We start from the raw sequence: 72,089 nt of genomic DNA, 5'->3' as shown, positions 1-72,089 counted from the left end.
GGAGGCCCTTTCTGAACTCTGGCTCTGCCTGGGAACCTGCACTCCACTCAGCCTGGACACCTCCACTCCACTCAGCCTGGGCACTTCCAGTCCCACTCAGCCTGGGCACCTCCACTCCACTCAGCCTGGGCACATTCACTCCACTCAGCCTGGGCACTTCCAGTCCCACTCTGCCTGGGCACCTCCACTCCACTCAGCCTGGGCACATTCACTCCACTCAGCCTGGGCACTTCCAGTCCCACTCTGCCTGGGAACCTGCACTCCACTCAGCCTGGGCACATTCACTCCCACTCAGCCTGGGCACTTTCACTCCACTCAGCCTGGGTACATTCACTCCACTCAGCCTGGGCACTTCCAGTCCCACTCTGCCTGGGAACCTGCACTCCACTCAGCCTGGGCACATTCACTCCCACTCAGCCTGGGCATTTTCACTCCACTCAGCCTGGGCACATTCACTCCACTCAGCCTGGGCACTTCCAGTCCAACTCTGCCTGGGAACCTGCACTACACTCAGCCTGGGCACCTCCACTCCACTCAGCCTGGGCACTTCCAGTCCCACTCAGCCTGGGCACCTCCACTCCACTCAGCCTGGGCACCTCCACTCCACTCAGCCTGGGCACATTCACTCCACTCAGCCTGGGCACTTCCAGTCCCACTCTGCCTGGGAACCTCCACTCCACTCAGCCTGGGCACCTCCACTCCACTCAGCCTGGGCACATTCATTCCACTCAGCCTGGGCACTTCCAGTCCCACTCTGCCTGGGAACCTGCACTCCACTCAGCATGGGCACATTCACTCCACTGAGCCTGGGCACTTCCAGTCCCACTCTGCCTGGGAACCTGCACTCCACTCAGCCTGGGCACATTCACTCCACTCAGCCTGGGCACTTCCAGTCCCACTCTGCCTGGGAACCTGCACTCCACTCAGCCTGGGCACCTCCACTCCACTCCGCCTGGGCACATTCACTCCACTCAGTCTGGGCACTTCCAGTCCCACTCTGCCTGGGAACCTGCACTCCACTCAGCCTGGGCACCTCCACTCCACTCAGCCTGGGCACATTCACTCCACTCAGCCTGGGCACTTCCAGTCCCACTCTGCCTGGGAACCTGCACTCCACTCAGCCTGGGCACCTCCACTCCACTCAGCCTGGGCACATTCACTCCACTCGGCCTGGGCACTTCCAGTCCCACTCTGCCTGGGAACCTGCACTCCACTCAGCTTGGGCACCTCCACTCCACTGAGCCTGGGCACATTCACTCCACTCAGCCTGGGCACTTCCAGTCCCACTCTGCCTGGGAACCTGCACTCCACTCAGCCTGGGCACATTCACTCCCACTCAGCCTGGGCACTTTCACTCCACTCAGCCTGGGCACATTCACTTTACTCAGCCTGGGGGGCATCAGTTTTCCGACAGCTGAAGAGTGGTTGAGCTGGCAGGTAAGTTGGAGGTTGATCAGGCCTGTGGGACTACACGTTCATTATCACAATTCCATACAAAGTGTCTGGGCTTCGCACACCTTCTACAAATCACTAAGCTATCCTGGTTATACTGTCTATGGGGATTAAGGACAATACCCATTGTGATAGCAGCTTGATTTGCTCTTGCTGTTATTTCAGCATGTCCCTTATTTCAGCTATTTCAGACCTGCCCGATGCAGCGGGACCAACTGCTGAGCGAACCTGAACCTCATACTGCCTGCCACTCACAGAAGGAAGAGAATAGGTTCTCATCCTCCCTTCACTAAGCAGACCTTCCGGCTCCCATCGGATGGCTTCGCCCCGAACATCCAACAGAGTGTAATCGGGATGGCGACGAACAATCTGTTTCAGTTCTCTACGAAGAGCACTGTCATTGACATACTCAACAAACTGATCCCTTAATAAAACAGCAGAGTTAAGCATTCTATTAGGCGCCCTCTTTACTACCTTGTCCATAAGTGCAAACAGGGCATGGGAATATTCCTGTAACGACTCTCCTTCCAGCTGCTTCCTGGAGAAGAATTGTTCCTGTAGGGCTACATATGACTGAGCACCCATACAGCTCTTGCAAGATGGCAAAGATCCTTTCTGGATCCTCCTTTTCCCATGTAGGTCGAAATTTAACTTCATACTTTGCCTCTCCTTCAAGATGATCATATATAAAGTACGCCAGATCAGTGGTGGGTAAATGCCTATCCCGCATGCATGAACAGATCTCTTTCATCCATTCTACTATGCCTATCCCAGTACTACCCCTGAACATAGGACACTTTCGTTCTCGGGGAACATGCAACACCCGTTCAGTGACTGGGTTGTTACCATTAAGGTCTAAGGGCCTGGGACTGGTAGGAGCACCTTCTTTAACACGGGATTGGGCTGTAAGGAAGCCCTGAATTTCTGCACGTTCCTGAAGTATCTGGTCATTATCAGCCTTAAGGTGGAGTATCATTTCTCGTAACTCCTGTAATTCACTTTCCATTATTAAAACAAAGACAGATCACACAATGGGAAAATTAGGTGCTGAACTGTGGCCAATCCAACGGCTGCCAGGTACAGGTCAAGATGTCTTCCGATGTCTTCACCAGCTGCTGTTTTGCCGTATCAGTATTAGCAACTGGTGATTTTTACACTTAAAACTATGTTACACAGACCACTACTGCAATGACAAACTAACTGATTGCCAGGTCTCATACGCCAGAATGTGACCTGGCATAACACCACTTGATTACGCCACTTTGGGAATTACGCCCAAATAAATAGTTTGTAAGAACTGAGGATTGGTGATCAATCCCCACATAGGTATAAATGAACTAATGAACTAAATGAACAAGCAGAGAGGTGGATTCAATAATAAAAAGTTTATTCATTACAATCCAAAAAAACACAGTAGAAAACCCACACAAAAACCCACAGGATCCCCAAAATTATAAAATGGTAGGTCTTCCCCGCCGCTAGGGGCGCAACTGGGTCCGTGCAAGTACGGGTCCGTGGAGGGTGGAGGACTTACCGGAAGTGGAACCGAAAGGTCACTCACTCGTGAAGGTGCCAGCAGACATACAAACTTACTGTAAAGCGGTAAGATACAGGAACGAATCACAAATATTCTACTTCTACACACACGCTATGACATGCAGTGAAAAGAACGGCTCCACTTCTGACGGCGCCGTAGTGACCTCCACGCCAACCCAGATCCCAAACCACGCACTGCAACATAGACAGGAAGCCGCCCCAAGGCCCCAACTCGATCAACAGCTGGTTTGTCAGTAGTATGGATATTAAACATACAAATAAATATGGAATCCCAGGGAAAAGGCGGGTACAACACAGTTTAAATGGTTGGAGCTCCACATAGCCAGTTACCGACATATTAATAGAACTGGAGCCCCGCTATCCACGTTCCTTAGCTCTTTAATGAGATTATGCGATAAACACAAATTACTAATGTCGGCAAAACAGCAGCTAGCAACGTCCTCAATAGGCTATGCACGTCTGAATGCGCTTTAACCAAGCCTATTCGCTAGTTAGGGTGTTTGTTAGTAATTAGTAACTTGTAACCCGTTACACTTACATTTACAGTAAATTTTTGTCATTTGGCCAACGCTTTTAATCCAAAGCAATTTACAAGTGCACAAATCCACAAATTAAATCCACAAGTCAAATCCCTAAATAACAAAACACACATGTTCTAACCAAAAAGACAATAATCATTGTAAGTGCACAGTTTTTATTTTTACCCAAGGGTTAGGATTAGACAAGAGGAATATCGGAAGGGGGGGAAGAACCTGTCTGTTTCTTTAGTTCAGTGCCAGATTGTAATGTGCCACTGCCATTCTCTCTAGAATTTTTTCTGTCTAATCTGCATGTGTTTCGATCCATTTTCTGTACCTCTATCACTGCCTTTTGGATTCTTGTGTTCGTGTTTGACCCGCCATCAGGAGTGAACTGCAGCTCAGTTGCCACCCCACTGACGGCCCTAACTTCCAGTAAGGTCACTTACTCTGGACCCCTGAGGGGTCTGCCTTCCAAGAGCTCAAGAAACGCTTCTCCTCCGCTCCTGTCCTGATCACGCCTGATCCTGAGAAGCAGTTCACCCTAGAGGTGTACGCCTCCGACACTGGTGTTGGAGCGGTACTCTCCCAAAGAGCTCTGGTTAACAAGACGCACCATCGCACCTTCTTCTCTCGCCACCTCACCCCCACGGAGAGGAACTACAGCATCAGCGGCCCTCGCAGTTAAACTGGCCTTTGAAGAGTGATGCCATCTGATGGAAGGTACCCCTGTCCTGTTCATTGTTTGGACCGACCACCACAGCTTGGAGTTCCTGAAGTTGGCCAAATTTCTGAATGGTACAAGCCTCTTCTTTGATTTAAGTCTTCAATCATGCACTGTAAACCCTGACACTGAAAGTAAATAATTTGATTAAGTAAGGAAAACGTAAAGTATACTAATTTGTTCAAATGAATTAACTGTAATGTATTTAGAACTTTCTCTTTCTTTTTGATTTCACAAAACTGACATCTTTCAAGTAATTAAATTTTTTTGGTAATTTTGAGTAATTTTGTGAGCAGAGTAACGTTGAGTCTGACGTCATACAGTTCAACGTAATTCCAATTGTCACTTCAAGTCTTGCACTCGCTGCAATGAGATTTTTATTTTTTTTAAGTTGAACACCATAGGTTAGACTAACATATTCAAATAATGTTAAGTGGTTAAGTGATGCTTTTTATTCAGCACCAGGACTAGATATTTTTTTAAAGATGTGCTAGCCTGTTATACACGTTAGCTAGCTCTCTAGGCCATCACATTGGAGCCTGGATAATTAGTCCTGTATTCAATTTGTATATCTACAGTGAGGTCCAAAAGTCTGACACCACTAGTGAAAAAGCTTCTATTTTGCATTATTTTAATTTTCATAACAAATGATATCATCAGCATAACAATTTAAGTGAGAAGTTGAATCTTTGAAAAATGTACAGGAATTTGAAAGATTTCTTTCTGTAATTACATTAATGCCATTTGGCAGATGCTCTTATCCAGAGCGATGTACAGTTGATTAGACTAAGCAGGAGACAGTCCTCCCCTGGAGCAATGCACAGTTACGCCAAACGGCCCAACGGCTATGCGGATCTTATTGTGGTGACACCGGGGATCGAGCCATCAACCTTGTGAGTCCCAGTCATGTACCTTAACCACTACGCTACAGGCCACCCTGGTTAGTATTTAGTATGTCCCCCTTTTGCCTTAATGGCAGCGTGCACTCAAGTTGGCATGGACTCCACAAATTTGTGCAAAACCTGATGATCCACGTTATTCCAGAATTATTTCACAATGTTCCAAAGAGCATCTTGTGATTTTACTGAATACTTTGCTTTTGTTAGTCTTCAAGTGTCCCCATAAATGTTCAATGGGGTTGAGGTCAGGTGATTGTGGATTGTGCAGCACTCCTTACTCTTCTTTGGTCTTCAAGCTTTGAAGTAACTTTAATTTGTTTTACATTTTTCAAAAACTGTTTATTTCCAGGATTACATGACCCCCTCACCCTTGCAGTTTCAGGAGTTTTTAACCCCACCTTATAAACAAGCCTTCAGTATGTGAAGGATTTGAAACAAAATAATGGATGAGGTTAAAGTGCAGACTGTCTCCTTTAATTTCAGGGTGTTTACATCAATATTGGGCAATCCATGTAGGAATAACAATAAAATATTTATAGAAAGTCCCCGCATTGTAGGGGACCAAAAGTAATCAGACAGTTGGCTGCTTCCTTAGCTTTTAATATCTAGTCTTGATTCTCTGCTTTTAATTGCCTTTGTCAACATGAGGACCAGAGTTGTGCCAATGAAAGTCAAGCATGGCATTATGATGCTGACATGTTTTCGACGTTTTTGGGCCTTTTCCCTGACTTTCCACCTATTCGCATTATTTTTCTGCCATTTAAATCCTCCCAACATTGACAAAAACATCTTGAATTTGATTTTGCATAGAAAAGCCCCCAAATGGCAAACTGCTAGCAAATGTGAAAGTCTGGACTTTACAATGCACTTTACTGCAAGTCATTCGGTAAAATGGTTGAAAAGTTAGGGTGAAATGCTTTACTCGCAGGCCCCTTGTTCCTAGGGATAGGAACCGCTTCTAAATTGCAAAATAAATCGGGCTACCATTGATTTGTTTATTAATTTCCCTTCCCTATCTTAGCCATAAGCGATGATTTCCACTTCTGTCCAGTTATTTCCTCGATTTCCTTCAGTGGCAACGCCTTGTTTGTTCCTTTTTTAATCTGACGGTGCCTTACACAACAGATTCTAATGTACTTTTTCAGTTTAAACTGCTGACACAAAGTAACTCATGCAGATACGAACAGCTGACAGCTGAATGTTTACGTGGCTTGTTACCGTTACCACCGCAATGCACCGACTTGGTATTTCTACTCTGTAAAGACGGCTTCTATCATTTAAAAAATATAAATCACACAGCTTAGAAAACGAGTGTATGGACCAGAAATTTTATAAGAGCCAGAAAAACCATTACCTTTTTTTTATTATTGTCTTTTTTATTCAAATTTATTTATGTTTGGCTATATCCACTCATTTTTTCTGAAAGAAAAAGTACCCTATTGCTGCATAAATATGTGTATTTTTGTTTTCGGTCTGCTTTCCTCCAAACAATAAAACAATTATCAATAAGAGAATTGATAAGACAATTTAATTAATAAGCAGAATCAATAATGGCATCCGATCGATACAATCTTAACCTTAATCTTGCCCATCCCTATGTGTACCACAGTGTGTCAGATTTCTTTTAGATAATGTGATTGCAATGTTGACACATACGGTGTTGGCACATACGGTGACAGTGCTAGAGTGGTCTCTGAAGCGTTCGATGAAACCAGTGTGATAAGAACACACGATTAGAATGTCTATTTTTGAATGACACTACAATTAGAACATGGTTTCTCAGGAGGATTCACAGCAGAAGTACCATGGTGGGTCACTAAACTCTGCCCTACTCACCTGGAGAACATCAAGTTGATACAGTATAAACAGCACTTTCATGTTTTGGGAGTCTCTTCTATTGAGAAAAACATTAGGAAGTAAATTAACAAAACAGGTGTGCCTGTACACTACAACACACAACAGCAGAAAAAGGGGTGCTAGCAAATTAATCCATCAACTGTTTCCCCATGCTGGGTAAATTGTCGGAAATCAGAGACAGAACAAAACCAGGATGTTTACAGTTAAAGAACTGTAGCCACCATTAATTTCTCACCAGCCATGGGAAGCAGTGCAGAACAGACACACTATCATACTCCACAGTAAGGTCTATTGTCTGTGCAGTAAACAAATCATGTAAACGCTTTGTACACACTGTTAAAGCAATAAAACTATTCAAACCTTTGTGTGTAAATGGGGAATTTGTCAAGCTATTCCTTACAAGCCCTATTTTTCTATAATAGGCTGGCATTTTATCCTCTATGTGGAGTATAGAAATGCAGTCTTGTGTTCTGAGGTTAAGTATGTAAAAACCAGATTTGACTCCATGGGTTAACAAGGACATTAGTTTCTGACTGACTCAGGGCTATGCTAGTTGTCCATCACACTGTCCTATCAGCCAGTGCATAGATATGTGTGAAGGTGCGCCCTTGCTTACTCATCTCATTTGTTCCTTTTATCACAAGTTCAGGGCCACTGGTATGTTCATATTTAATCATATTAAGACAAATAACATCTGGCATTGCTTACATAATTTTGATGCAATGTATAAATTATCAGACTCAGTCCCAAGGTTCAGCATTATCTTGTTGAGGCATTTAAAAATTATTATTATTATTATGTGTCTTTCCAAAGATAATTTCATATTATATCTGAAAATACATTAGAAGAGAAATCCTGTCTCCTTTCCTGAGTGTTATGGATGTATGTAGCCTACAGTTGAGCACCCTTTCCCAGCATCACGTGTGTGAGCTATAGGCGCATAAAAAAGTAAATCAGAAGGAATACTTAATTTGCCTAGTGTACATAATATCCACCCTGTTTTAGTGCCTTCGCTCTAGGTATACATATGCATGAACATATTTACCTATGCATCAACAGGAAAGTGACAGAGTGACCCAATCTCTGCAAATTGCATCAAAATAGCAACTGTCTTTGACCCTTGCGACTGTTTAGTAAATCACAAGTAGCTATTGCAATTTTATTGCAGCTGTTTTTACATCTGAAAAGCAGTCGCAGTTCTTTAGTAAATCTGGTGCTTGATTATTGCATTATTATCTTTGGTGAAATGGGCTATTCAAAACCCAAGGTCCTTGTACAATAGTGGGATAAAGTAGGTTTTCTGGATTGCACAATGGAAGATATAACGGTCATTTTAATTAATAAAATGCACTGTAAAAAATTATCCTGTAAATTTACAGTAACTTACTGGCAGCCAAGTTGCCAGGTTGTTACTGTATTTTTCTCTTACAGTAGAGCTACTGTAATTAATTTACAGTACAGTAAGTGATGCTGTAAAACAAGACTACAGTATGAATGTAATTCATTTACAATAAAGTAAGAGATACTGTATTCCAGTTGCTGCTGTATATTTACAGTGTATTAAGTGATACTGTATTTTTACTAAACTGTGAGGACGTGGGTTTGGAGGATCAGGCTCGACCGTGAAGGGGAGCTTTTGTGCTTTTGTGAACATTGAGAGTGTGGTCCAGGGACTGGGTGTGATCGTGATGGGGATCTTAAAGTTACCCATGGACCGTGAGGAGATTGGGAAAGATTGAAATATTGGGAAACGGCACAGTATATTAGCCGTAGCAACATTGCTAGTCACTCTCAGTTCTGAACAGAACACAGGGAGCGGCCGCTTCCACCAGAATTTTACGCCCTTTCAATGATGGTTTTTCTCCTGAGGAATGTGGTTTATGATTATGGTTGCTTATTGGCTATCCCAGATACAAAAACACTTTGATTGATGTGAATAGGGGCAATAATTATATGGAAAACTAGAAATAACTACACTGACTGGTTATTACACTGATAACTACACATAACTTCCCTGTTTTTTCGGAAGACTGTGTTAGCTCACAATGTTCTGAACCCCTATTCACGATGATCCAAACAGCACCTGAAGCAGAACTACTACAATTCGGTTAAGCAGGCAAATCTCTCTTAAATTTTCACATGTTTAATCTTAACAATTAAAAACTGATATTGTCTGGATGAAACGATGTGTGTACTTGACACTTTTGCAAGAAAAGTTTTTGGCTTGAGCCATATTAGGTTCGTCATCTATCGTTAGCAGCTTCTCCACCATACTGTCACTGGGGAACACCATTACATTGTCACTTTAACAAGAAAAATAACAAGAAATTAACATGCATTTAGTTGTCAAACACACAACAACCATTGCTTTCATAATACACAAATTAACCTCTTTTTAACCATTCTATGGCTTTTAAGTTGTTACACTTACAGATACAAACCCAGCACTGTTAGATGCCCCTCCTCCAAGCCTCTCTATATCCTCCTAGCAATCGTGATTAATTTCTATAGTCATACTGTTGTTTAGGTTGCACCATTCTGGAGACTAGGACTCCAGCTCAGAGGCTTGAGACATGACTTGGACTCGTCCCTCCATCAAGGTGTATCAGCACCGATTTCTGACAACTGCTACAGCCCCACAGCCTATATGTCTACTGTACCTCAAACAATATGTATTTGGTAACCAAATGGGCTCATCTGAAGAAAACCACTGTAAAACTTGAATGGCTTGATATATTGCTACAAATCTTTTTACCAGAGGTAGTCTGCATATTCAGGAATAGAATACATTGCCTGTACATAACTTGCTGAAATTAAGCAGGACATTGATTTATGTGAATTCTGACAATTTAGTCAGAAGTTTTTGAGATATAATTATTTGACACAAGTGAAAATGGGCAAAATTGGCCTATTTTGCCCCCGATAGGAAGAGGTTTAAAGTCTCTTTTCTAAAGCATTGGAACTGTGTCCTATTTAGGACCACATATCTTGTATAACTCATTCAACATAGCTTGTCCACAAACTGTGTTTGTACGTAGCATACAATTCTTAAACTAGTGGGATTCATTAATAGCATTCAAGTGTATATTGTAGAGTGTACACTCACCAAGCACTTTAGGTATTGATTAGCCTTATATTATTATTATTATTATTATAAAAACCTTCTAAGGCATTTCTGCCTGCAGAACTGCTCCTCATTGGCAACTCAAAAAAATAATTCCCCTCCAACAGGGGCAAAAAAATGTAAGGCTCATCTACAAAAGAACAGCAACTTAGGTTGGCCATTCCTTATCATTTGTAGCAATGCTTTCTTGTGAACTTATTTTACTGCCATCCTTGCTCATGAAAAACTATCTTGATATATCTCTATTAATTGTACATTTTGTACCAGCTAACGTCTCGATAGGCTATTTATGAATATAACAGCTGATGTATGCCTACATTAAAACTATGACAGTACCGGTCTAGTCAACTCTTCTACCTTTTTAGCTTTAAGAGAACAAACGAGATATAAGATAACTATATAAATTTGAAATCCCTAGGCAAAGATTTCACATTTCCGCTTGGTCGAAACCTCTCAGTGTGAGGTTGAGGAATGGCGGAGAGCCGAGAGCGACTAAGGGTAATCCCTTGTAAGTGGGCACGTGAACGTGTCTGCCACTAAACCCCGGGAGGTAGAGGAAACGGAAAACAATTCGGAGACAGCTTCGACCAAATAAAGAAAATAGCCCCAAAAAACGGCTAAGGAAAATAAAGCAACCCTTCAAAACCAGGGCGAATAGCACAACCAAAATGAGTGCTAAAAGGCAAGCACTGTAACCCTGGACCGGGGATCCCAAAATAAAAGTACAACCTAGTATAAAAGGCTAGGTAAACAAAATAAAGAACCGTGAGTCGCAGCTCAGGAAAACGCACAAACCAAAATACATACCGGGGACAACGTCCCTCACCCACAGGCTCACACAAGCTAGAAAATAAAAGTGAAAAACAAAAGAACCTATCGGAAGGCGTTCACAGTGTACACACACTAACAAGCAGAACACCTTCCTTACCTTTTTTTCTTTTAAATGAATGCGAAACCCAAAACCAGCACAATACCTGACTCATATAACACTGAATCTACCGTGTGCTCACCAGCTTGGTGACAGAGCGAACAGTGTACACCAAAGTGTAGACCGATAGTCAGCACCCGCTTTAAGTACCTTTCGGAGGTAGGCTCCCTTGGCACTAACTAGGGCCAGATGAAAATAATAAAGCCCCCTGGTGGTCACGACCAATACTACCTCCCAACCCTGACACTCAGAAAGATAAGGCACATCCAATTTATCAGATTTTCAAGAAGCACTGATCAAAATCTAGCGTACGACTACTGGCTTGTTTACTTCTGGTGGGAAAGCATAAGTTTGCCTTTGTAAAACAGTATCAAATACTTGCAGGAAACACACTCTACAGCCTCTGATGAGTTACTATGGAAGGCAGAATGGGGAGGGAAAACGTACTTCAGCCATGGGCTAAGAAGGGCAAGGGGTGTTATGATTCTATTTAATGATATTGATTTTAAGGTTCATGAGGCTAAAGTTGATACAGGAGGAAGATGGCTTATACTTAATATAGAGGTAAATGAGAAAATAATTTATATTATTAATGTCTATGGACCCAATAACGATGACCCAGTCTTTTTCAGAAGTATACTTTTTAAATTTGCAAGATAAAAGACATTCAACCATCATGGTAGGGGAATATAATACGGCACAAAATAGCTCCATAGATAGAAAAGGTAATCATTCTGGCAATTATCACCCAAAAGCATACAAAGAGATATCAAATATTATGAGCACAGTAGACCTGGTCGATATTTGGAGATTAAAAAACCCAGATAAAGAGGCCTTTACATCGAGACGATTTAATCAAGGCAGTTGTATTGTCTATTTTTTCATTTTCCCTTGTTCCAAATGTTAAAAAAGTGTTAATTGGAGGGAGAATAAAGAGAATAAAGTCATTATCATTATGAATCTTATGACAACAGAATCTCCCCGTGGGCATGGCGCCTTCTGAAGGACACTGTATATATAAATAACACAAAAAAATGTATAAGTGACTTTTTCATTCGCAATTAAAAAACCCACTAATTGTTTGGGATACTTTTAAATGTGCTCTCCGGGGTCACACTATTCAATATTCATCTTTTTAAAAAAAGCAATATTAGACTAAAAAAAATTTTTATTACAGAAGTAGAAAAGTTGACAATACTGGGGGACAATACTATGATAGCCTTAGAAGAAAAACAAAAAGAAATAGAAGAACTGATTGAAAAAAGGGCCACTAACAGACACTACAAGAATATAACTCAATGGATGGAGCTTGGAGAAAAATGTACACATTTCTTTCTGAAACTTCAACGTCGAAATTCTATTATGAAGAATATACAAAAACTTATAACAATGGAGGGAATAGTCATAGATTTTCCTGACAAAGTACTTGAAGAAAAGATCAAATACTTTCCAGTCTCTCAATATAATCTGAGTGAGGACCACAGTTTTTTACAAAAGACTATGATAAACTGTCTTCCTCTCAGTGTTGTTAAGTTATGTGAAGGCTTAATTCGGGAAGATGAACTGTTAGCATAATTAATTAATTCAAACTTGGAAAATCACAAGTATATCAAGTTTTGTATGATGTAATAAAATAATCATTATTGGCATGTTTTAACTATGCTTATGAAATAGGGAAACTGTCAGGTACACAACAAGAGGGTCTCCTCTCTCTACTATTGAAAAAAGACCCAGGTGGACAATATAAGGTCTTTTAAAAAAACTGGAGACCCCTTAACTTACAATGTTGTGATGCTAAAATATTAGCCAAATGCATCACTTACAGGATTAAAAATGTTATTTCAGACATTATACATAGTGATCAAACGGGTTTCATTCAAGGTTGTTTCATTGGCGATAACATAAGACAGATAATTCAGACCATAGACTATTATGATACTGCAAAGAAACCAGGCCTAATACTTATAGCTGACTTTGAAAAGGCGTTTGATAGGATAAGATTGGATTTTATTTATAAATGTCTTACGTTTTTTTCATTTTTATGAAGGACAATCCTTCATAAGATGGGTTAAAGTTATGAATAGGAATGCAAAATTCAGAATTATTAATAAAGGCCATCTTAGTACGGTTTTTGAATTAACAAGGGGTGTAAAACAAGTGTGTCCCCTCTCACCATATCTATTCATAATTGCCATTGAAATGAGACAATACAAAAATTAATAGTCTGGATATCTGTGTCCAAGATATCCATGTATGGAGATGACAAGCTACCTTCTCTCTCCATGTCCAAACTCCCTAAAAAAACTTTTAGAAGACCTAGACCTCTTTGCCATCTTATCAGGTTTAAAACCAAATTATGATAAATGTGCCATATTACGAATTGGGTCTTTGTACCATATGTACCATATTACGAAAGCCTCTCCCAGCTTGTACTATCAAGCCCCTCCAGCTGGTCCAGAATGCTGCAGCCCGCTTGATCACCAGTCAGCCCAGGTCGGCTCATGTCACCCCACTCCTCATTGGCTTCCACTGGCTTCCGGTTGCCGCACGCATCCACTTCAAGGCCCTAGTGTTGGCATTTCAGGCTGCTAAGGGGACTGCCCCACCTTACATACAATCCTTAATCACTCCCTACTCCCCAGCTAGACCACTCCGATCTGCCAGACCACTCCGGTCTGCCAGCTCTGGTCGCCTTATGGTTCCCTCACTACGAGCACCTGGCGGTCGAGCTGCACGTTCTCGCCTGTTTTCCGTTGTGGTTCCTCAGTGGTGGAATGACTTGCCTAGCAGTGTCAGGACAGCAGAATCCCTCCCCCTATTTCGACGCAGACTAAAAACACACCTTTTCAAACTGAACCTTAGTCCTCCCTGCTGAAAAAAAAAAACTTACCATGACTGTATTTCTTGTTTAGAACAGCACTTTATGTGTCATTTACTAGTTATGGATGTGATGCTTTAACTTGTGGAAGAACCTATGCACTTGTAATTCGCTTTGGATTAAAAGCGTCTGCCAAATGACAAAAATGTAAATATAAATGTAAAAAATATGACCTTTATTTTACCATGCTCTCTGCCAATTAGATGGACAGACGGTGATATAGATCTGTTATGAATTCACATTCCAAAGAACTTGAGTGAACTCTCAATAATAAACTTTAAAAGAAAATTATCAAAAACTGATAAGATACTGTAACCATGGCAAGGAAATCGTTAAGCAAAACAGCACTCATAAACTCTAGTAACCTCACAGTTTATGTACATATTTATGTCTTAACGTAGTCCAGTTGACTCCTTTTATAAACTGTATGAACGGAAAATATATCAGTTTATCTGGAATGGGAAACCAGATAAAATCAAGTGAACATACCTGTATCATAAATATGACTATGGAAGGATACAATTATTGAATATTAAAGTATTAAATTCTTCTCTGAAATTGCCACTAATTGGGAAACTTTGCTCAAATCCTGGTTCAGTTGTAGGTTACTCATCCCATGTTTAAGGGTGGCCTTCTGGCATATTTACAGCTAAATTCTATCCATTTCAAATGGTTTAAAAAACAAATGCATTTTGATTTGTCTAAATTTCTCAGTCAATCCATACAAAGCTGTTTAGAAATACATAAAAAATAAAAATAAATGGACAGAAATGTTTAATATTAATAAAGAAACGTTTCTTTTCTATTTAAAAAATAAAGGTGCATTTAATATCCCATATAAAATTCAGTACAAATGGGAACAGCTTTTTATTGTGCCCCTCTCATTGAATCTGATACATGAATCTATATATAGGGCGGCCTGTAGCGTACTGGTTAAGGTGCATGACTGGGACCCGCGAGGTCGATGGTTCGATCCCCGGTGTAGCCACAATAAGATCCACACAGCCATTCCCTGCATTGCTCCAGGGAAGGATTGTCTCCTGCTTAGTCTAATCAACTGTACGTCACTCTGGATAAGACTGTCTGCCAAATTCCATTAATGTAATGTAATATAAAACAACTAAATAAAATTTCTTTATCTGAGCCTTCCAATTTAAACTATTGTATATAATTTTACATAGATGGGGTATTGAATATTCTCCTGTTTGTAGATTATGCCAAGATGAGACAGGATCTATTCAACATATTTTTTGGTATTGTCCCATAGTCTTTTCTGGACTCAAATTCAAAAGAAAGTGTAATATCAGGCTGAATTGGTCGTACAGACTGGTCTGCTTGGGGATGTATAAAATATGAATCTAACGGTTGTAAATGTTATTATACTTCTGAGCAAAGTATTTATTTTCTTGTCTACCTCAGATCAAGATTTACAAATGGAGCATTTTAAATCAAGTGTAAAACATTACAGCAGAGTAGCAACCTTGGTATCTCAGGGAAATGATAAATATAGTTTGTATGGTTCAAGGTGGGAGAAAATCAGGCAGGCTGAGGGTTGGTGCTCGGCCATAGTGGGGAGAAAAAAGGGAAAGGGAAGAAATAAATAAAAAGGAGTAGGAGAAAATGATGTTAATGATATAATTATTGTTATTTTGTTATTATATAGTATATATATATATATACAGTGGTGTGAAAAAGTGTTTGCCCCCTTCCTGATTTCCTGTTTGTCACACTTAAATGTTTCAGATCATCAAACAAATTTAAATATTAGTCAAAGACAACGCAAGTAAACACAAAATGCAGTTTTTAAATGAAGGTTTTCATTATTAAGGGAGAAAAAAATCCAAACCTACATGGCCCTGTGTGAAAAAGTGATTGCCCCCTAAACCTAATTACTGGTTGGGCCACCCTTAGCAGCAACAACTGCAATCAAGCGTTTGCGACAACTTGCAATGAGTCTCTTACAGCGCTGTGGAGGAATTTTGGCAGAATCTTTGCAGAATTGTTGTAATTCAGCCACATTGGACGGTTTTCGAGCATGAACCGCCTTTTTAAGGTCATGCCACAGCATCTCAATAGGATTCAGGTCAGGACTTTGACTAGGCCACTCCAAAGTCTTCATTTTGTTTTTCTTCAGCCATTCAGAGGTGGACTTGCTGGTGTGTTTTGGATCATTGTCCTGCTGCAGAACCCAAGTTCGTTTCAGCTTGAGGTCACGAACAGATGGCCGGACATTCTCCTTCAGGATTTTTTGGTAGACAGCAGAATTCATGGTTCCATTTATCACAGCAAGTCTTCCAGGTCCTGAAACAGCAAAACAGCCCCAGACCATCACACTACCACCACCATATTTTACTGTTGGTATGATGTTCTTTGTCTGAAATGCGGTGTTACTTTTATGCCAGATGTAATGGGCCACACACCTTCCAAAAAGTTCAACTTTTGTCTCGTCAGACCACAGAGTATTTTCCCAAAAGTCTTGGGGATCATCAAGATGTTTTCTGGCAAAATTGAGACGAGCCTTAATGTTCTTTTTGCCCAGTCACTTTCTTATGGTGGAGTCATGAACACTGCACTCTTGGGGTAATTTTGGTCGGCTGGCCACTCCTGGGAGGTTCACCACTGTTCCATTCGCCATTTGTGGATAATGGCTCTCACTGTGGTTCACTGGAGTCCCAAAGCTTTAGAAATGGCTTTATAACCTTTTCCAGACTGATAGATCGCAATTACTTTCTTTCTCATTTGTTCCTGAATTTCTTTAGATCTCGGCATAATGTCTAGCTTTTGAGAATCATTTGGTCTACTTCACTTTGTCAGGCAGGTCCTATTTAAGTGATTTCTTGATTGAGAACAGGTATGGCAGTAATAGAGAAAGAGAAATTGAACTCAGGTTTGATAAACCACAGTTATGTTTTAACAGGGGGGGCAATCACTTTTTCACACAGGGCCATGTAGGTTTGGATTTTTTTTCTCCCTTAATAATAAAAACCTTCATTTAAAAACTGCATTTACACTTTTTCACACCACTGTATATGTATATATATATAGTCTTTCAGTAAGAGCAGTCGTCTGGCAGTCAGAGGGTTGCCGGTTCGATCCCCCGCCCAGGCTGTGTCGTGGTGTCCCTGAGCAAGACACCTAACCCCCAAAATGCTCCTGACGAGCTGGTCAGGGCCTTGCATGGCCAATCACCGTCGGTATGTGAGTGTGTGTATGAATGGGTGAATGGAGAAGCATCAATTGTATAGCGCTTTGGATAAAGGCACTATATAAATGCCTACCATTTACCATTTTTAACTTTTGCTAAATTGTGCGACATAGTTCCGTTATGTGTGATCCAAGACAATTTCGGTGCAAATAGGCAGTTGCAACACTGGGGTAAAAAATTTAAGGCGGACCGGGAATTATAAATAAGAAGTGGCTAAGAAGAAACCAATTTAAGAAACTGGTAGATTAAAAGTAATCAAAACCGGACATAGCTATAGCTAGCCATGCTGAAACAGTAGCCACCTTAACGGCCTGAAGTAGTTGCTGCCAGCAGAAAGTGTTTTATTCTGAGGGTGAATTGGCCTCTGCTTTGCGTTGGGTGGTTCTTCACCTCTACATCGTGTGTTAAAACTGTGCAATGACCAAGAGAGTCTGCTGGTGGACTGAGGACACTCATCCCACCTCCACCTCCTCCCACTTGTCATTGTCAGAAAATGAATGGAAGGAGATGTTATCAAAATCGCACTGTGATCACTAAATGTAGCACTCAACTTCATTATTCGTGTTTAAGCTGCTTTTCGTAGCCTAAGTCACATTCATTTTTATATGAAGGACAACACAGCTGCTTAGTATTTATGTAACTACGATAATTCAATTTAAAACCAGTGTTCCTCATCATACAGTCAGTGCAGCTCTTGCAATTCCAAGTTGATATTGTATCAGCGGTAGCCAGCATATGAATTTAGACTGGTGATCATACTGATAGCCTACCAATATTTGCTAATGTAATATAGCCTACTGCCTTGATTCAATGTTCAGAGTCTTCTATCTTCTTCTGTAGAATAGGAATAAACAACAAACTGCTTAGCTAGCTGAGTATTTGAATACATTTCATCATACATTTCAGTTATTGCAATTAGCCAAGTTGATATTGTATTCAGCTGTTTCATACGAGTAAATACAGTAATGTCAGGCCAAACTGATTGAGACATTAGTCAATACAAATATTAATGAATGATCAAGCTGTGATACTTTGGTTAGTTTTTGACAAGCAAGCATCGGTACAAAAATGAATGAAAGATAAAGTTGTAACATGAGTTATTGATAACATTGTAAAATTAGTTCATATGAAAGCGATGGTAAAAATATTGATAAATTACCAAGCTAAGATGTCCTTGGTTGGTTCAAGCCAGTTTTACTGTATTTGCAAAATACAGTACAATAGAATTAATACAATTGATTACCATATTAGGATGGATTATTGTTGCTTCTGTTTGGAGGAATTGAATGGTCACATGGTTGTGTGTAACCTACGCCCTTGATTAAGGTGCTAATTTATGAAACACTTTATTTCTTGGAGTTTTTCTTTGTGTCCAACATTGAACCACTAATGTTTGTTTGAACTGTGAAGGAAGACCTGACACATCTCTCACACACAAACACAGACATGCACTTTCTTTCTTTAGCTCCCTCAGTTGTGGCATAAAGAGTGTTACCTCACCCACAAAGGAGGGGAAGGAGTTGTGGTGAATGGAATTTGGTGAGAAAAGGAAAAACACTCAGGTCTAGTGGACAGAAAAAAATGTGTTTTGTGTAGGTTGACTGTGATTGCAGATTAATGTTTCTTTGGTTAAATCAAGCAAAATAGTAGTTTTTATTTCATGGAAGCTGGTGTTTGTAATAAGTTCTGCTTGAGTGTGAGAGAGGCTTTACACTGTACCTCTAACTGAGACACAGCAGTGGACAATATTTTTTTATATGTTCATTGAGGAGGATGGTCACAATCTGGTTAGTTGTTAAAGTGTTACCTTCCTGTGTTCCCTGCAAAGTCATTTTTCTTGGCTCAGTGTCCCTGTTACAACCATAATTTCCAGTTTGTTATCAGACACACCGGTCAACTTCAGATTATTCTTGTACCATGGCCTTGGGGTGTTTATGTTCGGTAAATCAATACTCTTCTAGTCAAGTGGCCTGTGTCAAAGCTGTGATGAACAATATCAGTGAGAACATATAAATCAGTGGACAGCAAGTTTTTTTAATCAAGGGACAATAGGGCACTTATGAAACAGGATGTCGGATATTTTCCAGAAAACGTGCCCTCTATGTACCTAGATTTCTTATTTAAATATTTCAGGGGAAAAAAAAAACCCAAACTGCTTTCTAATCATAGGTCAAGTCAATGGGCCTCATTCACAAAACTTTTCTTAACCCCTTCAGGCTAGCCCCGTAGTGGCCAAGGTGCCATGAGACTCCACTCAAACATTCAGGGCTCCTGCAACCAAACTGAGAGAAAGCAACAAACTATTTGTTTCATTACTAAGTGAAACACAAAAAGTAAATAAAATCAAAGTGCTACCATTGTTGCATAGTTCTGCTAGTAACTGCTCACTGAATAGCAAAATAAACAAGAGGAATTCTTGTGCAATTATACCACATAATTCACTATCAATATCTGCAACTAAATATGGAATAAATATACAATCTTACTGTTGTCTTTACATGTACAGATGTCCCTTTCAAGATTCAATGGTAATTTATTGTCTTGAACTATCCATATCAAAATTTATGCTATTGGAAAAATCTTTTCAGTTCCTTCTGTTTGATTGCGAACACGTTTACATAGTAGCGGACAGTATACGCTTTCCAACGGTGCATGGGATGTACAATTGTAAAATTATTTAAGCCATTGTTCAATTATCTGTGTTACTCACCTCTGGGGACTCATGCAGAAATAGGACGTACGACCAGATTTGACCATAAAATTGTGCCTTAATTTATCAGTTAGGTTGTTTAAAAGCAATCAGCAATCTGTGAATACTATAGAAAAAATTCCAACAAAAATGTCAGTAATAGCCTACCTATGCACTTACGGTGGTTTGCATCAGCATCCATGATATTGCACAATAGTTAATAGATATCTCCTGAAATATAGGCATTCATATATCGAGGCATTAAAATATGTTAAAAACGACAGACTGGAAAGCAAAATGTGAATAGCTACACTGCGCAATCAAGAAAGAAACCAGTTTGAAACAGTGGCGGGCAGAAATGTCAAAGTGAGTCGACTGATTAAATTGGGTGGATCAATGGGCTATTCTTTCTGAACCTAACATAAATAAATAATATGTAGCCTACCTCTTTTTCCTATGTGATAAATTACAAGTCTAAATGTACAAGTGCATAGCCTCTAAAAAGTAATTGTACAATTAATTAGGAAATTGACATAGTTTTTGCTCAATATCATATAGAAAAAGGCTCATGAAGCATCATGCAAATGCCCCAGTCTTTGTTCCAGTATACCACGACTTGCAGTGTGAGTGAGAGAGAAATCTAAAATAAAGGTGGGTTAGGAGTTGAAAACAATAGGGTTCATGCATATAGTGATCATTGTTTTGTTCCCATGCAGATGAAGATGGCATGGATGGCTACATATCAGATGTTTTCAATAACTTTTTTGTCTCAAATTCCGTTTCATTTTGTACTTCTCTTTCACAATATGTTTGATGGATTAAGATGAAATTGGGGTTCAACACACAAATGTACTTGTAAATGGCTACAAGGGGACATCTATTGCATAATAACAAATTATGAAACCTCTTTATTATCAAAGCTGGTAATGTTGCTCTGAGGATCAGGGGTGGTGGAGTTACTGTACCTTAACTCATTTTATATGGTAATGGTGATTATGGGCATATGTGCTTTCTTTTTTCCATTTCGTACCTCTATTTCACAATGTGTTTTGTGAACGATATTATGATGAATTTGGTGTTAGTGTTACACAGTGTGTAAGACTAACAAGAACATAAAACTGTTACACATAACATGCATATTTTCATAACGAATAACAAAATGGTATTTTCAATATGCACATATGAGTCTGTTATGCTAAGGCAAAAACAATTATTGAGATTTTATTACAAAAATATTTTTGCGATGCCTACGTCTAAATAAACTACTTCCTTTGGAGGACTTCTAAGGAATCTCTTGTCTCTCGAATATTTCTGAGGAAGATATTGAAAACACCTTTGTCTCCACAATAGAGGGCATTTTTTGTGACATGACCCCATTTTCTATTGGTGAGCATGAAAATACATCCTCAAAATATTTTATTATTATTCAATATGCTTATACATAAGGAGCCAGCCTGGTTTTGAATAATTAACAGCATTAGGGGGAGGGAGGCAGGCGGGGTGATCAGTAGAGTCATGAGATAACAGGCAGAGTTAAAAAACCAGGAGAAAGTCCAAATAAGCAAAGGTACAATAACAAAATCCCAAAACACATCAAGTCCAAAAAACCATGCAGAGATCAGAAAAATCTAAAAATAATGTGAAACCAGACAGAATAACAGGGGCGAAGGCATAGGGTAGAGGAGGATAGAACCGGGGTAGGGAACTCGGAAACAGGAAGAGACCAACTAGCCACAAGCCTATTTTTCTGAATGGTTTATTTCATTTTGTTTAATGTTTGTCTCTGTGAAGCACTTTTTAACTTTTTTTTTGGATAAGTTGTCATTTATGCTATATAAATAAAAATGTATTATTATTGTATAAAAGATATAAAATATAAAAGTAAACCCACATTTAGTTTACTGAATTTTGACATTTGTCTATGTTATCATGCTATTAAAAGCACACTGAAGTGTAATGTACTGAAATGAGCAAAGAAAAATATTTCTAATCATTTATTTATTCAGAAATTCATGTTCAAGGAACAAAGTACCTTTTTGGACCAGAAAACAAAGCTATTTGATGGGAGGATGTATTGTCCTTTCATATACCCGTCTCCCCCTCTCTTGCCTGGAGCATGTTTAAGGTCGTCTCTTTAAGCGTTTGCATCTATTCATTACATGATTATATGTTTGGTTTGTTTCAAAATAGTAAACATTACATTACATTAATGGCATTTGGCAGACACTCTTATCCACAGCGACGTACAACAAAGTGCAAATTGCTTACCCATAACCAGGGATAAGTGCGCTGAAAGACCCTAGAGGAAAGTACAATTTCAACTGCTACCTGCACAACAACGATAAGGACCAGGGCCTATTTGATCTTTTTTTTTTTCTTTTTTTTTTTTTATCGTAATACCACAACACACAAATGCATGAATAGACTGCTTTCCTAGCCAAAGAAAATTAGCAAAGGTATCACCTAATACACAAGTAAATAACACAGGTAAAGACAACAATTAAGTTTCACAGGGAGGTAGGGAGGGATGGGGAGAGGTGCAGCTTGGAGAGGTGCATTTTCAGTCGGTGCTTGAAGATGGCAAGAGATTCTGCAGTTCTGATCTCCAGTTCTGACCCCCACGGGGAGTTTGTCCCACCACCTTGGAGCCAGAACAGACAGTAGTTGTGAGCGGGAGGTGGGAGTTTGGAGAGTGGGAGGCTCCATGTGGCCTGTGGTAGCCGAATTAAGAGATCTGTCACACATGTAGGTTCTGATGATTTTTTGGAGGTAAGCTGGGGCTGGCCCCTTAACTGCTTGGAAGGCTAGCACCAATTTGATGCAAGCCATAACAGGCAACCAGTGGAGGGAAGTAAGCAGGGGGGTGAAGACCAGGCAAGCTGCTGCCTTCTGGATAAGTTGGAGGGGTTGCAGTAATCCAGGCGGGACAAAACCATCGCTTGGACACGGAGCTGGGTCGAGAAACTGTAGCAGAGACTGGAGTAAGCAAGCTGAGCAGCCTTACCCTTCTAACTGTATTTCAGTGTACAACAATGTATTTCACTGCAAAACATATTGTGTTAGAGAGTATTCAAGGAATTCTACGTAGTGACAGTGTCAAGGAATAATTCAGTTCTGTACAATTCTGGCCTGTGCAGGCTTCAATCTTGGTCCAGCTTTATTTCATGATCGTGGAGAGAAGTACAAGCATTTGTAATTCTCTGAAACCCATCTTCATACCTAGGCAGACACAGATAAGAAGTAGAAAAAACACACTGGACTCCTGCCATATATTATTCTGCTGGGGAAGGGTGCTTAGGGGCTGACAATCTTACAGATAATAAACCATTTTTGTTTTGACAAGGAGAATGGAGCCCCCATGTTTGCATCTTTTTCCAAATTCCAAATTTTACATGCCTTTAAAGGGCAGATGCAATTACCCTTTATCACGGCATTTATCTTGGTAGTTTTGAATGCCAGTGTTTTTTTTGTTTTGTTGTATGCCTGAGAAAGTGTCCAGATATTGATAATCTGAAAACTAAACTATAACTTTCGAGAATAATTTAAATGAGAGCAATATGACAATTTTAGAATACATAGCTTTTGCCATTCAGTAAAGTTGATCATTGTCCCAAAACAATTCTAAGACATGGAATGTAATGTAGAAGAGTTGCACCTTTTTCTCACAGCACACAGATCTAACTGAGTGAGGGTGGATGTCAGTAGATCAAACTGAGTGAGGACAGCTATCAGATCTCTCTGAACAAGGGTGGATGTCAGTAGATCAAACTGAGTGAGGACAACTGTCAGATCTCTCTGAACGAGTGAGGATGTCAGTAGATCCAACAAAGGCTGGTGTCAGATGTGTCAGATTTTATCATTTGTAACAGGATGAAACCATATGTTTCAGATGCTTATAATACAGGTAGGAATATGTAGAAACCGATTAGATAAGCATTGCAGTCACTTTATTACTTTTTATAGGAATATCATTACATCATAAAATTAATAAAATGCTAATCGATGGCATTCAAGTTTTCCAGGTTCACGCGATAGCATTCTGATAGAATTCTGTCAATATTGTTTCCAATATCTGATGTGTATCAAACTTGTCCCAGGTACATGTTTGAAATACATCCTGGAACCACCCACCGCAGTGTAATTTAACCAAGGCACAAATATGTAAAGTAAATGTAGAATATACAAACAATTTATGAAAATTGAACGAAATTGTTTGATTTATATGATTTATATGATAATGTAATGCTAATGTAACATTAATGTTAGATGTCAATAACCCCCCCTAACATTTTAGCTAACGTTAGCGAGCCAACATCATTAACATGAATAACCAATGCAAACTAGCTAGCTAGCGTTATTGGAAACCCTATTACTGCAATTTTACCACCAAAAGTATCTAGCTAGCTAACTAGTTTTACAACTGCCAAGGTCGAATTTAAAGGTACAGCAGGTAATTTTGGACTTCTCATGGTCAAGAGAGGAATAGCACCAACAAACACCTTCAAACCACAACAATGTTTATCCCTCCCCCTTCTCAGTAAACACACTTATGTTGAAACACCATTGGCTGGGGCAATTAGAACCAATTTTCAACCAATGAACTTGAATTATTGTACCGTTATACAATGTTTTGAAACAGAGTGTCGGGCCGTCAACTGTATATTTTCAAAACCAAATTTAAGGACTATAAACACAGGCAGAGGGTGGGTCAACATGTCAGTGAGCCTTTTTCAATGATAGGAAGGGATTTAGAATGGTCTTGTAACAATGTTTTAACACAAAAATCTTACCTATTGTACCTTTAACGTTTCATCATTTCATGTTTGTAGTTATCATCCCAGTGTTAACGGTCTGGTGTTTATTAGCTAACGTTCGCTGCTAACAACGTTTGTGAAGGACATGAGTAATACAATTAGAAGTTCCAGTTTTGTCTTTTGTTTTACCCCCTTGTTTCTGGCACTTTGAAACATATGTCAGGCGTCTCTGTGTCGGCTGTCATTGACGGTGTCAAGCACCTGAGGCCGCCCTGTAAATGGACTGTAGGATTTTTAAGAATCGGAAAAAGTCCAATCCAGTATGTGCCAGATTCCATTTGGCATTACAGTCCCAAACACAAAACGATTTTGGCATAGTTAACTAGCTAACTGTTTCTACACAGCTCTGGTTCAGTCGATTTGTAAGTAACGTTACTAAATTCCACAGCTGTGCGGCCACTCAGAAGTATCTTGGCGACCTTCGTTTACAAACATTGTGATTTCATCTATGTTCATGTATGGTTATATTCCAGCTTTAATTAAGGGTTTAGAAATAAATGGAAATAAATGTCACTTAGATTATTAACATGTGATAATCATTATTTGAAGAAGCAGCATTAAAATACTGAATTAACTATTCACCGGCTAGCAGAACCAGCAACATCTAGTGGTCAGAAATAGGTCCTATCCTACAAGAAAATGGATCATAAAATGAAATGCTCTAAATAGTCATTATTAAGGATGTGCTTCTTCTTGCATTCCATTTTGCCGTCAAACATTTTGGTCTCATCTGACAATTTTACAGTCATAATTCCATTGAATATTGGCAAACTCAAACTCTTGGTCTTCTTTATTGTGCTCCGTAAGGGCTGACTTCATGCCACCCTTCCAAAGAGTTTGTTGGTATGGCGGTCCAGCAGGTTATTCTGTGAGAGGAAGGAAGAGAGTTGGTTGGAGGCAGCTCATTCAATGGATTTGGATAGAAAAGGAAGGAGAGATACCAGACGGTAGTTTTGAATGCAGGAGGAGTCTAGAGTGGGTTTCTTTAGGAGTGGGGTGATGTAGGTCCTCTTGAATGATGAGGGAAAGCAGCCAGAGGACAGAGAGGAGTTAACAGGGGGGTGACAAACGGGAGGATGTCAGGCGTGATTGCCTGAAGGAGGTTTGAGGGGATGGGATCCAGGGCACAAGTAGTAGGGTGGTGGAAGAGGAGGAGGTGAGACACATCAGCATCTGTAAGGGGACAGAAAGAGGAGAAACAGGGGGCAGGCACAGAAAGGGAGACAGGCATAGAGGTGGTGGTCGCGAAGGTGCTGCGGATATCTGCGACCTTCTCATCAAAAAATACTGCGAAGTCATCAGCAGTGAGGGAGGACTGAGATGGTGGGGGAGGTGTGCTGAGGAGAGAGGAGGAAATGGAGAACAGTTGATGAGGGTTAGAGGTGGAATTCTGAATTTTTGTTTGGTCGTAAATTTTTCCCTGTTTGTGTACCACGCCCCCCGCATCTGATTTGTGTTTTCTCATGTTTCATTCCACTCACCTGATCCTCATTGTCTCCTCTTTATTCTTGTATTTCAGCCTTCTTTGTCCTACAGATTGTCTTACTCTTTGCCTTCATGCTCGTGTCTTTCTCCCTCGTGTTTGATTTCCAAGTCCCTGTTCCCGTGTTTACCTGTCCCGTTTCCTAGCCCACTCCTCACACATTCGCTCTGATCCTGTCCCTTGGCCCAGCCCGTGGTCCTCCGACCTTCTCCTCCTTCAAGCCCCATCTCCATTCCTGCCTTGCCTCTCAGACTAATCTCCAAGGCCCAGTGTTTCAAAAATATTTTGGATAGGATTTCAGTAATCCGACAGGATTAAATGTCGGTATTTCAAAACAAGTGGCTGTGATCCTGATCCTAAAAATTAGGATAAGGATTTTGTAAGCCGAACCTACCTAGAAATGAAATGTTGGTTTTTGGTATTTCAAAATTCTCAGGTGGAGATTAGGATGGGTTTGATACTGAAAATCTGAATAATCTTGATCCCACTGAAAGGGTGGATCCTTCCAAAACAATATCCATTCTAACGGACAATATGGAACAAAGTGAAGAAATACACTTTACAGCAACTCTGAAGCTGTCTTATTTACACAATACATGTGTGGGAAAGAAGTCGTAAAAATGAGAGATTGCATTGCTCTATGTGCAGTTGGTCTATCCCTGTAGACCTCTAAACATGGTAAATACCACTCAACCAGCGGAAGACGGAAGGATACATGTGTGTTCAGCAGTTATAGTACGGGCCTTCGGGCCGTCACTCTGTATCAAAACATTGTAGAGCTGTACAATAATTCAAGCTCATTGGTTGACTACCGGCCCATCTCTCTTCTTCCCTTTCTCGCTAAAACTGGAACGGGCGGTCTGCTCCCAACTGTCCACTTATCTTCTCCAGAACAATCTCCACAATCCCAACCAGTCCGGCTTCAAGAGTGGCCACTCCACTGAGCCTGCCCTGTTCGTGGTCACTGAGGCCCTCTCCTCTGTCCTCACCTTCCTTGACCTGTTGGCCGCCTTTGATACAGTCAACCATGAGATTCTGCTCTCATCACTGACTGGGATGGGTGTCACAGGATCTGCACTGGCATGGTTTTCCTCCTACCTCTCTGGTCATTCCTACCAGGTGACTTGGAGGGGCTCAGTCTCTGACCCTCACCCCCTACAAACTGGAGTTCCGCAGGGCTCAGTTCTTGGTCCTCTCCTCTTCTCTCTATACACCATGTCTCTTGGTTCTGTTATCTCTTCCCATGGCTTTTCTTACCATTCTTACGCCAATGACGCTGAACTCTTTCTTTCCTTCCCCCCCAATACCCAGGTCACCACACAGATCTCTGCCTGCTTGGCTGATATCTCTGCATGGATGACTTCCCACCACCTGAAGCTTAACCTTTCCCAAACTGAGCTTCTCTACATCCCTGCTAAGTCCTCTCTGACAATCGACCTCTCACTGACTGTTGAGGACTGTCCTCCTCCCATACGGCAAAGAATCTTGGGGTGACTCTTGATAACAGCCTTACCCTGGCTCCACAAGTATCCTCCAATGCCAGAACCTGCAGGTTCTTCCTCTACAATATACGCTGTATCCGTCATCTCCTGACGGAGAAAGCCACCCAGCTCCTAGTCCAGGCGCTCGTCATTTCCCGCCTGGATTACTGCAACTCCCTCCTAGCCGGTCTCCCAGCTTGTGCCATCAAGCCCCTCCAGATGGTCCAGAATGCTGCAGCCTGCCTGATCACCAGTCAGCCCAGGTCGGCTCATGTCACCCCGCTCCTCATTGGCCTCTACTGGCTTCCTATTGTCGCACGCATCCGATTCAAGGCCCTTGTGTTGGCATTTCAGACTGCTAAGGGGACTGCCCCACCTTACATACAATCCTTAATCACTCCCTACTCCCTAGCTAGACCACTCTGGTCTGCCAGCTCTGGACGCCTTATGGTTCCCTCACTATGAGCACCTGGCGGTTGAGCTGCATGTTCACGCCTGTTTTCCGTTCTGGTTCCTCAGTGGTAGAATGACTTGCAGAATTCCTCCCCCTATTTCGACGCAGACTAAAAACACACCTTAGTCCTACCTCCTGATTCCACCCCCCCCCCCCTTTCCGATATCCCTATCCCTCTTGTCTAACCACAAAATTAATAATAAATATAATAATAATAATAATAATTTGAATTGCACTTATGATGACTGTATGTTTAGAACAGCACGGTATTTTACTAGTTATGAGTTATGGATGTGTTGCTTTAACTTGTGGAAGAACCTATGCACTTGTAAATGGCTTTGGATTAAAAGCATCTGCCAAATGACTAAAATGTAAATGTAATTGCCACAGCAAATGGCGTGGGGGGTTATTCTGATTGTTCGCATGTAGCTTCCCAAATTGCACTCCAGACAAGCAATCATTGAAACTCTGTATACTATTGCTTATTATCCAAGTGAAGACTACATATCAAGTTATAAAACAATACCAGTTTGTGAACTTTTTGGCCAGCACCAAAGAAGGTATTTTTTGGAGAAAAAAGGGTGAAGTCTTTATAGAGAAAAAAACACCTTGCATGTAGTTAAGCATGGAGGTGGATCCATTATGCTTTGGGGTTGTGTGGCAGCTGGGGGCACAGGGAATATTGTGCAAAGGAAGAATCGATTCCACCAAATATCAAGAAATTCTCGAGGTTAAGGTCAGTCCAGATATTGAAGTTGAAGAGAGTTTAGGTATTCCAGCAAGACAATGACCCAAAGCACACCTCAAAATCGACCATGAAGTACCACTAGGAAAAACAGATAAAGGTTTTGTTTTTTTGCCATTACAATCCCCAGACTTGAATATTATTGAAAATCTGTTGTGAGATCTCAAACATGCCATACATGCAAAATGGAGGCCAAATAATATTTCTGAGAGGTGTTCCGCCAGGAAGAATGTGGAAAAATTCCAAAAGTAAGAATTGAAAGACTCTTAGCTGGCGTTTGTAAGCTGTTATAGGAGAGGAGTTACAAAGTACTGACAGGGTTCCCAAACTTTTGCACAGGGCCTTTTTTTTTTTTGAAACTGTAAAAAAATTTAATGAAAGTAAACTGGCTTTAAAATATTAAGAAATGTGTCATGTTTAACTTTATACCATTTAGAGGTCACGTTTGCTTCTGTTCACCAAGATATTAATTGTAAAAGGCTTTTTGACCAGGGGTGCCCAAATTTTTGCATACGACTGTATATAATATTGTTATATTATTTGGTATTCAATCTATATTTGTCTTTTGTATATAACATTTGACAAACGGTCCATCTTCTGAAAATAATCCTACTTATTAAGTTATTATTTGACAATTATTTATTGCTGATGCACAAATAATACAGAGATTTTGGAGAACACTGATTTACTGCACTTTCCCTAGACTTTATTATAGATATGTTTATTTTTTAGTATAAAAGAAAACATTTGAGATTTCCAATTATTCATTTTCCAAAAATGTAATAAAAAAAGTAACATATTACTGTAAGCAATTGACTACTTTTTACATAAAAACTTGATCAAGGCTGTCTGAGATCAGAAGCAAGGAGCCAACCAAAGTCGGCAGAAGAACTGTGGGAAGTTCTCCAACATGCTTGGAACAACCTCCCTGCTGATTGTCTTATAGAACTGCAGGACAGCGTTGGCTATCTCAGAGAAGTGATGCAGCTTTAACGCTGAAGGATGGTCACAAAAAATATTGATTTGATTCAGTTCTTAACTATTCTGCCAAATTATTTTATTTATTTATTTATTTATCTATTTATTTTAATCAGGGACAGTGCACATTAATCAACATCAAAACAACCAATGTGCCAGGGTTAGCTGTAAGATCTCATTTGCACCTGTACACCCTGAGCAGGAGGATGATTGAGAGGTATATTCAAAATTATTCATACAAGACACAATATAGCAAATATCAATATAACTCAGTGTGATGAATAACACACCATTAAAGAAAAAAGAGAAAAAATAAATAAATAAGGCATTATACTAATAGTATCCTTACTCAAAACATGTAGAAAAAATTACACTGCAATATTAACATACATAACATCTGAACAGATACTGTATGTGCCCTATATTCAAAATAAATGATCCAATTGGAGACATTATACATGTGTACAGATTTGTGAGGTTCTCACGGAAAATACAGAATTTCCAAATGTACTGTGTCTGTATGCAAAACACAAATTACTAAAATGTAATGTAAAATGTATAGTACGTTTCTTTAGCACCTTTCATTTAATTTTTTTTGAAAGAATCTTATCTGTACAGAATGTTATACTGGTGCCTAAGACTTTTGCACAGTACTATACATGGACAATTTTTGGTGGACAAAATAATTCCTGAAGCTTAAATAAAACTAGGGTTGATTCTTCAAAATAGTACTTTCCCATAGCTAACACAAAGGTCTTGTGGGGAAACAAAACTGGTCAGCCTTTGTTTCCTTGGGAACAGGCTTTGAACTGTCCCCAACTGTAAAACAGTTGAATGAATGAATTAATACATAACTATTGACATTCAGTTTTGTATGGACTGCAGTCTCTCAGTGACAGATCAGCAAATATTTGTATGTGCCTGACAGAGCAACTAATGTAAAAGAAGGTCATAATATGATCTGGTAAAAAAAACCAAAAAAACTCAATTTTGTAACTGAAAAATACATTTCATAAGCTCCAAAACAAAAATGTCAATGAAAGACAATACCAAGAATGACAATAATGAAAGGGGTTCATACACAATGAGCAATTGGCTCTCACACACTACTAGGGACACCACTATCATATGGCCAAAATACCAAATGTTGAGTCACATTGCCCAAATTCCAGAGGGCAATTATCTTCAGGGAGGTGGGAGGCTGGGAGTGTATCCAAACCATTACTTACTCTTGATATAGAATAAGAAAAAAAGATTTACAAATCTACCTGTTTTCCCAGTCCCCCAGTTCACTGGAACACTGCCTGAGCGTAAATCAATAGCTTGTGGCTTAAGTTTCAGAAAAATGGGTATCATTAGTGGATAAAAGCACACCTTTATACAATGCTAGCACAACCAAGTTACAAATGGCTGACATGTTTGCGAACCCCCAGTCACCCCTGCTTGCTCACACAAGCTGCTAGATCTACTACTATATGAAAAAGAAACATGCTTTGAAGTGAGCTATTCTACTGATGGTCGGTGTTGTCATTATTACAGAAGACATATTCACTCAGTGATCATTTTATTAGGTAGACCTGGACAACAGCTTGTTAATGCAAATATTTAATCAGCCAATCATGTGGCAGCAACTAAATGCATAAAAGCATGCAGACGTGGTCAAGAGGTATTCAGCTGTTACTCAGACAGTTTGAGCATCTCAGAAATTGCTGATCTCCTGTCACAGCAGTCTCTAGAGTTTGCAGAGAATGGTGCAAAAAACAAAAAACATCCAGTGAGCAGCATTTCTGCGGGAAAAAACTAATTTACCATTTTCATTATTTACCATTTCTATCTCTGGAGTCAATTTTCTCAAAACCTGATTTTGGAAGATATTAACATGCAATTATTTTCTTGTTATAAGCTTTAGGGGCAGGTACAGCATCATAAATCTCATTGTTAGATCCTGAAATTTCATCATTTTTCTTCATGAAAAATTACTACTGGGTACTGGTAATAAAATGAAGACTCTTCATTGAAGAACAATCTTCAAACATGTCTTATTTACAATCTGAAATAAATATAATGATATCTTTTTCAGATTATAGACTTGGTTCAGCTATTTGTAACTTGACTGAAATGTTTGAATTTGTCATTTCCGCCATCTTGAATAGAGTATGCAAATGAATCATTTGCTTTTTAGTCCATACCTCATGATAATTGAAATATGTACCTCTGAAATGATCTGGAAGACCAAAGATGCGTTTTTGGTGGAACATAAACTTAATGAGAGGAGAAGGAAAAGGGCCAGATTGGTCAAAGCTGACAGGATGATGACAGTCATGCAAATAACCATGCATTACAACAGTGGTATGCAGAAGAGCATCTCTGAACACACAACGTGGCAAACCTCTAAGTGGATAGGCTACAGCAGCAGAAGACCAAAAAGTCTAAAGTTTAAGTCAAATAAATACCTAATACTCAGAAATAATTTATTTTTTCCTCCTTTTTTCCCTACAAATTATTTCTTAAAATGTTTACATGTTTACAAATCTACAGTGGGCTCCAGAATTATTGGCACCTGTCAACTGTTTTTATAAAATGGCACCTCTATACCAACAAACTCTTTGGAAGGGTGGCACAAAGACAACCCTTACAAAGCACAGTAAACACAATAAAGCCTCTTCAGTTTCACAAACATCATTGGAATCATGACTGGAAGAGTGCTATGGTCAGATGAGACCAAAACTGAACATGCCACCATCGACATGTTTGGCGGCAAAATGGAATACATGAGAAGCACCTCATACTTGCTGTCAAATATAGCAGCGGGTCATTGATATTTTGGAGATGTTTTGCTGCCAGTGGTCATGGGGCACATTTTACCAGGGGCAGCCGGTAGCGTAGTGGTTAAGGTAAATGACTGGGACATGCAAGGTTGGTGGCTCTAATCCCGGTGTAGCCACAATAAGATCCACACAGCCGTTGGGCCCTTGAGCAAGTCCCTTAACTCTGCATTGCTCCAGGGGAAGATTGTCTCCTGCTTAGTCTAATCAACTGTACGTCGCTCTGGATAAGAGCGTCTGCCAAAATGCCAATAATGTAATTTTAAGATCAATGGCGCAATGAATTCAACAAAGTACCAGGAAATCTTGCCAGAAGATCTGGTAGCCTCTGCTAGGAAGCTGCAGGTAGATTGTCCAACAGAACAATGAAATGGTTCTCCATTTCCTCCAAAACAGAAATGGTTAAAAGAAGTAAAAAGCACAACAACCATGTTCTGCAATGGCCATCTCAGTCTCCAGACTTAAATCCAATGTAAAACCTGTGGTGGAGGGGGGTATCCCAAGAATATCTGTAATACCTCCAAATGTGTTCTCACAAGTTTATCACAAATTATAGGAAAAGACTATAATAAAGGTGTTTGCACAAAGTATAAATGCCAATAATTGTGGAACCTGCTTTAGGGGAAATATTATTTTTTATTTGGAAAATGTAAGACTTTGTTTGATTCCATTGAATGTGCTTTCCACATTTTGGAAATAAAGCTCATGTCGATAATTGTATTTTTTGTTGTTTCCAGCGTTTTTTGTGCATGTTTATCAAGGGTGCCAATAATTCTGGAGCCAGCTGTATATGAAACGGCGGGCATAACTAACCGAGCGACGAAATAAACGGATTCTTATACTGAATGTTCATTTGTTTGAATGCCTTGCAGACAAGGTTAATCGGTTTGTTTTTTTCTCAGTCGAACCACACCTAATCTATGAGGAATGCCAGCATTGCTTTGTGCTAAAATTTAACATCCAGTCCTCTGACTAACGTTATTCATAGCGATGGACCACGCTTCCATTACGTATTTTAATAAACCCGCCCCGAAATCAGTCGATCAATTTCGGCATCACGTTCAACCAATCACGTTAAAATAGAGGTGGTCTTAAGACGGTGGTCCGGGGATCTGTGAGCCAATAAGGTTTCTTCTTGCCCGAACAAAAGGTACGCGAACGCCTCAGCCGGTTTTGAGCATGAGCAAGCACATGATTCGTGTAGACTACAGAAATAAAGCTATTCAGTGGCTCAAGGAACAAAATAACGGAACCTAAATAAAATTGTAACGGTTTGTGACACATGATAGTTAACGTTACGATGGTTTTGACATAAACATATCTTTGTACGTTTTGCCTACCAATATGTTGGGTAATTTCTTAATCCCTTCCACAACTCATTTTAATTTAGACTTCATAACAAGAAACTAGGCTATTACATTACCAAGTTACTTTTGTTTAATGATTCAACTATAGCAAGTACGCGTAAGCAAAATTAGGAATCGCAAGGTAGATAGCTAAGTGATTAAACTATCGCTACTAGGGCGTTAGTTCGAAGTTAGCAACGATCTGATGGGTGAATAGGCTAACAAATATAGTTTGCTCGCAAGATGTAGCCCAAAGTTAGCTTTGCGCATTGTGACGTAGTCCAGTATCACCATAAACGACACATTTTATTGTTTAAAATATTTAAATTGTCAAATAGCTAAACGGATCTAATTAGAAACGCGCTTGCTAGTTCGTTAACTTTTGCGGACATTGAGTTGGGCTAAAGAAAATCTGCCTAGCTATCTATATGAAACATTGAATATGAAACATATTTGAAACAATTTGCAAGCTAACATTATATTTCTTGTCCAGTCCAAATTGGTGCTGATACCCATAGTAAAACTGTGACCTCACCCACAAATAAGCAGTTGCATACGTTTTTAACACACCCACTGCCTCAGGCATCAAAACCACGTCTTTCAGGTGGTTGGGCACATTTGACTGAGCTGATAGCGGAAAGCAAGGGGCTTCTCCAGTGTCTTGCAATAACAGCCACATTGCGTGAGAGCAGCTACTGTCTAAAACAGTGACTAGCTCAGCTAGCTTATTTCCCGTTTAAGGCCGGCGTGGATTTACGAAGAAGTGCGGCATTTCCCCAACGAGAATAATAAAGAAGTCATCGTGCTGTGAAAACAACAGCAACTGTCAACCATACCGAGGAAAATCGAAGAGGTTAACGTTTAACTTCGGACTTTCGGAGCAATAGGTTACTAATAATCGGCATGAAGATCGAGCTAGCTACCAATGAAAAGTGTTGCCTAAAGTATTTTTGAAGAGCTCAATTGGACTGTTGGGAAGTCGGTGAACGTTCATTCAAAATTACATTTATTTAAAAATTAGAACTCATACATAGGCTACCTACACCATGACGAGAAGGTCCTGTGCAATTTACGCAACCGGGATTGTCTGCGCTCATCTACTGATAGTTGGAATCGCCCTGGTTGTGGCTCAAGTCTTCCAAACGCTGATTCATAACCGGTTAAAAAAGGTGAGTTGGAAATTATGTGTTTTTGGGAGATGATATTGGTTGGAATTCGATTACAACGTGTAGAGAAAGTGAAACGCCCGTTTACCGGTCAAACTGACTAGCCTAGCTAACGTTAGCTAGACAGTTAATTTTCGACATCTAAGCTAGCTATATAGCTAGCTAGCTAACGTTACCAAACTAAATTCGCGCACACTACGTTCCGGCACATTTAATTAGTATTAACCTGTAGGGCACTGGTAAATGAACAAGACAAATACTAGGGCATCCCAAATATTTGGATACATGTTTTGAATTGACGCCTACCTAGCTAGCTAACAAGCCACGTGAAAACCGGGCGTATAATTTATGCTTCAAATAGCTTGGGCTACTTTTTAGACCTGGATGGTAATATTAAGCTAGCAATGTATCGACTTGTAGCGAATGTAAAATCATAATAACTGAATGTAAACAGTTTGTAACCACGCCTTTGCACAGCTGTTCGTTGCAAGAATAGCTTAAGATAAGTCTTGATAAATGAATAGGTCGTGCAGTTTGCTCGCTAACGGTATGTGTTTGTCATCAGATAGGCGTAGGCTACGGAATATTCGAATAGTCTTCGAGGAAATCCTCGGTTTAAAATGCATAGGATATGAAATATGCTTGAATCTGCATGTGAAATGCGTGAATGCGGCGTTTAAATTACTTATGGGGCTTTTGGTACTTTAAGAAGTTGACTAAACTCCATTTCTGTATCGTTTTTACTATTTGTAGACGTGGTTATGTACAAGATTATAACCGATAAAGATGTCCTACACTTACGTTGAAGGGATTTTTAAATATATGGCGAGTCGCTCTTTTGTGAAGGCTCTTCAGAATAGTAGCCTACACCTCTTTACTACCAGCGACGCTGGGAATGGGTGCTTAGGCAAATTGACAATGCATGGATGGGGGAGGGGTTCACAAGCTTCGAAGCAAAGGTCTCGACAGTACATTTGAGTTGTGCTTTTGTGCTTTTCCTTTAACATCCAATTGAAAACATTTGTTCTTCTTGTATTTGCTAGACGGCTAAACAAAACCTGGAGAGGAATAACGTATACGATTGTCTACCCAAATAAAAACTTAGTAATTAAGTGTGGTTGCCCAATGGCACGTATTGAAGCATTCAAGATTTATCTGATCCTGTGTGTTTTGTACACTCCTTTGTTTTAGCGGCGTCTGCCAAATTATTAAAAATAACTAACCTCTCCAATGGGTTCAAATATCTGTCTAAATGGCATGTTTTTCCATGTGTAATATTTTCTGCACGACAACCAAATTCATAGTTTGTTTCTTTTTCCTTTTTTTGTTGGGGGAGGGGTGAAGGGGTTAGGGTGATTAGGCATTGACGAGTTAAAATAAGAATTTAAGAAACCAACCATTTTGTCAATGACTTTCAGTCAGTCTGTACTTTGTCCTTAACTATGAGAAATCAATTTTCCCCTGTGCACAATTTAAGAACAATTCATTAATTTAGGCAATTGTTTTAATGTTGTGGGAAAAAAAATACTTGCTGGAATTTCTTGAAAATGTTAATTTCAAAATATTGGTTAAACCGTGAATAGTTTTCCTTCATTCTCTCAACTCTATAGATGTCACGTCTTATTTCTGTGAATGGTAGCTTGGACAGCAGGGATTGTCATTATGCATACTGCTGTACACACTCATTTTGGTGTAACTGTTTAGAATAGCTATTTTTCAAATGTGTTTTGTCTTGTCTTATACAATGAATGGCAAGTCTGCTGTTATTTGTCTTAGTGAATGGGAAAATATTGGAATGGAACAAATACAGTCAGATTTGTCATTGCTGGAGTAGGGGGTGAAGTCTAACCAGCTACAGGACAGGAATTGCCAGGTGTTTACAAAATAATGAGGTCTCAAATTTCAGGGCCATAGTAGCACATTTCAAATAACCTCTTTATAAACCTTCCACCACTGAGGAAAATATGATCACGTGTTCAACTTGGAGAACATGTCCTGTCAAATGTTAAATCTGAGTGTGTTTTCTGAAATGAACCGAAATGTACTCAGCAGTGCTGCTTCTGTATTTGGAAAATAGGAACCTTCACTCACTCATTCACTCAGTCATATGACCATCATCTGCTTTTTGAGCAATTATGTCTTCTAGTATGAATGTGCTTTTGCTGATTCAGGGCCCTAACTTAAATGCTGCAAGTGAAAATGAGAGGGGGAAAGCAAAATAACAGAAAAAAACAATCCTTTTAATTTGTAAAAATATTTAGTAAATTCAAATGGTTTTGAATTTTTGTTTGTGTCTGACTAGTATATTCAAAAAAGTTTGGCAACAACAGTAATCACAAAACATGTTGGGATACAAACAAAAATGCTGCTGCTGACAGTTAGCCAAATAAGTTGGTCATACTTTCTTTCAATTTAGAAATGAAACAAGAGTTTTCACAAGAGTTTTCTTGCAACGTCGCCCCAGGGACCGATTGTTAAAACCATGTTTAGTGTCATGTCAAAATAATGTCACAATCCAACTTTCCTTGCTCTTCAAATACACTTGCGCTGTAGCCTGTGGTTATGGAGTCATGCCATTCTTGAGTTAACGTTAAGAAACCTGTTTTTGATTGCCTACAGGTAGGGTTTTTGTTTGTCAGCGCAACCGCCTGTCTGCAGTACATAGAAACTCCTCCTCCCTCCCAGCAGACCGGTTATATGTGCTTATTTGAACTCTTGAAGGTCAAAGAAAGCTTCCTTGCCATGGGGGGAGATATTTGGTGTCATATTGTGACATGAACGTCTGAGTGAAATCTATTCTGTAAAAATTAGAAGGTTCTATTTGAAACATTGAGCAGTGACAATACGTTGACCCTACACAGTATTGGCAAGTAATGCCCAAAATATGTATGCTCCAGGGTTTTCAGTTTTACGTGAATGATAGACATTCAAATACAGATAACGTTTACATGGAAACCCCTAACCACTTTATATTTCAAGCAGTATTGTAGAAACTGATAGCTATCCTAAATTAATTTGTATTATTGCTGTGCTTATTTTTTCATTTTGATATCATGTACCAACACGTCATGGAAATTATGCATAGCAGTATAATTATTGGATGTGAGAGAAGTGACAGTAATAAAAAGATAAGTGGAATATTATAATTGTTGCATTGAACAGCTCTAACTGTAGTTTTAAACCTCCTTTTTGCTTTAATTAAATGGCTTGCAAAAAAGGCAAGGCTTGTGCAAAATGCTGAGTAAATGGCTTAACGTAATGTGAAATGTAAATGATTGAGTCCAGATCTGTCAAAATAACAAGATAAGGAAAGGCATGTGATTGATAAATTCATTAGAGTTTCTAGACTAACAAACCAGGTGGTGATGTTTGAGCATGCAACTTTGTCCATGGCTTCTTTGAGATGAACACTTATAACCTTGTTGAAATTGTTCTGTTCTCATATTTGACAACATGTCACATCTATTCAGTATTAGAACGCTGATCAGTTTTCTTTTTTCCTGCCCCCACTGGTATTCATACATGTATATTCTTACCATTACCTTGCAACAGAAGCTAGAGAAGCAACATATTTAATGTGCCCCTGATGTCTTGCTGAAAAAGTAACCTAATTCTATTATTTTGATCCTCTTATTTATTTGTTTTTATTATTTTGCCAGCAAAACTGACTAGCAAAGCTATACAGAGGCACTGTCCAAAATGGCTTCTTTTAACGGCTCAATTGCCTGAGTATTTGAATTGAGTATACTGGATGAGAAAGTCAAGTAGTAATAACCGTACATATTGAGGACACAGTAGTTGGGCGTCTTTTTCGGAAAGCACCCGAGATTATGTAGACTCGCACACTCCACTCGATAATGAAGCACCAAAGTGAGTGTTGGCGTAACTTGGGAAAACTTGGGAATCCAACACCGTCAATTTTACAGTACTGGCTAAGTAATCAAATGTTTCTGTTACACAGACATACCTGCTAGAGCCCAGGAATTTGGCTCTCTGGTGCCTCCGTCAGCCAGTTATAACCCAGCATTCTGAACTTTACCCCTCTGACCTCCTGCTCTCTTACACGCATTAAAAAAATAAAAAATAAAAAAACTATTTTTTTTGTGCTGGCACAGATCAAGGCTCTGACAAGCTGTGAGTGATATGTGGTAAACATTATGTCCCTGGAGCCTTTCCAGAGACCTTCGCTTTTCAAGGTTGCTAAACACAAAAAGCAATTCTTCATCTCCTCTGAAAAGTGTTCTGTGCAAATTTCTGTAGTTTTTTTTGAAGGTACAAAGTATGATGGTAAAGAATTGTTTTGAGATATAAATGAAATCACTGATGATGGAAGTTTCTGCTGACTCTTAATGTTTTTTCAAATGATGATTTAAGATGGTATACGATCGGCTAATGTGGCATTCATGCAACTTAAAATATATTCCTCCAACTGAAATGAGGCCTGGTGGCACGCTAAGCCGACGCAATTCATATTTTTGTTCAAGTTTGTTTGCTCTGTATATTCTAGACTTAATCGTGAGGAGAGGATAACTTGATACGCTGCATTTATTGCAGGAGAGTAGGCTGTGCAACCTTATGTTTTATATAACATTCAAGAAAAATATATTCAAATTACTTTACATTCAATTTTAAAATTTATATCCAAGTGAAGAGAATCGGACCTGACATCTAAATGGTATAAAGTTAAACATGACACATTTCTTCCAATTTTTAAAGCAAAAGTACTTTTTATTTAAAGTTTGGGAACCCTGTACCTCGGGCAACTATAACCGCTAGCAAACCCTTCCAGTAGCAAGCCATTCCAAAACCTTCATCCCCCTTTCCCGGAGATACTTCATGGTTGATTTTGAGGTATGTTTGTGATCATTGTCTTGCTGGAATACCCAACCTCTCTTCATTTTCACTATCTGGACTGACCTTCAAATGATTGGTTTAGCTACAAGCATGGCGACAGCATCATAACCCACCGCTGCACAGAGTAATTATCCAATTTTAACCATGAATTTCTTGTTTATTTCTCCATGCAACCCTTGGCATATCTATATCTGTATGTTTTTCTGTGTTTGACAGCACATCATCCTTAAGTTCTAACTTGATGTTCTCTATATTACGACCACTGGATAGTGCATGTTGAGCCATACTAGACCATTGTAAGCATTTGGATATTTGGCTGAATCTTGGCCAAAAAAACCTTTCTACCAGAAGATACTTTGGGAGGTTTCTCATCTGAGTCCTATTTTCACATAGCAGTGAAAGCACTCTGGAATTCTACTATAAAGGACCTGGTCATTTGAACAGAAGTGAGGAATTCCACACACTTCGTTAGAAACGGCTTAGTCTATATCTAGACCTGGTACTGTAATTGTGATTGTGTATATTGGTTTCACGAGGCTTATGCCAAACAAATTAAATGAACTCAGCCTATACACTCTTTACATTGAGCTAATTAACCCTTTGTATAAACACAAGTGACCAAATAAAGGATTGGCACTGTTGATTTAAAGCAAGTACACATTCAGGTGTGGCCCTTTCGACTCCTTTCTTAATTCATTTGAGAGAGAATTTTACCTGAATTTAAGCCGCCTTCACACTTTTAGTGTTGGCTGTGTGAAATAGCAGTTGAGTGTTTATCAAGCCAGGTCCTGAGGACCCACTGGGTCGATTCAGTTTTTATTGGGTTTCCAAAGTACTGTACTAACAGGTTAGTAAAAGAAGGTCTTGTGTATAAATCCCCAGAAAGTACTCTTACTAAGGTCACCAATTACGTTTTCCTTGTGCGCATGGTCCTTGCAAATATTTTCAAAATTGCTATTTTCTTTGTTCAACCAATCCTCCTACATTACATGGATATCTAAATTTTTGCATTTGACTTTAAATACTGAGTTTTGAAAGTGTATAGTCTCCCCTCCTTTGCGTTATGGAAGTTCTTTTTTTGTCTTCAACCGCATGCAAAATGGAGAATTTATTTAATTTGTTGATCAGTCAGCAGTCATGAGTCAACAAAGTTGGCCAACCTCATTGCAGCTTCAGCTCTTGCCACTAACCTCATTAATGCAACACTAGAAGAAGGATAAGTATATGGAAATGTGCACCGTAGAAGAAAGTTTAGCGGCTTTAGTGATAAAGGATTACTTTATTACTGTTTTATAAAAGTTGTTTTGTATGTCAACATCACTGACAATTTGATGTTGAATTGCATGACTTATCAAAAGACCCACTCGTATTAGACACAAGAGCTTGGTTTGATACTACAACATAATGGTGAGTTGATGAAGTTTTCTCCCCTGTCAGTTCTTCGAGGACCTACTTCCTTTTTGACTTAATTTTAAATTGATGTGGCCGCAATGTGGAGGGTTTGCTCCTGTCAGATCTCAGATTAGACAAGGAGTGTAATTACAGAGAGGTGTCCCAAATGTTTAACAAAGAACTCTCCGTTGTGAAATACTCTGCTCTGTGGAATGTGGCTTGTGTTCAGGTCTCTAGGGTGGCAGTTGTACTTTGAATTGGTATTGATTCTCCCCACTGAAGGGCCGCAATGGACTGCCAACCATCGCAACGGCAACCAACACGTTCACTGACCTCACTTCAAGCAGATTCTCGGTAGCCAATGGCGTGCTTTGCATTCTGAATGCAACGTGCGGTGGAATGTCTGATTTTAGCTGTTTGCGTGTCTTCAGCTTGGTCTTAATCTGTTAGGATCAGTTTGCAGTGTCTCAGTCTGTAATATGTGGAAGTGAAAGGGGAAAGCTAGTCTCTTCCTGCCCTCCTGCTCATGCCAGAACCTGACCTGTTTCATAATACGCACAAAACCCAATCTCTTTCACTCTTGCTCACAATCTTGCTGTCTCTTGCGCTTTCCCTCTGTCTGTCTCTGGCCGTTCCCATAGAAACACAACAGGCATGTTAAATAATATAACAAAAGGAAGCATCTGTATGTAAATGTAAAAAAGTTAATGAATCCGCTTTGCATGGACCATTGATTCTGTTCTGGGTGTGTTCACCAACTGCTTTTCCTTTCCCTAGTTTAATTTCCCACTATATTTAATGTACTTCTTGGTTGTATACATAAGAATCCATTCAGTTCAGTTAAATTCAAATAAGCCAAATAAGTAATTGATGTGGTTACAGAGTGGACAGATGTTTGTCCAGTTTTGGCCTGAGGTCCCACCCCCACACACACCCCCCCCCCACCCCCCCACCCCCCCCCTGCGGTAAAGAACCACTTCAGCTGCATTTTGATCTAAGGCCAAGTAAACCAACATTAGCTCGCTGATAACCAATGGGGGTTTCACATTTTATTTTTGACTGGTGAAGCAACGTTTATGGTGTAATTTTGTGGGCCAGTGCTGTTGGCTGCTGTGCCTCATTCATTTATTTTGGGCGATGAATGAAAGTGCATATCAATGTTTTTAATGTTTTCCATGCAGGAAGCCACACTTAGAAAATGGCAATGTTATTAATGTATGACTAGATTCTGTCCTACCATCAACAATCAGATTGGGGGAAAAAATGTTTTCTAAGTGGAATGATTGTTGGTGGCAAACTGCTGATCTCCTGGGATTTTCACACACACTAGTCTAGAGTTTGCAAAAAACAAAACCACAAATTACAACAGTGGTATGCAGAAGAGCATCTCCGAACACACAATGCATCATAACTCAAAGTGGATAGGCTACAGCTATAGAAGTCTAAAAAATACTTAATAAAGTACTCGGTGAGTGTATAACTGACCCCTTCATTGGTTTTTCCTATGGGAACTGAATCCCCCCCCCCCCCTCTGGAGTTGGATCTCAAGTGCCCATGCTGATGATTACTGCGGGGCTCCATTTCCCCTGCTTATGCCCTGTTAGTGGCTTGACATAATGACCCATCAGTGGGATTGTTACAATAAACATGTCCAACTGCGACAAAGGGTCTTTCATTCATTACAGAGATGAAGACCATATCCTTTAACAGGCCATTCAAATGTGGGTGGTATCATTTCACAAAGCTTGGAGTCAGGAAAAGTATTGCCTCTTACATCATTCACATTTTGTGGTGTGCTATATAACATTATTTCTTGGAATTTACCTTTGTAACTACCCATTAGTCATTTCATAACATTAAAATCGATCAATGGAATAATTTTATGTGTATTTGATGGGGTCAAATCCATATTATTGTTAAAACAAATGTGTAGCATATGGTCATTTCTGATGCTTGTGCCTAATTAGGCTTTTTTTAAACACCACATGTACAACAACTGAGTAAACGTTTCATAAGAAAACGACAGCCTGCAAAGTCCCGCCTTGATCAGAACACTATTTTGGCAGTAGAATGGGACCACTACTAATTGACCATTTTACCTTTAGATAACACCTCACCCAAGCTGAGCTTTCTGTTCCACTTGTGTCAGCAAGGAACAGGAAGCTGAGACTGCAGTGGGCACAGGCTCACCGAAACTAGACAGTTGAAGGCTGGCAAAATGTTGTCTGGTCTGATGAATTTCGATTTCCGCTGAGGCATACAGATGGTAGGGTCAGAATTTGGCACCAACAGCATGAATCCATGGACCCAAACTGCCTTTTGTCAACAGTCCAGGCTGGTGGTGTAATGGTGTGGCGATTGAAAGCCACCACCTATTTGAGTATTGTTGCTGACCATGTGCATCCCTTCAATGATCTTCTAATGGCTACTTCCAGCATGATAATAAACAATATCACAAAACAAAAGTAATCTCAAACTGGTTTCATGAACAAGACAATGACTTCAGAGTTCTTCAGTGACCTTCCCAGTAACCGGATTTGAATCCAATAGAACACCTTTGGGATATGGTAGAACGGGAGATTCGCACTATGAATGTGCAGCTGACAAATCTGAAGAAATTGTGTGATGCAATCATGTCAACATGGTACAGAATCTTGTGGAATCCATGAAGAAGTGAGGCTGTTTTGAGCGCAAAAGGAGGCCCTACCCAGTATTAGTATAGTGTTCCTAATAAAGTGATCAGTGAGTCTAAGTTACTGTAGGGGAGTTCCATCGGATAGATGGCCAATGGGATTAACAAGACCAAAGGACGACTGAGACTGCGTTTCCTTCACATTTCGCAAAACATAATAATAATAATAATAATAATAATAATATACCAGACCATTGATAAGCTTTCTCTTACTCCTCCTAAATGATCCACTAAAATGCATTTCTGAAAACATTTCATCCAAGTTCTGTTTGCCAGGTGAGCTGCGCTGACATGCCCTGGAAGGCGAAGGAATTGGCCTTGCTGATCCAGTACTTTTGGAGGGGACTGTAAATTTAAATTAAATATAATTAGGGAATGCTCCAAGCTCTCAGAAGATGTGTTTTAAGAACAAATTGTTCATATGAGTGATTCTTGCATTTTTTTTTTTTACGTGACAATGGAGGAAATGTATCAGCTTTTTATCCAATATCTTGTCTCTAAGATTCTAGATCCAACTAAAGGTTTGATCCCCGAGGTTTGTGTATGATTGCAACCAAGAGGTTTGACCAGGGGTCTCCAATCTTATCCAGAAAGGGCCGGTGTGTGTGCAGGTTGTTGTTTTAGCACAGGACTAAGACAGCTGATTCTACTCATCTAGGTCTTGATTAAAGACCACGATTAGTTCATTAGTATAATCAGGTGTGTTACTGCTGGGTTAAAACAAAAACCTGCACCCACGCCGGCCCTTTTAGGATAAGATTGGAGACCCCTGGGTTAGACGATGCAAAAAATAATCATACAGTTCACTGTATCAAATGGCGAACTCAAGTTTGATTTTATTTATTTATTTTTTCAATTGGGAATCCGATACAATATTTATTGTATTTTATTTTATAGGTATTTTACTTCTGTCACCTGCTTAACTGATTTATTGTTAATCTTAATAACTGGTTCATCTGGTGTGGGCCCTCTCCTGGATTAAAAGCACCCTTTTAACATTAAGGGCCAGATTTACCTAAGGACTGTGATTGCTTTTCAGATGTAAAACCAGTTTATAATGTTGCAGTTATCTACATGGGTTTTACTAAATGGCCACAATGGGTCAAAATCCCTATTAGGATGCAACTTGCGGGGATTGTTGATGCATAGGTATATGTTCATGCATACAGTACCAGTGAAAACTTTGCACACACCTTGCCCTTTCCTGATTGATTCCACAATCAACTTCAAACAATTCACCTGGTCAAAGTGCAGCACATTTTATATGTAGCCCCTCATTTCAAAGTTAACATAATGTCAAATAAGAGAGTCATGTTTTGTATGTGGATGCATATCCATTGCATGCCATGACTTCCTGATGTCTGTGACCAATCATCATCACCAGTCTGGATATCTTGCTTTCAGGTTGTCTTAGAGGCTATACTAAAAAATTGTAGCTTTAAACCACCAACAAATGCAGCAACAGGTTTTTTGGTGTGTACCACTGGGCCTGAAATGAATGAATGTGAACAATGTCATCAAATATAAATGCTTATCTTTGTCATATTACTTTAAAGTGGTGTACAATTAAAATTGTGTTTTTTAGAATGGCAAATAAACAAATAAAAAAAATTCAAACAAATGGAAAAAATGGCAATTTTAAACCGTTGAACATAAAACTTATGGAAGCAGAAACGTTTCCAAAATTGGACATCGGTATCGGCTGGAAAATGTAATATCGGTGCGTTCCTACATGCAGTGCAAATCTTAATCCAACAGGGTAGGCCTTGAACAATTAATCTCACATTTGGCCTCAACATTTTTATTTTGTATTTTCTTCCCCCAGGAGATGACCCTGACGGAGGGCAGTCGGGTGTTTGACTCATGGAAGGACCCCCCCGTTCCCGTCTACATGCAGTACTTCTTCTTCAACGTCACCAATCCAGAGGTCTTCCTAGCAGGTGGCAAGGCGGCTCTCACTCAGATTGGCCCTTACACTTACAGGTAGTGTAACCATCGCACGTGATCAGTCCCAGCGGAGATTAACTCAAGCCTATTCGCATTTCAGGATGTGAAACAGTGTAGGAAGTAACACACTGGGTCTTTCTGGTATGGCCTGGGTGAAGTAATAAGCCAACTATAAAGCCGAGTCAACTTTTATGTACATTGTTTCAGGTGTGTATGTTTGCACTTCTGCTTGCTAAAGGCAGGGCTGTGCTTCAGTGTAAACTCATGGTAGGTGTTGATATTATTTTGAATAAATGTAAATGAATAGCCTCTCATTTAGCAGTTGAGACTTGTTCCACATCCGGTTGCCAGGGTTGGGTACTGAAACCTGAGACTTTGCATGACATTACACGTCATTTGGCTGATATCCAAAAAAGCGTCAGCCAAAGCGCCTTTGTATACCCAAATATTTGTTAATATAGCATTTTTAATCATGAACTGGTTTAAGGTGGTTTTAATGTTGCAGCTGATCGGTTTATGCATTTCAGAACCAAAACATTCAGGACAACTGCTTGTTATGGCTACTCTGTGAAATAAATATCTCTGTTTGTTAATTGTTTTGACAGAAAGGACTGAAAACTGGTCATTGCCAGTAGTATTGAGAGAATGGACAGATTGTTTTACTGTACATTGTTTGTGTATTTGAGATGGGATTTATAGATATGTGGTCAATGATTTAAAAAGAAGTATTCGGCCTATCTGAGAAGACTTCCAAAAACATTTATTTTCTCCATGTTGATATAGATTTGTGCACGTGCCTTTCAATGGTACATGAAGTCTCTTTACGTACTGAGTATAAGGTGTGATGTTTCATGGAAGAAATGAACACTGAAATAAAGTTAGTATTTGGTGAAGATTGTTCATTTTTGTTTGCTTAACGTACCTTTTGTCAACAAAATCTAGACTAAAACCAATAAGTGACTGAAACCAATTTTAAATTTGTCATGACTAACACTGCTCAGAAGAAGGATTGGAGGGCCAGTGGCAAACTGAACTGTATGCCAATCCCTGTTCTTTAGGCTGACTGCAAACACACTTGTCAGGATACATTTTCTGCTGTTTAAGGTTTTATGTATGCAAACCTGACCCAATGTGTCATACGACCTTCAGGTTTACCACATTTTCAGATTATATTCCGGATTATATTGTTAACAGTTACAAGATGGTGACATGATCTATTGAACCAAATAGCGCATTGTGTGCAGTTTCAGGCGAATACAGCAATGATGACTTGTCCTCTCAAATTGATATCTCATTTAGAAAGCAATTATAAAGGTCAAAGGTAGTCAACTTGCATCTGCATCATTCATTCAAGTGTTATTCCAAATTTGGGTGCTTGTTATACCATGAGAAGAGGAACAAGATGTGCTGATCTGTACTGTAATATGAATTGTCCCTTTGTGTGACTGTTTTAGCTTCCCACGTTTCTGAATGTGGTACCCTTGTGTGAACTCCAAACCCTTTCTTCCCTTTTCCTTCACCAGAGAATATAGGCCCAGGGAGAATGTGACCTTTTTGGAGAATGGGACGAAGCTCTCGGCCTTAAATCCCAAAAGTTTCGTTTTCCAGCCAGAGATGTCGGTGGGGGATCCAGAGGTGGACCTCATTCGAACCATCAACATCCCTGTAGTGGTGAGTGCAGTCTGCTTTTGGGGAAAGTGCAGGCTAAAGAGCTTGCCAGGCGCTGCAAGGCTCACTTCAGTGTGTTATTGCCTGATTTAAAGGCTCATTAGTTCAGAAGCACAAAGGCTTCTTGGACAGGCCAAGCCCATCCCTGGGTTTCTCCATAGACCTGTTCCAGCAGTACAGAGGGGGCATTTTATCACACACTTTTATTGGCTCTGCATATTGCTCCTGTTTTTGTTGAGACCTTGTTGCACCTTAAGGACAGATGGCATTCAGTTCTTAACATTTGGGCATATTTTTGGTGGACATGCACTTTTCAGTGCTTAAGTAAAATGAATACAAGTCTGTTAGGGTTTCAGCAGAATGGCTAAGCAGCAAGCATACTCATGATAATGAAAAACTTAACTTAAGGTGAGACCCATTTGGACTGTTTTCCTACAAATGAGCCACTTCTCAAAATGATTATACTTTCTTTGAGGAAAGGCATTGTGATACAAACCAGTACAAACCTTATTTTTATAACTGTGTCTTTGCAGTGTTGCGGTTTACTTCATGGAAACGGACTGTAATAGGAGCCAGATGAATTAAAATGCATCCCGCTAACCCCTCTTCACCGCCCCCATTTTCTTTTAGGCAGTGATGGACCAGATGCAGTCCTACTCATTCCTTTTGAGCACATTTGTGTCAATGTGGATGAACTCCATCGGCGTAGATTTGTTCATGACTCGCACCGTTCAAGAGGTTTTGTGGGGTTTCGAAGACCCACTGCTCTCCCGTATCCATCGCCTGAAGCCTGATGTCGATGCGTACTTTGGTCTCATGTACAAGGTATGACCTTGGCAAGTGATTTAGGGTTTCCTCATCCTGGTGGGTGAAATGGTGTCATTGTTCTTTGAAGTCAACAGAAGTTTTTGGTGGAGGGTGTTCTTCTATGAATTGTAGTTCTGCAGATGAATTAAAGAACTGTTCTGAGGTGTGTCTGCAATTGAGTAGGCTATTCCTCTAAGAGGACATACTGTTTATAAACTGTTCAGAAATGCCAAGTAATTTCTTTGAGCACAAAGGCTGTTGTTGTCATTACCGTTCAGGGAATGAATACCTTTAACCCTGTTAACATCAGTCTTAATTATTGACAGTGCAGAGAATATTTATGTGCTTGTCAGTACTCTGAAGAGTTTGAATTGGGCTCTTTGTTAAGATTCAAACCTTATCTCAATCTGCCCAGTGGGAAGTGCATGTTGTTTGATACAGTACAGTAGACATGCAAGACTGTAGCAGTTGAAAGGTCTGTGCTGATGCACCTCGATGGAGAGTTGGCTGTATTGTTGGTGTTAGGGCAGATCAGTTTATGCTCCTGTCCTTTAGCAAATGCAAACATTTCACTTAAAGCATAGTTTTTAGATTAATATGTAGTAAAAAGATGAATGAAGATGTTCATAAGCAAAAGGATGATGGGAATCTTTCACTGGCTATAATAGGGTTGAGAGGAGTGTTATATGAGCAATCCTTCACTGGTTATAACAAGGTTAGATGAAATTAATTCCCACCACTCCCAATAATGTGTGTACATTATTTATTATATACATTGAGACAGCAGCTTGCTACTTATTTGTTACTAACAAAATGACTGCTATTGTCAAATATTGACTTTAATGGAGGCAAAGTTATTACATTTCACAGTTTAGAACTTGTTCCATTCATGTTTTTAATCTCCTTTCCAGAAAAATGGAACCGATGAAGGAGAATTTGTTTTTCTCACCGGCGAGCAGGACTATATGGACTATGGCAGAATCGACACATGGAATGGCTTAAGGTAGTAAAATGTCCACTGCTGTCATGAGCTCCTGATGGCTTGCATTTGAAAATGTGCTTGCACAGTGGAACTAAAAAGCTTTTTAGTCTCTGTTCTCTCTTCTCTCTGGTTTATCTAATGATGGAAATAGTTTTCAAGGATTTCATCATTCCTTGGTTACTTTAGTTCTCCAGATATAGCAGCACTATGTTCTGTTACCATCTGGTAATATCTAATGCTTGGGTGGTCCTCTACTCCTCCTTATTCTCCCTCACCTCCACTTGGCCTCTCCTCATTCTGATCAGGGGGACTGATTCGCCAAGAGGCAGGGTGCTGCTGTTGTTGTTGGACCGTGACGCAGCTTTTGTTGTTTTTGCTGTTTGCCTGCGAAGAAACGCTAAAATAATATTGGTGGTTAATGTGCTGACTTTCTGCTTTAATTTGAGGCCTTTTACATTGATATTGGGAAGATATCCGGCATCTGGTGATGTCTATCGGGTGGACTTCAGGCAGGCATTGATTGCAAAGGATTTGCAAAAAAATATAGAATATGATGACTTCATGATTTGTCCCCTAAAATTGGGGGAAGGGGGCCATGTATGAAAAGGGCTGTAATTAGTCCCACCAATTTTAGGGAGCCAGAAGTAACTGGTCAAATTAATCCAAACTGAAATAAAGTCGTCATCATTCAAGATTTTCTTGAAAGTCCTTTGCAATGATTGACTGCCCGAAGTCTACACCCCATAGACGTCAACGGAATTTCTTGCCTTTTGTGTGTCACATTGGTGATCGTTTTACTCAGCATCTTGAGCCCTGGCATGTCATTCTTATCCTTACTTATTATTTCGGTTTAAAGCCAGTTTACCGTTCACCGATGTATGAGCATTGCCACTGGTGATTATCACATTTCACAGCCAGTCACAATGACTATATGTCATTGTCGCAAACATCATTGTGCCATTTCACAAAGACATGAATTGCATTGAACTTTCACTCCAACACTGGCTCCCGTGTCATGACAATATTATGATAGAACAGTCTCCTGTAATTAACTAAGTCTACAGTCATCAACTAAAGATAATCTAAGGATATTGGATAAAAAGAGCACACTTGTTCAGAGTTTGATTAACACAATTACAATGTTTTTGTGTCTGTATGCTGCCGATTGGGCAGTCTACAAAGCATTAATGACTCCAATTCAGCGATGTGCTCTTATCGGTTACCTGTTTATTCATTTTATGGGCGACAGGGTTCAATATCAAAGTCGAGCGATAATGGAATGTTGGTGACAATGTAGGACCATCGACTGATCATACTTCCTGTACATTGCCCTAATATCCACCTCTTCTAGGTTAATTCGAAGGGTTTGGGTGTGAATTTTTATTTTCATTGCCGTTTGATCCCAAATAAGGGTTTTTGAAGAATGTGACTGTTAAACTTTACTTTGCTTTGCTCGATTTGTGAATCTGGCTGAGTTGGTGCAAACAGAGTAAAGTCCACAGGAAATGGGTCTTTAACCCTGGTCAGAACATTAAACATGGCTTCATGTGCCCGTCTTAAAAAGCAACAAGAATATATGCCTGAAAATCCTCGGTCTGAACTGTAACTGGGTTTTAAATCCTGGGCTGACCTTTAAATACAGGGGTGATCAAATAAGGTAACCTTTTTAAGATCAAAATAAGAATATATTTTTCTCTTCGGAAAAACTTGATCTGGGGAAAAAGCACATTTGTGTTACTGTTGTGCAAGTTATATAATGTTAACATGTAGATCCTCAATATTCTGTACATTTTAATTCTAAATAATTGTCAGTATTAAAAAAACAAAAACCTGATCCTCTTCTGGTCAGCTCAGGATGCAACATAAAGGCTAAAACATTATTAAAATGTCATTGTTGTGTATTTTCTTTCCCTGTTATAGTAAAATGACATGGTGGTCATCCAACCAGAGCAACATGATCAATGGGACGGATGGCAGCGCGTTTCACCCTCTGCTGTCTAAGAATGAGCTGCTGTACATCTTTGCAGCAGACCTCTGCAGGTAAAGCCTTACACTGCAGGCAGGCCAGGGGGTTTTTTGACAGAGTTTTGAATCCTCCTCCACGCACTTTTACCAGCCGTTCTCAGAGGAATCCTTTGTCTTTGAAGAAAACTGAGACGGTCGCAGCTCTGTTGACTCCTGCTCTACATTCCCTGATATTCCAGTTAAATTGTCATCTTGGTTCATTTTGTCGTATGTCTGCCAGCCAACTTCTTGAAATCCTGTTTGTGTCCATTAGACAGTTCCCTCTAGTCTGCTTAAAGGAAAAAAAAGAAGAAGAAAAAAAAAAAAGCTGCCAATTCTGATATTGTTTGAAAAACTAGGCGAAGTCAGAGCAGTCCGTTATATTGCTCAGGCTAGCCAAGGTAGGTTCTGTGATATTTGTATGCTAACGTCACTGTATTTTCGGGAGTTTCATGTGATCGCCTGGATGGGTGACTGTCCATAAGCCAGTCTCTGCGTTCAAGGGTGGAGTTTGAGCGCTCGTTACCTTCTGGGAAACACAGGCTAGAGATTCAAGCCAAACGCGTTCAGTGTTTTGAGAAGTTTTGCCCCGTATTTAGGAAACGGCTACACTGACGGTGATTTTAAAAAGGCTTACACGCATTATTTAAGCATTTAATCCAAATAAGCTCAACTGAAAAAAGTCTGGCAGTGCTCCTTTAAGCAACTGCCACCCAACTCTCATCCCTTAGATGATGAGTAGAAATGCTGCTTTGTTGGAGTGGCTCAAAATGAAAAACTGAAAGATCCTCATTATTAATCACTTGCTCATCTGCGTCCCACAAATCATAATACAGTATCTAGAATTGTGCCAAAACTCTACTTTCCCTAGCAGTGCATTTGCAGCACAAATGCAGCCCTGTGGTCTCCTTTCTCCCTACCGCTACAGTTACACCCTGCTCCAGATATAAGGGCAGCCTGTCGAGATAGAGTTCCCCCTTAACCCATTATTTATAATCTCTTCTCTCACTGGGACGCATGGAGTGCAGGCTCTGCATTCCTGTGCTGTGAATTTGACCTTTGAACACCTCTTGTGCCATGCCTCCGTCCTGTCTTGTCCTTTCTTGTTGGGAAGTATTTCTTTCTCTTTAAGGCCATGGAGAACGACCCACACCAGTAGTGTTTCTAAGGCCTAATTTTAAAGTACTATATCCAGATATTTATTATTTGTTTAAATAAAATAAACAATACAATTGTTGAGGAACTCAATGCCAACATGTGGAAAAATAATGTACTTTATTAGTGTTTCAATGGAAGCGACCAAAATGCATGAGTTTAATAATATGCATTTCACCAAAATTAAGGTTTCATAATTATTGGTTTAGTACTTAGTGCTTGGTGCATCCACATTTGCTTATTTATATTATAATTGGACAAAGGTGTTGTGGTCACGTGAGGGCAAAATCGAATTTTTCGGCCAGATACAGATACATCAACATGTTTTGCATTGTAACATCGATGCATAAAAGAGAAACATCTCATACCCATGGTGAAATATGGTGGTGGGTCAGCCCACTGGCTAAGATCAATGCCATAATTGATTCCACCAAGTATCAGGCAATTTTGGCTGACTATCTGGTTGCCTCTGCCACAAGGCTGAGACTTGGCCCTAGTTGGAGCTTACAGGACTATGCAAGACAATGACCCAAAGCATACCTCAAAGTCCACACCTGGTTTTGTGTCAACAAAATGTTCTGCAATGGCCGTATCAGGCGCCGGACCTCAATCCAATTGAAAGCCTGCGGGCTGACCTGACGAGGGCAGTTGATAACCCAAGATTGTGAAGGATCATGCTAGGATCGAGTAATGAGTAATGGTCCAAAATCCCCCCAAGTGCATTCCTTACCCTTGTCTAGCATTGCAGGAAAAGACTCCATGCTCTTAGCCTTGCCAGAGGTGGATACACCAAGTACTAAACCAGAGGTGCCAGTAATTTGGGAACCTTGATTTTGGTGAAATCTATTGATTTTGTTTGGTTCCACTCAAACATTAAAAAAAGTACAGGATTTTGCGCTTTGAGTTTCTTAATTGTATTGTTTATATTTTTTAAGTGTTTTTTTTGTGCATTGCCAGTCAGGGGTGCCAATATTTCTGCAGCCCACTGTATATGCATTGTAGTGAATGTGTTTGTTTGGCAGAGGTGTAATTATGTTTCCTGTCACTCTCTAGATCGATCCATCTGGGCTTTGAGGCGGATGTTGAGGTGAAGGGGATCCCTGCTTATCGATTTGCACCCCCAAAGGATGTGTTGGCCAGTCCCGAGGACAACCCTGCGAATGCGGGGTTCTGTGTGCCAGCGGGGCAATGTCTCAGCACTGGGGTCCTCAAGGTCAGCGTATGCCGACAAGGTAAAGATTCACGCACTTTAAGGCCTCCTGCCCTCCACAACATCGCACACCTAACTGTGAATTCTGACACTGCACATCTTCTCTGTAGCCGGTTAATATTTAATTGAACTTGATAAGAGAACCCAAGACACACACACACACATGCACTCACTTGACCCACAGAAGCTGAGCTGAACTAGCCTCCCCAGTCATATTTTTTCAATAAACCTCAATAAACAGCTTTGCCCATGTCCAGCAGTCTTTTATTTGTAAATTAATCATCTTGGTCTCCTCTGGTCCAACGGTGCTAATTTTCAGTGTAGGTCAGAAATTAACACTTTTTCATATTCACTTTCATTAAGTGGTATATACGAAACGAAACACATTAAATTATTGCAGGAAAACGCATCTTTAAAATATTAGTGTTTTTTTTACACTTAACTTACTTCATGACAATGGAAAGGAGCAACACTGACTGAACACATCTACTGATCATCATGCTGCCACGTGTGTCCATTAGTGTTATCTTGACAAACAGGATAAAACAGGATAAGGCCCTATGAAGTCATGTGACTCCAGCATATTTGTAAAGAATTATGGTTCAGTGCAGTTTGCATGCACTACATGTTTTGATGCAGGTTTAAATTAATTTAGACACTTGTATGCCAGTAGGTATGAATACCTTCAAATTTGGGCTACCTGCTTACTGTTGCTTTCTGTTTCTTTCTATCAAATTACCTTTGTCAGAGGACACATACAGTTTAAGTTGGAGATGCAGTTGTAACATGTAAGCATCTGATCAATCTCCCTTAAATTTATGTTTCTTAATCTCTTTTTTTGAATGCAGGTGCTCCTATTGTAGTGTCCTTTCCACATTTCTACCAGGCAGACTCGAAATATATAAATGCCTTTGAAGGACTGTCACCAAACAAAGAGGACCACGAAACATACCTTGACCTTAATCCGGTATGGGTTGATTTTAGTTTGTTCAAGGAAGATTGTGTTTAGGATATGGGAGATGTATATGCTGGTGGATCTGATCTTGTTCCATTAATTTGTTTACCCCCAGAGTATACACACCAATAGAACCTTAAGGTAATTTTTTAAACAATGTTCACTAGCGTGATTTCCTAGAAGTAGGTGACTCTACTTTGATTCTCGTCCTGGATGGACATCTCCAGTCCAATAATTCACCTTTCAATTACATTTTTCCTCTGAACTGGCTGTACAAGTATTGAATTAAACATGCAATTTAGGTCTTGATGGGATTTTTAAGCGGCAGTCCTGATGACATTTGGATTGGAGCTGTTCATGTGTGATTTATTTAGACTAGGATTGATTGATCAAATCTCTTCTACTTTTCACTCCATAACTTGGAATTTATTAAGGAGTTCAGGAAAAATGGGATTGTAGAATTAGTTGCCTTTAAATTGTTCTTTAATTGCCGTTTTAATATGCCTTTGCAGAGAATAATCATTTTAACCCTTGGTCCTGTCAATTTACAGACGACAGGAATCCCCATTCGTGCTTGTAAGAGAGCCCAGTTGAATGTCCTATTGAATAGAATCAGCGGTTTTCCGTGAGTGAACCTTTCATTCCAGCACCATCCTTTTTATTGATTTGAAATGTATGCATGTGCTTCTGAACTACTGTTGTATGTCCAAAATAGACTCAAGAAAGTGTCTTAACACTGCAAAAGCCATAGCATACAGGTTCTGAAACTACAGTGGGCTCAAATTATTGACACCCTTGTTAGAAAATAATATTGGTATTGACATAAGGATTTTTAAAAATAATTTTTACATTTATGTGTGTATACTTTTTTTAAATAATGTGTAAGGTAGTGTGCTTTTATTTATGATTCAATGGAATCAAACATCTCACTTTTTTTGTTTCCGAAAAAAACTGTTTCCCAATTATTGGCAGTTCTCTTCTTCATGGAAAGCTTTTCAAACAGACTTATCCACAATTTCAGTCATTTTTGTCCAAAATAAATATATATGCAAATGAGGTGTTTTTGGCCTTGAACCTTCATTTGCAAAAAACATATAAGATGGTTCTTTATGTCTCCTGCCGCTGGTGCCCACTACCAGTTTAAAAACAGCAGACTTCTGAGTATATGGTGGCCAGGTCAGTCTAATGCATTAATTCTTAATGTTGAAATGCAGGGATTGACACCGCTGTTCTGGACAGGTACCCCTGTGTGAACGAATTATCTTGCCGCCCTTCAGAGAACAGCCACAATGCACTGCTTCCCACTCCAGAGCCAACCGATATGCTACAGTCTGAGAGATCATGAAATGGAAGTTTATCAGGTTCTCGCAGTATTGAGTATTGACTTCCAGCAGGAAAAATAAGGAGAAATGCTTCCTTAAAGGTGATAGGGGCTGAGGAGGCAAACAAAGGACCAGGAAATTATGTTCCAGCTAAAAAAATAAGTTCCATTCCACTGCAAGCAGGAGTGAAGAAATTCAAATGCTCACTCCAGTGCTGCCGTCCTGTCTGTTCGAAGAACTGCCACAGATTTTTTAAACATTGTATCACATGTCACAAAATGTGGAGCATGACAAACTGACCACACCAGATACAAAAGAGAACTCTTCCAGAGGAGACTGCAGAGAAGGTCAAATATTTATATAGACCTAAAGTGTGAGAAATGTTCTATGGAAGGCAAGTTCATAAACAAAAGAGACTGGTACTATGCAATCATTTATTCAAAACGCAACATCCTGAACGTCATGCTTTTTTCTTTTTTTCTTTATGCAAGAATAGCGTTTCCTAATATGGAGTGACTGACATACCTTGTCAAAATGCGCCTGCACGAGATGGCTTGTGCAGTATGTGCAAAGATGCAGAAAGCCGTAACAAGATGGCAGAGCAAACCGGCAACAGTGGAGATTGCAGTAAAAAAATAATTACTTGGCAGTCTTTTAATTTTAAGTACTGACCATAGTCAACTTTACGGATTCCAATGCTAGACTGACCGTTGTCTACTGTTGCCCTAATGGGCACCACATAACTTCAGGAGATCTAAAGAAATTTCTACCCTATTACATGATAAACTTTTTTCTTTTTTTTCTTTAGCAAATTAAGGTTTAAGGACGTAAAATAGGCTATGTTTGCGTTTTTTTTTTTTGGACCAAAAGTACTGAAATTGTGGATAACGTTGTTTGTAAGCTTTCCGGCAATAAGGGAGCCATCCTGTTTATGTTTGAAGATATCGATGTCTTAAGGGTATGGTGTGGGTTCCAATATAGGCCTGAAACATTGGTCATTCTGGTTAATCAGACTACATTCTAACACTCTTATATAGGTTAACATAGAAAAAATCCAAAAAGGTGAGGTCAGAAAGTGAATGTCCCATGGATATACTGTACGTTTTATTATGTTACAGACTTCTTATAACTTCTTATATCTTATAAGTAATGCTCAGCAGAAGACATTGCTTTTTCAGTCGAGTAATTTATCACTTCAAATCATAATGCTGTATGGTGTGGCTTTAGTCGTTCTAGTTTTATGTGCATAATTTATTTGGTGGATATTTGGTCAACCTGAACCACCTTTTGATATTTTACTCTTATTTTCTCAGCAAAACAAAGCATCTACAAGAGACCATCTTTCCAATTATGTTTGTAAATGAGGTAAGTGTTTGTACCTGTTAATAAGGCAATGATTTTTCTCTCTGATTCTCTGAATGATTTTTCACACTTGTTTATAAAACTGCTTCATGTCCTCCAGTGAAGACCATGTTATAACTCCTGAATGAGACCCACAGTCTGGTACCAAATCACGCCAGTGCTGGTTGTGGCAGGAAGCCCACAGGGCAATGTGAAATGGGAGGGGGGGGTTCAGTCCTCTGGGATGATGTCATCTTGAACCATCCACCTCCGTTGGTCGATCATGGGCCTGCAGATCTTTCTGCAGCTCGTGTCTGTGCACGCTCAGATCTTTCATTGTAGTATGATGCGAGGAGGCCAAGAAAAATACAATCGGGAACTGCAAATTGGCCATGAAAAATGGGACAAAAGCATGAACGTAATTATTACACGAATTGTTGTTTACGTTTTAAGTTTTACAACGTTTATCGTCTGCTAAAACCAAAGAGTTGATTGGCTGGCGCCTCTCCCCCGTCAGACGGTGGTGATCGATGACGAGTCTGCTGCACAGATGAGGACTCTGCTGCTCATTGTGACGCTGGTCTCCAACCTGCCCCTCCTCATAGTGGGCATGGGGGCCCTCTTGCTGATCGTCCTGGTTATACTCGTCTGCAGGTCCCGCCAGAAAAAGGTGAGTGGCTCCGTGACCTGCCCATCCCCTCATTCTCATTTCAGGAATATTTTATATTCTCACCAGATTTCTTTAAATGGGGGTGTTTATTTAATAGACAGATGTAAAATGAATCATCATGGATACATACATATTGCATCTTCTTAGATCTGCATGAATAGATGGCATCTCATTTTTCTTATTTGTCTTTTGCATGGCTGGAACCCATTAAAACTACTATGAGCCATTAATTCCCAGCATACAGTACATTGAGAGCCTTCACTGAAAAGCTGTGACAAAACTAGCCTTGGAAATATGAATAGTGCTGTTCCTGTAATTTATAGAAAACCTTGATTTTGTTGTTCCTTCATATAAGCTGTGGCAGGAATATAAATTTAATATTTAGCCTTTTTTATTTTTTATCTTATTGAATATCCATTGTTGTATCCTCTCAACAAATTTGAAGTTGTCTACTCTCTACTACCCATCTCATGGTGCTTTTCTCTCATTGGCACTCTCATAGAAGGCACAGTTTCTGTTTGAAGTCTGTTCTGAGAGTGCTTTTTCAAGTTTGAATTTAAAAGGACATCTTGACTGGAGGTTAGGTAGTGCATCGGTGTAAATTTAAATTTGGCAGATTTAGAATTTGGAATTATTCCGATTAAATAAAGTATTAATTCAGGCATTGTGCCCATGCTAGGACTTGTCTGGCAAGTCTTTTATGCCTAAACTTTATTGCACAGCTTAGCATTAGGATTTCTGAGATTTGGAGCTTCGCTGCAAATCTTTAATGGTAAATGGTTGGCATTTATATAGCGCCTTTATCCAAAGTGTTGTACAATTGATGCTTCTCATTCACCCATTCACACACATACACCAACGGCGATTGTCAACCTGATTGGTGCAAGGCACCCACCAGCTCGTCAGGAGCAATTGGGGGTTAGGTTGCTCAGGGACACTTTGACACACCCAGGGCGGGATCGAGCCGGCAACCCTCCGACTGCCTGACAACTGCTCTTATTGCAAAGGAAAACTATGGAAAGCTCTGACTAACAGCTGCCCTTTTTCACATGTAAAAACAAAAACGGCACCCTAACGCTACATCATTTCCTTTTCAATGAGTCCTTTGTTTTGAGTGTGTGCTGGTTGGGGATGGCCGAGTGGTGTGAGTAAGCCACACTTTGTATTTACTTTGGGTAGCACTCCATTCCCTGCTTTAAAGTGGCACCATATGGGCAAAAGCTCCAGATGTTTAATTGTTTATAAAACATTGCACCTACATATGCATTAATAAAATAATTTTAAAAAGTGAACTTTTAGTTCTGAAATAACTCGTTGGGCATTGCTCAGACTTCCCTGATGTGAAAACCATCTGTGTGAGGACTTGCAAGGACTTCTCACATATTTTAACAGCGAATATTGTAATAATGTAACTAAGTATAACTTGCATGCCATGATAGGGCTGGGTGATATGACAAAGAGTATTGGATATAAAGCATGATTCACAACTATCACCAAGGGAACCGAATATCATGGTTTACCGACAATTTAAACTTGGCCAAGTTTGCTTCGACCTGCAGGCGCTGCACCTTGAATAGCAGAATGCTCAATGGAGAGCCAAGAATGCATTCCTTTGTGATAACTGGTGCAAGCTGAACAAACTTGGGCTGCAGCAGACAAGTTGTGCAAAAGGCCAGAGGGAAGTGTCTGAGGTCAAAAGGCGATGAGAAGGCCTCCATTCCTACTCTCTCCTCCCTCATTAGGCGTTTTGGGACTTTTGCAACTTATCGTGAAATTACTTTAAAGGTTCTTTTGTTTTACAGTCCCCTCCAAAAGTATTGGAGCAGCAAGGCCAATTCCTTTGTTTTTCATATACACTGAATACATTTGGGGTTGAGATAAAAAGATGAACACTTCTTTGAACATAGCACATTTAGTATCAGACCACCCAATTTCTAGGTGAGCAAAAGTATTGGAACAGAGAGTATTTTAGTGAATGAAAGTAAATAGCACTTCATATTTAGTAGCATATCCCTTGCAATTATATGATATTATGGGGCGACATTGGCTCAGGAGGTAAGTGCAGTCATCTGCAAGATATCCAACAAGACACCTAACCCCCAAATGCTCCTGACGAGCTGATTGGTGCCTTGCATGGCAGCGAATCGCCGTTGGTGTGTGAATGGGAGTGTGTGTGTGAATGGGTGAATGAGAACCAGCAATTGTACAGTACTTTGGACGCTGTATAAATGCCAACCATTTACCATTTAATACTGTATGTTTAAGGAAAAAAATCACGAAATAACTTAAACATTGGCCAGTAACCTAATTAGGAGCCTATTGGTCCACCAGTCAGATCAATTTGATCTGCCAAAAATCCAGTGAGAGGCACTTCTGTGGCAATGTGGGTCCTATGTAATCTATTTTGCTATCCAGGATTTTCTACTTTCCAGCATTGTTAAAATGTTAGAGGTTCTAGTGTGTGTGAGTGTGTGTGAGTGTGTGTGTGAGTGTGTGTGTGAGTGTGTGTGTGAGTGTGTGTGTGAGTGTGTGTGTGAGTGTGAGTGTGAGAGTGAGTCCCTATGCCGCATTGTACACTAGACATTAGCCTTGCATGTTGACCAAATGCATGATTTGAGCATGTCATTGCATGCCTTTTTTTCCTTAATCAGTCTCCTCACAAATCATTGCTTTTTATGATTTTGTTACCAATGTCCTTTGGTTTCACTGTTCATTATCATTGTGTCATCTACCATCTTAGTATCATAAACCTCATGTCCATGGGTTTGATACAGAGAGACGGTATATTCATTATGCTACGATTCCACACTGTTAATTAAGAATAGTGTCCATAAATATTAATTTGAATTGATGCTTACTACGGCATCTGCTGATTGCCTGAATTAACCACTATTTTACTTTCAGGGGTTTTTATGTTATGTTATGTGCAGGTTATGTTTTATGTTAATTTATGGCATATCTTTCTGATTGGCCTTGGGAGATTTGTGTGTGATGGAAACGTATGTTTGACATTTAGAGTCCAGACAGCTTTACAATGGTGAGTATAGGGCATTTTTGGGGAACCCCAACGTTTCTGTAGAAGCTGCTTGGGAGGTAATTTGGATGCACTTTCTTGCTTTAGAGGACAAACCCACACACTTGCCCTATACCTACAATTTTAAAGCTGGCCGGTCATCAGAAACTTCTATAAATATATGATTTTATCACAGACTATCTGGACCAATTTTTTAAAATACACTAAGAGGGAAATTGTATTTAAAACATGCTAGACATTATACAACATTTTTACCATTCAGGGTACATAAAAACGTTTCTTTGCAATAGAAAGTATGCAGTGCTGTGAAAGTGATTGCCCCTTCCTAATTTTCTCTCTCATTGCATGTTTGTAACACTGAATGGTTTCAGATCTTTGACAATCTTTGTATTAGACAAAGGGAACTGGAGTAAACCAAAACAAAAAGTTTAAATTTATGTCATTTATTTAATTAAAAAAGTTATCAAACACCCAGATCATCTGTGCATTTCCCCCTTTCATAGCAATAATCGCCATCAAAAGCCTTCACATTGGTGTGGAGGAATTTCCATAGTTTTTTGCAGAACTGAGCAGGTTTTTGAGCATGAATTGCTCGTTTCAGATTCTGCCGCAACAAATCTATTGGCTTCAATTTTGGGTTCATTAATTTAGTTTATTTTCAACCAGTCAGATGTAGACTTGCCTTTGTGTTTTGGATCATCGTCTTGCTGCATAACCCAATCATGCTTCAGCTCACAGACAGATGGCCAGACATCTTGGGTAATTACATCCTAGATCAAACTTTTTTAAATTTCTGGCATATCTTTCTGATTGGGGCGGCACGGATGGTGCAGTGGGTAGCACTGCCGCCTCACAGCAAGGAGATCCTGGGTTCAAATCCCCGTCAGCCAGGGCCTCTCTGTGGAGTTTGCACATTCTCCCCGTGTCTGCGTGGGTTTCCTTTTTTGCTGTAAATGTGTTTGTATGCCTAATCCTTGCCATTTTTTAAACATTTACGAAATATTTAGGCTTAAACTGGTTGTGTTCTGCGGCATATAAAGTTTGAAAAATATGCTCTGCTGTGCACTGTGGATTTCCGAATGGTGACGTCACTGGATGCTTTTCAGGGTATGGTGGTGTCATATATAGATCAGTGGTTAAAATTGTTGGCGCCCACCAATTTGTCAGTTTAACTGCTGGTTTTCAAAGTCGGCAAGCCAGGTGTTACGCACAAATACGAAATGGAACACTGCCGGCATCTGATTGGTTAGAGAATACTGTATGCTAATGATGGACACATCTATTTTACCCACCTCAGAACGCATTTCAAAAAATTGTGTAGAAGGTGGAGCCAGGCTGAAATTGCGAGTGCATTTACTCTAAGAAGAAATGCAGAATGCATGGTTCCTTCAGTAGTGATAATTCATCCTAGTCTCGAGGCAGCAGAGCATCCCCATAGCATCAAATCATGGGATATATTTAGGGTTTGGTTGCAATTATGGTGGTGCAACCAGTTACGTTCATGTGGGTATTTACTTTTTCACAGCAGTAATTTGTGTGGCTTAACTATTTTCATTATGTGAATGAAATGGTAATTTAAAAAATGTTTGCGTTTACTGTGGGTCCCTTTGTCTAATACATTTTGTATAAAGATCTGAAACCATTCAGTGTGACAAATAGGCAATAATAGATGAAGTCAGGCTGGCCAATTACTTTTTCATGGCACAAAGTATTAATAATGGTGAAATAATTAATGCATGTAGTGTAAAAGTTCTCTTGATACTAGATTATGATGTCTTAATATGTAGAACGATGAGATTTCTAGATATTGTAACCGTGTCATCATTGCTGTCAAATTTCAACTAATAGACATTGCTTATCTTTTTCCGTTTCCAGTAATGTTGAGTTTTTTCTGTTTCTGTTCAGAATGAAGTTAAGCGTATTGATTTTACTGAAGCTTTTCATTCTTTTACTGTAAGTCATAATTTACCTTTTTATTTACATTTTCTTTCATTTGCTATTCTAATTTACCGTTAATTTTGTTTAACAAAATATTCTGCCTTTCTCCCAAGTTATTTAACAAGAACCCATTCCATATAGTGTGTAGCCTCTTCATTGTTTCATAGTTTGTTGTTTATTTATACATATTTAAGCAGAGATGAAAGCCCCCATGGCATTAGATGTGATCATGTAATAAACGTAAAACTCAAACTCAAAACTAAATAATGTATATATCATATTTACCATGGGGTATGAATGTTTTTGCCTTGTTAAAGTACATTATAGAAATGACAACCTATAATGTCCTTCACTTCCTATCTGCAGACAACTGCGAAAGAAGACACCGCTTACACCCAAGTCAGCGATAAAGCAGAAGATCACCCAGACAACCATGGTGGCCAGCAGATGAGAAACGGTTCATATATAGCCATGTCCCCAGTAGAAGCACAGAAGTGTTGAGAATGGTTGGTTTGGCTGGTGTGTGGGCTTGCTGGTGGGAGGGAATGAGGGTTTGGGTGGGGCAAAGGTGTTTTTTTTTTTTTTTTTTTTTTTGGTTGGTAATGGAGCTCTGCTCCAATAAATATCACCAATCGAGATGCTGCTGGTTTCTGACATTCTTAAACTTTCCTCCTGTGCTACTGGGCTCTCTGCTTGGCCTCTGTCTCTGCCACTTCGCAAATAAGGCCCTTCATTCTCTCTTCCTGTCCAGGCAACCTCTTCACTAAGCCCCAGAGAGCTGGACGTGTCATACAGCACTGTAAGAAGTGAAGTGGTAGGATAAGCAGGATATTGGATGATTCCTGGGACCTTAACGTTTGCTTGATCATGGTAAAGCAACAGGGGCAATGGTTCAATGGGTGCATGGTTCAACCTGGACATAAACCACTATTGGGATGAGTCATGTTCATCTTTATCTGTTTGCCACTCCCATGACATGCAAATTAAAATGTAAAAACATTTCAGCAACATTTCCACACTACTTTGATCCATATTAAACCCTTTTCCCTGTTCAGTGTTTTTGCATTGTTATATTCATCTCATGATGCAAATCAACAAGGCATAGGGGCATCATCCAGTCATTTCACCAGAACTAAAACTCACCCCTTTGAAAGGCTTTATTCCCAGAAAAAAATATTGTCATGATTCATGCCTGGTGACATGGCACTTAAATCCTTTAAGGAATTGTTCATTCCCATTGCGAATTATGGGTGCTTGGAGCTTTTCTCTGACCAAACCCATCACAGATTCTGCTTTCAATGTTTGATTTAACCATCTGCAGCCTTTTTACAAATAATTTTTATAATGTAGCTGCCATGCATATGTATGTATCGTAACTCTTGAGAAAGCACAATGAGATTCACACAACCGTAGGTGTCCGCTGGACACACACACTTTGCTGTTGTCCCACATGGGTCATAGAATATGGTTTCCATGTATTTGTGAGCCATGGCCTCAAAAAAAGGATTTAATGTCTCATTATGGATCACCATATATTAGTCTATTGGGTCCATTTTGCATTTCAGTGCCCACATGTAGACTGCTTGGATCTGGGATGCGAGTGGACATTTTTTGTAGTATGCTTTGCATTCCAATACAAAGTAGCTACTTGTAGTACGTGTTCTGTACTGCTGCTAATGAAAGCCATAGCTTTTGGACTTTGAGTATTGTAATGGTACATCCTTGGGTCTTAATTACCTAAACATGTTCTGTAAACTCTTTTTCTATTGCTGTGAATTGATCTCTGGGGTGGTTTTTTTTTGGGGGGTTTTTTTTGCCATTACAGTTCCTCAAAGGCCCTAATTTGTAAAGGTCAATGTTTTCAGAATGAACCCCAGGAACATCTTAGCTTAGCTAGCACAAACCAGGCCATTCATCCACTTAGATACCTATGCATGCATGGTGCTGTACATGCATCCAAGCATATTTTCTGTATTTTCTTTCTCATTGAACAAACCCATTTGCCTTTAACTGGAATATGAAGGTATTTGATAATGTACATATAGAACGTATCTGTCCCCTGTATTCTGAGTCACCCATTTCACTGCTAACCTTGTCCTCAGTACTGCAAACATCTATGGTCGGATCCAAAATCTTGAAGCATGCCCAGTGTTTGTGTCAACATTTAATGGTTTTTTTTGTTTGTAATGATGGGGAAGGTAAAAAAATATGTATATTAATAACTTGGTCAGAATATGGATATTTCTGTTGAACGGAGCAGCAGTTGATGTGCCATCCATGCGGCAGGCAGTGTTGTACTCTGAGAAAGAACCGCTGTATGGAACTGCGAATTGTGTAGTTCTATGCACTCTTGTCCTTAGCTCTGGACAGATTAACCTCCAGACGTATTACGCTATGATTCTTGCACATCCATCAAATTGAAAAGTCAGCGAAATAAATAAAACGCTGACTTATTCAATACTCTTGGGTTAGGAGAAACGAGATGACCAGCAGTTTGGATTGGAACCTATAGCATTGTACTGCATTGGTTTTTCTGTTTTTTTTTTTTTTTTTTAACTTTGCTCTTCAATATGATTAATATATATTTTTTTTTTCTATTTTCAAAAAAACCTTTGTGAATATCAAAGCCTAAATTACAACGTATGGCCTTGTAACTGCTAGACCACTACTTGCCTCAGGGGGTCACTACATTCATTCAAACATTTAATAAGGGAGACCCCCCCCCTGAGAGCTGACTATGTATGCCTGAACCATTATTCACAAATAATGACTTTTCTACTGACTTTGACTCAATTTACATCCTTGTGCTTGACCAAAGATAACATACGGTAGATCAGTTTCAGCTCATGTTTACTATAAATTTAATTCTACCATAATGCCATACTTCTGCATACCCTAAGAAGTGCAACAGCTCACTGCAGATGACCACAGTACTCGGAAGTGTTGATCAATACGGTTCCCAAGTCAAAACATTGGTAAAATAGTCCCAAGTTTTCAAATAATATTAATGTGTCCGTTGAACTTGTGTTGTACAGGATTAATACTAAAGTAATAAGTTGCCATAATATTTGCTAAAATAGTATTACAAATTGATAAATGCAGCAATACAAGGCTATAACGAGCACTATAACAGTTTGTAAGCAAGCAGATATTTGTGTAACCAGATATTCTGAATGCCATTTTCATTTCCAGAATGTGTTATTGTTGGTGTTTTTGTTTTTTAGAACCTTCTTGAATGAGCAGCACTAAGTATTTTGTAGTAGTGGTGAGGCTATCGGGCACACGCATGCATAAATGACAATGAAGTGTCTCACTTTGTCAGTTTGGTGTGAATTCTGCTGCCCCCTGCCTACCATCTTGAGTTACTAAATTATGTTCGCAAAGGGCCTCATCTACCCACAACCTGGTATTTTCCTCATCCTTAGCAGGCATTTAACCACCAGATCTAATTGTCTGTCTAATAGTTCTTACACTCATTTTATTTCTTCATCCTAGTTTTTTTTTGTTTTTGTAATGCCTGTTGGGTAGGGTGCTGAAGGGATCCTTCCAGAGTTGTCTTGATCTGCTTCTTTCAGCCATTCTTATGGAACAGTGCGTATTCTCCTCATGTGGACACTAGTGATTTGGAATTGTAAGCATTTCCATGGGGGGTTGTCTGTTTACAATGAATACAGAGAACCAATTTATCGTCCATAAAATCCCGGAAAGCTGACTGAGTTGAGTTCTTTGGATATATGTACAAAAAATGCACCGATGTCTTTTTTTGTTTTTTGTTTTTATGCATATTGTCTTTGGCTGTGTGTATGTGTGTATGTATGTATGTATGTGTGTGTGTGTGTGTGTGTGTGTGTGTGTGTGTGTGTGTGTGTGCGTGTGCGTGTGTGTGCGCGCGCGCACACTTATAGAGGGAAGAGAAGTGTGGTAATCTTTTGCTGTTCTCTTGGAACAGATGCACTGTTTTGCTAAACCAGTAACTGGACAGAGTTAGAAGGTTGTGTATGGTGAGATCAGCCTGTTTGATAAATGAAGCCTGAGCTTGAATGCCGCAATATAGCTCTTTTTGCTTCCTGAGTCATTTGAGCAAATTGGCAAACTGTTTTCCCATATTCGGCTGCACTTGAACCTAAATGTTTGAAGAAAATCATCTTTCAAACATTTGTAGTGTCTTCTGAGAATTCTATCCCGTATTGCTGCTGAAAAAGACAATCTTCACATGCCATCTTGGGTACAGAAATCCTCTTCAAGAAATATCCATCTTTGGTTTTGATATTAACACTGCACAAATGTTTCTACAATGCTTTTGTAAACATTTTTAGTGTATTTACAAAAAATAAAATAAATTTTTTGAGCTGATTTAATGCCTGCTTTGTTTTTACTGCTTAGTACACTGTTGGTACAGTCAAAATATAACCCCTTAAAACCTCAACAGAACGTTTGCAATAATCCAAGTAATGACTGCTGTCCTCTACCTAAATATTGAACTAACTTTTAATTTAATTTGTGTATCCGGATACAAAACTGTTTTGAAGTGTGTTGCACACTGTACAGTAAGTTGTACAATGTAGTAGGCTGTATACGAAGTAGTATAGTGAGAGTGCACACTATGTTTGCGTTGGTTGGGACTTCCATTTAAAATGGCATATTCTGATCTTCAATATCTCACCCGTTTCAGAAACAATCTCAATGCCATTTCCCAGGTCTACTACAATGGCAACGGGTTCGCCAAATACAGTATTTTGGTATTGATACGTCGCGCCATTTCTGTGGTATGGCTGCCCTTAAAAAATTTGCATAAAACATAAATACTTTTTTGCGCAAAAATAACTTTTAAATCAAACGGATCCCAACACAAGACCGCTCATTCTGTGGGAAATTCTGAAATATACGTGCTTTTACTCATTTCATGACTGTACATTTAATTAAATTTGAATTCGACTTCATAATTCAAAACTTCGACCCCATAGCCTAAACATGGGGAGACGCATGCGAACTAGCAGGCAGTAGATTACACTTAGCATTTAGCACTGACAATAGTGAGTCAGGCTGGCTACTGATGTCTGACAAGCAATCACTCACCTTTCTGGAAAGGATGGCCAGAAAGGCCAACTAGTTTGCCATGTATGGAAAACTTACAGCACTCCTTCACTCCTTTGTCAGGGGCGTCTACCATAGCTAATGCAGCTAGCTATATTGGCCAGCTTCCATTAGTAAAACTAAAGTACATGGTATCCGTTTTTCTGACCTGTACTGTATGAAATTAAACACAAACTTAAGTCAACATCCCGCTTATTTTGCTAGCCAGCTCAGTGCGACATTAACTAACTAGCTATTCAGCTAATAACGCATTTGCCTGCAGAATATAAATGTAGCTTTAGCTCAACGTAACTGCTAGCTCTAATGTTAGCTAACTTATATTGGGTGTGATCTGGCTAACTCACGTCAAGCTAGATTAGATAAGTAGCTATAAGGTATGGTAGGTATGGCCGGCACCTACGGCGAAGCTTAAAGATACAATATGTAATTTTGGACTCCTAACGGTCAAGAGAGGAATTGCAGCAATAAACGCCCTCAAACCACAACACTGACTTTCTTCAGTGTATGAATACAACGTGAAATATCGCAACGCTCGCTGCTATGTGTGGATATGTGTAAATTCGCTGAGCTAACTGTGGCTAATTTGCTTGTTGCTACTGATAGCGAACTGGTATCGTTTTATAACTAGATATGTAGTCTTCGCTTGGATAATAACCATTAGTAATAGTATAGAGGTTCAGTGATCGCTTTGTTATACGTCGCTCTGGATAAGAGCGTCTGCTAAATGCCATTAATGTAATGTAATGCTTGTCTGGAATGCAATTTGGGCAGCTATCTGCCATTTGCTGTGGCAATTATAACCAATTTTCAACCAACGGGCTTGTATTATTGTACAGCTGTACAATGTTTTGCTACAGAGTGACGGCCCGTCACCTGCATATTTTGAAACCGAATTTAAAGATTATAAACACAGGCAGAGGGTGAGTCAACATGTCAGCGAGCCTTTTTCAACAATAGGAAGGGATTTACAATGGTCTTGTAACAATGTTTTAACACAAAAATCTTACCTATTGTACACAGTCTAATAAATGTTCCCTTTCATAATTAGTTTGTGTAATCCAAATTGTGCCAGTTAGCACTATGATAAATTGGTCTGTCTTGTTTAACTAGCCAATACCAATGTGTTTCATTCATTTGTATGAGTAACATACAGCGTAGCCAGTAAGTAACTGGTTAGATCTAACAACAGCCATTCTACGGAAAGGTAAGTAAGTTAAATGTATGGTGTTTAGTTGCATAACATATAACACAACATATAGAGTTTGGAGTAACACCCTATGCTACCACATTTCGTTGTATGCTCACGTTAGACATTTCTAGCTCTAGCCAAATGCATGTATTATAGTGAGTGCAGTTAAATCATGCATTGATATGCATACTAGCTATGAAAGTAAAACCTTAGACTGGAGAATGTATCATCAATGAACACAGCAAAATAGTAGTTAGGATCAGGGTATAAGTAATGGGGGGGGGGGATTTTCTTTACCTAAGTTAGCTAGTTAGTGGGCCGAATTGATTACTTAACGTAAGTTCTCAGCCAAGGGTTTTATTTTTTGAATGCATATTCACTATGACCTATCAACTATTAATTGAACCTCCCAGTGTAAAAAACTAAAGAAATGAATCCCAAAAGTTTTAAGTCAAATGTTTGCATTTGCTGACAGCGTCAAAAGACCTGATCAGCCATAATGCTAACATCAGCCTGCTCTCCATGGTATCAGCTCAGATCTCTGACAACATGCTGCAGCCTTGTGTCTTATATTAAGTTTGTGCAGAACAAGACTCTTATTTATACCAAATTACACTCACCGAACACTTTTTACTTTATTATACCTACTTATCCATGCGATTATCTAATCAGCCAATTGTGTGGCAGCTGTGCAATGCATACAATCATGTAGATAGAGTCAGGAGCTTCAGTTAATGTTCACATCAACCATCATAATGGGGGAAAAATGTTATTCAAGTGATTTTGACCATGGAATGATTGTTGGTGGCAGACAGGGTGGATCTGAAACTGCTGATCTCCTGGGATGTTCACGCACACTAGTCTCTAGAGTTTGCAGAGTTTGGTGCAAAAAATGTTTTTAAATCCAGTGAGCAGCAGTTCTGCAGACAGAAACGCCTTGTTAATAAGAAACGTCAGAGGAGAATAGCCTGGTCAAAGCTGACAGAAAGGTGACAGTAATGCAAATAACCACACGTTGCAACAATGTTATGCAGAAGAGCATCTCTGAACACACAGCACATCATAACTCTAAGTGGATAGGCTACAGCAGTAGAAGTCTAAAAAAGAAGTAATAAATACCTAATAAAGTGTTCTGTGAGTGTATATGCACAGAATTAACATGGCAGCATATTATTATTTTGATAAATTCTATAGAGAAAATAAATTGTATATATTACATGCAACATTATAACTTGAGGATCAAAGTGGTTTGTGGGTGAGACATTGAGTGACTGTGAATGTACTTGACTTTGTTTAATTGGTCAATTACTTTTGGACAAATATGAATAGTTATGTATAGGCCCATATACGTACATACTGTAGGCTATACATCTGCTTCCACACTGTTATCCAGAATTATATACAGTTGGCATATATTAATTAATTGATAGAAGCAATCTATCAGTTCATCACACTAGTTAAAAAATCGTATGCTACATACCAACACAGTTTGTGGGCATGCAATGTTGAAAGAGTGATACAAGATATGTGGTCTTAAATATGACATATGGACATGTTAGAAATAAAGCATGCTTTAGAAAAGTGCAAAGTAAGTACATCTTCTAACTTTAATATGAAAAAAGTGCCAATACACTTTACAGTGCACTTCTCTAAGATTGTTTAAGATTCAAACCTCTGAAAGAATCCACAATCTGCCCAGTGGTGAGCACATGGTGTTTGACGTACAGTAAACATTATACATGGCTGTAGCAGTTGTCTGAGATCTGTGCTGATAGCTTGATGGAGAGCAGGCTGATGTTAGCATTACGGCTGATCAATTTAACTTCTTTTCAACCTTCAGCAAATGCAAACATTTCACTTTTGTGATTATTAATATTGTCAAAAATATCTTGAACATGTGCATATAACACTGGAAGATTTTGCTGATTCCATAGTGTTATCATTGTGATGGTCTGATAGGTGACTATAATAAATCTTTGTAATGGTGCAACTCTTTTCTGCCTGAGAAGATATAGGGTGAACGTTCCAATTCTTGACATGTTTATTTTTCTGGTTACCTGGTGCCTGGTAAGAGCCGTGTGCTTCCTGCTCACTTCTTTGCTTACCTGCTCTTGTGTGATCATGCTGCCACCAAGTGTTTGAAATGTGTAGTGAGTTTAATACAAAAATATATCCCTTGGACCCTTGATGTAGTGTAGAGAACTTAATACAAAAATGTGATACCTTGGACCCTTGATGGCTTAAAGCCATTCAGCCAACAAATGTGTTCCATACTGTATTTCCATGATCCATGATTTGCAGCTGAATCTAATCCGACTAATTCCCACTGAGAACTATTCAAATGCCGAGTTTTAGTACTGCCTGTAGGACAACCTGAAAATAAGATATCCAGACTGATGATGTTGATGGGTCACAGACATAAGGAAGCCATGGCATTCAAAGGATATTCAAAGTAAAAACACCTAAAGTAAAAAGAGAAACACACCTTATCTTGAGCTTGATTGACAGTTGGCACAGCATCTGGCTTTAGAACCTCTTCTGTTCATAATTGTACTATGAATAAGGGGTAAAATATGTACTGCACAATTTTGTAACCTTTGATATTACTAACTTTGCACCGTTTTATTCTATATAATTGATCCAGACCTTTCAGAGACTTGGATCTTTTGGCAAGGTGTGAAAAGATGCATTACTATCTCTGCAATCATTAAT

The 72,089-nt window shown here is 39.5% G+C and overlaps 1 protein-coding gene across 2 annotated transcripts; it reads left to right on the top strand.

The window, feature by feature from the left end:
* Window positions 1–34,542: 34,542 nt before the first annotated feature.
* scarb2a (scavenger receptor class B, member 2a) lies at window positions 34,543–67,447 on the top strand. 2 transcript variants are annotated; one of them, XM_061260810.1, is made up of 14 exons: window positions 34,543–35,126; window positions 45,887–46,044; window positions 47,532–47,679; window positions 48,307–48,501; window positions 49,395–49,486; window positions 51,386–51,505; window positions 53,678–53,856; window positions 54,683–54,801; window positions 55,341–55,414; window positions 57,425–57,476; window positions 57,970–58,122; window positions 63,062–63,109; window positions 63,461–63,600; window positions 63,846–67,447. In XM_061260810.1, exons 1-13 carry the CDS (start codon window positions 35,004–35,006, stop codon window positions 63,593–63,595), a joined length of 1,596 nt encoding a protein of 531 aa, XP_061116794.1. In that variant the 5' UTR covers window positions 34,543–35,003; the 3' UTR covers window positions 63,596–63,600; window positions 63,846–67,447. The 2 variants fall into 2 exon arrangements, with proteins under 2 accessions (XP_061116794.1, XP_061116795.1); XM_061260811.1 differs by lacking the exons at window positions 63,062–63,109; window positions 63,846–67,447 and having other exon boundaries at window positions 63,461–63,656.
* The last annotated feature ends 4,642 nt before the right edge of the window (window positions 67,448–72,089 follow it).

The sequence above is a fragment of the Conger conger genome, chromosome 11, assembly GCF_963514075.1.
Source record: "Conger conger chromosome 11, fConCon1.1, whole genome shotgun sequence".
In the NCBI taxonomy this organism is placed as follows: Eukaryota; Metazoa; Chordata; class Actinopteri; order Anguilliformes; family Congridae; genus Conger; species Conger conger.
This window is presented reverse-complemented; position numbering and strand designations above follow the sequence as displayed.

Bases quoted from the DNA above. Each gene is read 5' to 3' on its own strand.
- scarb2a (XM_061260810.1), top strand. From the start codon at position 35,004: ATGACGAGAAGGTCCTGTGCAATTTACGCAACCGGGATTGTCTGCGCT. The intron at 54,802-55,340 runs GTATGGGTTGAT...GTCAATTTACAG, and splicing joins CATACCTTGACCTTAATCCG to ACGACAGGAATCCCCATTCG. The intron at 55,415-57,424 runs GTGAGTGAACCT...TTATTTTCTCAG, and splicing joins AATAGAATCAGCGGTTTTCC to CAAAACAAAGCATCTACAAG.